The sequence below is a fragment of the Salmo trutta genome, chromosome 24 (assembly GCF_901001165.1).
Source record: "Salmo trutta chromosome 24, fSalTru1.1, whole genome shotgun sequence".
Taxonomy (NCBI): Eukaryota; Metazoa; Chordata; class Actinopteri; order Salmoniformes; family Salmonidae; genus Salmo; species Salmo trutta.
The window spans coordinates 11,821,252-11,874,898 of NC_042980.1; the positions used below are offsets into that span (position 1 = coordinate 11,821,252).

Genomic DNA, 53,647 nt, shown 5'->3' on the forward strand with positions numbered 1-53,647 from the left:
ATCATGATTTAGTTTAGTTTATTAGGATCCCCATTAGCAATTGCAGATGCAGCAGCAACGCTTCCAGGGGTACCACATGATTATACTGTGTGTGTGTTTGTGTGTGTGTGTGTGTGGGGGGGGGTCCCCACAAGGATAGTAAAACAAGGGAAATTCTCCCTCGTGGGGACATTTCCCACGTCCCCATGAGGACAAAGGCTATTTTAAGATTAGGGGTTAGGTTTAGGGTTAGGGTTACAATTAGGGTTAGAATTACGGTTAGGGTAAGGGGTTAGTGGTTAGGTTTAGCGTTAGTGTTAGGAGTTGGTTTAGGGTTTGGGTTACGGTTAAGGTTAGGGTTATGGTAAGGGTTAGGGTTAGGGAAAATACGATTTTGAATGGAAATACATTTTAGGTCCCCACAAGGATAGAAGAACATAACGTGTGTGTGTGTGTGTGCGTGCGTGTGCGTGTGTGCGCGTGTGTGCGTGCGTGTGCGTGTGCAATGGGAGGCGTGTTGTAACTGTAATACACATTTTATTATGGAAACCCCTAAGAGACGATTATTAGAGAGTATCTGTATGGCTGAGGAAAAGAGAGGAAGGGAGAGAGTGTGTGCATGTGTCTGAAAGAGAGAGAGCAAGAGATTATGATCCTGACCACAATTGTATCCTATTTGTTCCTCTGTTCCCCTCTCTCTTTCTCGGTCAGTGAGCGAGGGAAGCGATGTGGAGAGTCAGGGCTCAGCAGCAGAAGGCAGGGGGAAAGAGGAGTTAGAGATGACTGGAGGCATAGAGCTGTGGAGCGAAGAGGAAGAGAACGGAGGCGTGGGGCGAGAGGAGAGTGGAGGGTGAGAGGAAGAGGAGAAGGAAGAGGAGGGAGAGGAATATGGAGAGGGAGAGGAACATGGAGAGGGAGAGGAGGAGGAAGAGGGAAAGGAAGAGGAAGAGGGAGAGCACACTAGAGAGGGGAGCCTACGTTTCCATGGAGTGCATCTACCCTAAGTCTCATCATTCACCCATGTACCACACAGTTTACTTTGTGAAATTTGTAGGTCTCATTTGTTGAATTTGGATCCAAAAAGTGCATGTACCTTCATATCTGCTCAAAGCTATTGCGTGGCATATTTCTTCCTATGTGTGGTACACAGAGGACGGCGACAGTAGACCAGTGTGGGGGACCCTGCAAAGGCCTCTTCCCAGAAACCGCAGGTGCTGGTCCCTGAAGGCATTCAAAATGCAGCTTGTGCATTCACTTTGTGATGGCTACTGTGGACGAAAGCGGGGAGACAAGAGTGTGGCACCAAGAGTTGTTACTCATAATTTGAAAACAGGCCACTCCCTGGTGAAGTTTGAAGGGCGCAAGAGACGGTGGGTGGTGTGCATCTGGAGTGGACACAGGGCAAATAGTGGGAGATGTGTAGGAACCCCCTTTGAGTGCTCTACATGTTCTGTGCCACTTTGCAGGATGGGGCCGTGCTTCCAGAAGTTGTATGACATCTTATAGGCTAAATGTAAACACTAAAGTGACAGTGTGAAATATGCATTTGTCCTACATGTCTTCTAAGGAAAATGGATACTTTTTTAAAATCGTGTTTTGTATCTTCTCTCAGTATCTGTCTGCAGTCACTGAATTCAAAGTAGGCTACTGTCATTTTGTGTCAGGCCTAAATCTTATTTACAGAGGTTATCTACATTTGTAAACAGTCTCTGAATAGTTGTTTTGCATTTTTACATTGCTACAGAAGTAAGACTCTTTGTCAGTCCATTAGCTTACTTTGTGTGGGTGCATTTGGATTTTTGCTCTAAATCTTTCTCTACAGTTGAAGTCAGAAGTTTACATACACCTTAGCCAAATACATTTTTAACTAAATTTCACAATTCCTGACATTTAATCCGAGTAAAATGTCTTAGGTCAGTTAGGATCACCACTTTATTTTAAGAATGTGAAATGTCAGAATAATAGTAGAGAGAATGATTTATTTCAGCTTTTATTTCTTTCATCACATTCCCAGTGGGTCAGAAGTTTACATACACTCAATTAGTATTTGGTAGCATTGCCTTTAAATTGTTTAATTTGGGTCAAATGTTTCGGGTAGCCTTCCACAATCTTCCCACAATAAGTTGGGTGAATTTTGGCCCATTCCTTCTGACAGAGCTGGTGTAACTGAGTCAGGTTTGTAGGCCTCCTTGCACACACACGCTTTTTCAGTTCTGCCCACAAGTTTTCTATAGGATTGAGGTCAGGGCTTTGTGATGGCCACTCCAATACCTTGACTTTGTTGTCCTTAAGCCATTTTGCCAGAACTTTGGAAGTATGCTTGGGGTCATTGTCTATTTGGAAGACCCATTTGCGACCAAGCTTTAACTTCCTGACTGATGTCTTGAGATGTTGCTTCAATATATCCACATCATTTTCCTGCCTCATGATGCCATCTATTTTGTGAAGTGCACCAGTCCCTCCTGCAGCAAAGCACCCCCACAACATGATGCTGCCACCCCCGTGCTTCACGGTTGGCATGGTGTTCTTCGGCTTGCAAGCGTCCCCCTTTTTCCTCCAAACATAACGATGGTCATTATGGCCAAACAGTTCTATTTTTGTTTCATCAGACCAGAGGACATTTCTCCAAAAAGTACGTTCTTTGTCCCCATGTGCAGTTGCAAACCGTAGTCTGGCTTTTTTATGGCTTTTTTGGAGCAGTGGCTTCTTCCTTGCTGAGGGGCCTTTCAGGTTTTGTCAATATAGGACTCGTTTTACTGTGGATATAGATACTTTTGTACCGGTTTCCTCCAGCATCTTCACAAGGTCCTTTGCTGTTGTTTTGGGATTGATTTGCACTTTTCGCACCAAAGTGCGTTCCTCCCTAGGAGACAACGCTTCTCCTTCCTGAGCGGTATGACGGCAGCATGGATTTTCTGGAATTTTCCAAGCTGTTTAAAGGCACAGTCAGCTTAGTGTATGTAAACTTCTGACCCGCTGGAATTGTGATACAGTGAATTATAAGTGAAATAATCTGTCTGTAAACAATTGTTGGAAAACTGACTTATGTCATGCACAAAGAAGATGTCCTAACCGACTTGCCAAAACTATAGTTTGTTAACAAGAAACTTGTGGAGCGGTTGAAAAACGAGTTTTAATGACTCCAACCTAAGTGTATTTAAACTTCCGACTTCAACTGTATCTACTACTTATTGCATTTACTGATTTGTTGTCAATTTTTACATGTTCCACTTTATAGGATGGGGCCCTGCTTCAAGAAGTGTTGTAGGATAAATGCAAACACTCTAGTGACAGTGTGACGTGAATTTGTCCTACAAATCTTTTAAGGAAATTGTCTCTGAACAATAGTTGTGTTTTTTATCTTCTCCCTTTATCTGTCTATATAATACTTGTTGCATTCACTGAATTGTTGTCAAAGTAGGCTACTGTATCTACATTTTGTTTCAGGCCAGGTCTGTACTAAATCTTATTGAGGTTATGTACATTTTTAAAGTCTCTGAATAGTTGTTTGCATTTGTACATGGTTACATACATAAGAATCGTTGTTAATGAAACTTTGTGTGGAAATACTTTCTGAATATTGTTCTCCGGTCACATTTTTTATTATTTTTAAAATCTTTATAAGTACAGTCATGGCCAAAAGTTTTGAGAATGACACAAATATTCATTTACACAAAGTTAGCTGCTTCAGTGTCTTTAGATATTTTTGTCAGATGTTACTATGGAATACTAAAGTATAATTACAAGCATTTCATAAGTGTCAAAGGCTTTTATTGACAATTACATGAAGTTGATGCAAAGAGTCAATATTTGCAGTGTTGACCCTTCTTTTTCAAGACCTCTGCAATCCACCCTGGCATGTTGTCAATTAACTTCTGGGCCACATCCTGACTGATGGCAGCCCATTCTTGCATAATCAATGCTTGGAGTTTGTCAGAATTTGTGGGTTTTTGTTTCTCCACCCGCCTCTTGAGGATTGACCACAAGTTCTCAATGGGATTAAGGTCTGGGGAGTTTCCTGGCCATGGACCCAAAATATCGATGTTTTGTTCCCCGAACCACTTAGTTATCACTTTTGCCTTATGGCAAGGTGCTCCATCATGCTGGAAAAGGCATTGTTCATCACCAAACTGTTCCTGGATGGTTGAGAGAAATTGCTCTCGGAGGATGTGTTGGTACCATTCTTTATTCATGGCTGTGTTCTTAGGCAAAATTGTGAGTGAGCCCACTCCCTTGGCTGAGAAGCAACTCCACACATGAATGGTCTCAGGATGCTTTATTGTTGGCATGACACAGGACTGATGGTAGCGCTCACCTTGTATTCTCCGCTTTTTTCCAGACGCCCCAAACAATCGGAAAGTGGATTCATCAGAGAAAATGACTTTACCCCTGTCCTCAGCAGTCCAATCCCTGTACCTTTTGCAGAATATCAGTCTGTCCCTGAAGTTTTTCCTGGAGAGAAGTGGCTTCTTTGCTGCCCTTCTTGACACCAGGCCATCCTCCAAAAGTCTTCACCTAACTGTGCATGCAGATGCACACACCTGTCTGCTGCCATTCCTGAGCAAGCTCTGTACTGGTGGTGCCCCGATCCCGCAGCTGAATCAACTTTAGGAGACGGTCCTGGCACTTGCTGGACTTTCTTGGGCGCCCTGAAGCCTTCTTCACAACAATTAAACCGCTCTCCTTGAAGTTCTTGATGATCCGATAAGTGGTTGATTTAGGTGCAATCTTACTGGTAGCAATATTCTTGCCTGCAAAGCCCTTTTTGTGCAAAGCAATGATGATGGCACGAGTTTCCTTGCAGGTAACCATGTTTCAATAAGCATTTCTCAACGGCTGGCCATTCCTTCCTCCTGGCTACTCCAATCCCGGCCAACAGCTCCATCTATAAGTCTATGCTAGGTAAAGCTCCGCCTTATCTCAGTTCACTGGTCACGATAACAACACCCACCCGTAGCACACGTTCCAGCAGGTATATCTCACTGATCATCCCCAAAGCCAACACCTCATTTGGCCGCCTTTCCTTCCAGTTTTCTGCTGCCAGTGACTGGAACGAATTGCAAAAAAATCGCTGAAGTTGAAGACTTTTATTTCCCTCACCAACTTTAAACATCAGCTATCTGAGCAGCTAACCGATCGCTGCAGCTGTACATAGTCCATCTGTAAATAGCCCACCCAATCTACCTACCTCATCCCCATACTGTTTTTATTTACTTTTCTGCTCTTTTGCACACCAGTATCTCTACTTGCACATCATCATCTGCTCATTTATCACTCCAGTGTTAATCTGCTAAATTGTAATTATTCGCTCCTATGGCCTATTTATTGCCTACCTCCTCATGCCTATTGCACACACTGTATATAGACTTTCTTTTTTTTCCTACTGTGTCATTGACTTGTTTATTGTGTTATTGGCTTGTTTATTGTTTATTCCATGTGTAACTCTGTGTTGTTGTCTGTGTCACACTGCTTTGCTTTATCTTGGCCAGGTCGCAGTTGTAAATGAGAACTTGTTCTCAACTAGCCTACCTGGTTAAATAAAGGTGAAATAAAAAAATATTAAAAAAGAGGAAGAACAATGATTCCAAGCACCACCCTCCTTTTGAAGCTTCCAGTCTGTTATTCAAACTCAAATCACCATGACAGAGTGATCACCAGCCTTGTCCTCATCAACAGTCACACCTGTGTTAACAAGAGAATCACTGACATGATGTCAGCTGGTCCTTTTGTGGTAGGGCTGAAATGCAGTGGGCATTTTTTGGGCGATTCAGTTCATTTGCATGGCAAAGAGGGACTTTGCAATTAATTGCAATTCATCTGATCACTCTTCATAACATTCTGGAGTATATCCAAATTGCCACCATACAAACTGAGGCAGCAGACATTGTGAAAATTAATATTTGTGTCATTCTCAAAACTTTTGGCCACAACTGTATAATATATTATAGTTTGTACATTTTTAGTGAGTAATTTAGTCAAATCTACTACAATTGAAATACTCTAATTCTGTGTTGTTGTGTTGAGTGTTAATAGTTTTTCGATAGTGAGTGTCTTTACACAATGGTAGCCAAAATTAGTGTTATTCCTATTGACATGAATGTGGTGTCATACCTGGGGCCTCTGCCTGGGGCCTGCAAATCACTAAGGCCGCCCCTGTTTGTAGTACCAGTAGGAAATAGTGAGTGCATCGTTGTATAAGGAACGTGCAGTGCGCAGGAGCCGTGAAGGGGAAAATCGAGAGAAAGAACGAAACAGCTACTGTTGGATTCTTAATACCTGCGTCCATAAGAACATCACAAGACAAATTCCACCAGAAGAGGAAAAGGGGACGCAGGAAATACAGCTTGCTGGCATCATCGGTAAGGGGAACCACATAAGTATGAGCGGACAGTAAATTGTTCCCCGAATCCTTAATTTTCCATCATATTCCTGTCATTGAACTGAATGCAGATCCTATGTGCGCCCGCAGTAGCACAAAGCGGAGGTTTGGGAACCAAATTGTGTCCAACACCAACGCTGAAATCGGATGTACAGTACGTATTGTGCCGTTTCATATTGACCACGGTTTCTAATCACATTTACCAACGATTAATTCATTACTTACCGAATCCTGATTGCTTGATGGGGCGTCGAAACATTTTCAACTTTTAACCCAAGGTGTGGACTTCACTGAGGAGGAAAGTGTTGAGCCAACCTGCATTGGTCTAACCTGGGAGGGCGATAGGTAATCAGCAGCGACTCACCAAAGAATAATCTGTTCAAAACCTGAAATGCAACGGACGCGTTTGGATAGTAGATGATCCTGTGCGTAATTGTTTTATAGCGGACTCCTTTTCGGATGAAGAGCTCTTTTTTGGGATTGAAGTGACATTAGCCCTCTCTTATTTTCATGGCTTTGGAGTGCAGTAGTAGGAACAGTATGTGGAGCGAGGGGACAGTGCATGATTAGTTCGTTACAGAACGCACTTTCCTCGCCTTATTTCCAATTCCAAGATATTGGACACAACATAAGGACAATTGCTGCAACTACAACGAAGTCCTGTACAGAAATAGACTTTACATTAAACCCTTCAGATTATTTCTCTCGCTGCTGTCATCGTAGTATGTCTGCACTCCGAAAGAAATTTGGGGACGATTATCAGGTAGTGACCACCTCATCCAGCGGGTCTGGATTCAACCAGCCAGCACCAGAGAAGAAGAAGAAGAGGCAACGCTTCGTGGACAAGAACGGGCGATGTAACGTTCAGCATGGAAACCTGGGTGGTGAAACCAGTAGATATCTTTCCGATTTATTCACAACACTGGTCGATTTGAAATGGCGCTGGAATTTATTCATCTTCATCCTTACATACACGGTGGCATGGCTCTTCATGGCCTTCATGTGGTGGATCATAGCCTACATAAGAGGAGACCTCCATCGAGCCCACGATGACAAGTATACGCCATGCGTTGCCAATGTCTACAACTTTCCCTCCGCGTTTTTATTCTTCATAGAAACGGAAGCCACAATAGGATATGGCTATAGGTATATCACGGACAAATGTCCCGAGGGGATCATTCTCTTTCTTTTCCAGTCAATCCTGGGATCAATCGTTGATGCTTTTTTGATTGGCTGCATGTTCATTAAGATGTCCCAGCCCAAAAAAAGGGCAGAGACTTTGATGTTCAGTGAACATGCAGCTATTTCGATGCGAGATGGAAAGCTAACTCTCATGTTCAGAGTGGGCAACCTGCGTAATAGCCATATGGTCTCCGCACAGATCCGCTGCAAATTGCTGAAAGTAAGTGGCACTTCTATGCCTCCATGTAGCTCAACAATATTTGGGTATTAAAACGTTACTAAATACTTATTTCAGACGGTGTAATGTATTTGTTTTCTTATTGTTTAATTACGCACAATTAAATATTAAACACGGTTGGAAAAGATCATGAAATACATCGTTATTGGAATTAAGGTATTATTATAAAGTTTATTATTTTTACTTTCTTTGCAAATGGGCTCACCAATGTGAATTAAAAGCACAAAGCTATTAATTCCAGACACATTTAGTGGCAATGCTATGTTTACATTTTTATGAATCTAAACAATTTGATTAATAAACCCATAGACCCCCTTGAAGTTGGAGCGGTGTAGTGGTGGTGGTCACTGGGCTAACAACCTTTGATGTGGCTTGATGTGCCTGATTAGCTATAGCCCTCCTCATTCAATTTACTAACTCTGTCTATTTACTGATGATTGATCGCTTTGATTGCTCACAAATTGTGGATGGCTGTCAGTATGGCTCACTGTGTCTCTCTTTCAAACTCCATCTATGTACGCTTCCATAGTCTCGTCAGACGCCCGAAGGCGAGTTTCTTCCGCTGGATCAGTTGGAATTGGATGTGGGTTTTAGTACCGGAGCGGACCAGCTCTTCCTCGTCTCACCACTCACAATCTGCCATGTGATTGACACCAAAAGCCCATTCTACGAACTCTCCCAGAGATCCATGCAAACAGAACAGTTTGAAATTGTGGTCATATTGGAAGGAATAGTGGAAACCACTGGTAAGTTATCACAAATACATCATTTTTCTTTCTTGCAGTATTAGTAAAGACCATAGGCCTAGGCCTATTTCATGTCTATGCCCTGAGATAAAGTGGTGGGCTATGTTTGGCTCAGGCTAGAGTATACGATAGCAAAAATAAATGTGTGTTAGTATGAGTGTAATAATATGAGGACGAGTATAAAGGGAACCAGTACAATGTGAAGTTGAAGGGTTTTACTCTAAGTGGCCAATGTTGACCCAGATGGGCTTCTCCAATGACCCCTGGGATGTTAGTGAATGTCACTGATTGCATGTTATTGGTTTTATGGTGACACAACTGGATAGGTTTTAAATCATATCTTCTGATTTGATTTTATGTATGCAGTGGAAATGGCAAAAAACAAATAGTAATTTGATATACAGTAAGTCAACATTGACAGTGGTCCTTGGTAAGAAATACAACTAAACAAGAATGCTGGTAAATTGAATTATTTTAGAAGTAATTTACTCTGTTTTTATGAGATCTCCTAAAACATATTCCAAAGCGTTGATGTCTAGGGAACATTATTGCTGTTTTACAATACAAACCTCACACTCTTCTGGGGGGTACACTGTAAAGAAAAAATATGGTGATTACAATTGTAAGGCAACCAGCTGCAATAGGATTGTGAGTTTGCTCAACATTTGGGCATATAGCTGAACCAACATGCATTCAATTTGAGAATTTCTTGGACCTCGTTTGCTTACTTACCAGACTGCCTTGAGTTCCGAGTGAATGGTAGTTACCACCCATTACTGTATTTGTTAGCGACAGAGACATGGTTGTTGTATTCAATGGTTTTCAGTTCTGCAGCCTTCACCAAGTGAGTGTCTAAGTGAATATGTTATCTTTAATATTCAACTCTTTATGACAATACTTTAGATTTATCATAAGGCCTTTTTTTGAGGGCCTATTTACACCCTAACACAATGGTCTCAAACTCCTGGTTTACAGGCCACAGCAAGTCTGCAAATCAGATTATGCTGGCTTGCAAAGTGCTGTGTAATTCCTATTGGAATCCAGCCAGAGTGAAGATATCCAACAACTGGAACTTTTAATATCCCGAAACCTGCATTCAGAATGACTGAAGATTGATTATTAAGACTACCTAAATCATATAAACTGGAAGACATCTCAGTAATGGGTGCATTAAATCCAACTACTAGATTGGATTAGTTTAGAAAAAATGGATGCTATCTATGTTTGTGTAGGATAATATTAATCAACCGGTCAAAGTACATGCAAAAACACAGGTATTGAAACAAACAATTCAGAAAATCTACCTGCAAAAGAGCATGCTGAGCATGATGGGGAAGGTTTTGAGTTCTTTTGAGAAAACATGAATTTGTAATTTTACTCAACAACCATTTTCAAATTCAGCTGACTTCGAGCAGAGTTTGTTGAGTAAACAGAATTCAGCACATTCACTCAAATTCTTGTCCTTTTGAAGCCCACTCAACTCGCATAATAACGCTGAATAAGCAATTGGTTGAATTTACTTTTAATTTTTTTTTTACAGTGTTGCCTTCCAAAGGCAAACATGAACATGACCATGCTGAGCATGATGGGGAAGGTTTTGAGAAAACATGAATTTGGAATTTTACTCAACAACTGTTTTCAAATGTAGCTCACTTTGAGAAGAGTTTGTTGAGTAAACAAACTTTTAACACATGAGCTCTAATTTGTGTCCTTTTGAACTCCACTCAACTCACAGATTAACTCTGATTAAGCAATTGGTTAAATTGGCTTTTTTTTTTTACAGTGTATACTTCGCATTCCCCTGTGCTTTTTGAAATTGGAAGCATAAATTCAGCAAGAACAGTATTGCCACATTTGATCATGGTGTGTAGTCATTTTCAAACTGTTCCCTTTGAGACAGTTAATAAAAGGTTTTCAGGGAGGGCCTTTAAGATTGTTGAGTGACATAACTTTGTAGCAATCCAGTCTGACGCAGAACTGACCACTGCAGATTTACTTTGATCATGAAAAAGTTGGTCCTGTACTGTACGTATGTGGCAGTAGCATACTTTACAAGTCATGCCATTAGATATCCACAAAAAAAGTCAAATTGTATATCAAATATGAAATATTTTCAGTCCTCAGATTTGATTCAGAATCCAAGTTGTTTTCAATATAGTTTTTATGTGTTGATGAAAAATCTGTAGCAAGTGACACAGAACTCGTATAGTATATGAACATTTCATGGGGCTATTTTATTTGAGGGCTTACATAGGGATGTTATATATATAAAAAAAGGTGCAGAGAAATGACTGTATGATAAGTCTAACCTACGGGAGCTGCCTTTTAAGATTCATCCTAAGAATTAGACATGTCTACATCTTCTCCCAATGTTTGGATTCATCGGTCAGTCATTGTTACAGAAGATTCTAGAATGCAGATAAGATTTCTAAAACTTTCACTTCGGAGGTAAAGGTTCACATGCATCATATGCACTGGGTACAACAGCAAAATTCGACAGCACGTTTTACTATAATTGGATTTTAACATATTTGTTATATTTTCTCAATGTCAATGTTAAATCTAGATAGCACTGTAATCTTGACTGGGTCAATACGAACGTACCGTATGTGTGGTATAAGGTTAAAGAACAAGAAAGAGATGACGATGTGAAAATAATATGTGGTTAAAAATGTATGTACAGTGAAAGTCTAAGCCTCAGACGCTTTCATTTTGGTCCAATGTAACTCTGTTTCCATGGCAACCGCTCCTTGAGCATTCCGGATTGCAGCACTGCACCTAAACTTAGATTTTATTCCTATGGTATGGGGGAAACGGTTTTCTATCGCGTTCATAGACAAATCAGCTCTCTCACCCCGGAGTATTTCTTCATTATTAAGCTCATATTCACACAATGAGCTTCTCAAATCGTCGTCCCACCCGTTCATGATATCATCAACTCAAAGTCAGCAGCACGACTTCCCATCTGTTAGATTATCAGAGTTTTGAACATAATCACTGCGCGCATGACTAATATACAGTGCATTCGGAAAGTATTCAGACCCCTTCACTTTTTCCACATTTTGTTACGTTACAGCCTTATAATAAAATTGATTAAATCGTATTTTTCCCCTTAATAATTCACACAATACACCATAATGACAAAGCAAAAACAGGTTTTTAGAAATGTTAGCAATTTTTTTACAAATAAAAAACTGAAATTACATTTACATACAGTACCAGTCAAAAGTTTGGACACACCTACTCATTCAAGGGTTTTTATTTATTTGTACTATTTTCTACATTGTAGAATATTAGTAAAGTCATCAACATTATGAAATAACACATATGGAATCATGTAGTAACCATAAAAGTATTAAACAAATCAAAATATATTTTAGATTCTTCAAAGTAGCCACCCTTTGCCTTGATGACAGCTTTGCGCACTCTTGGCATTCTTTCAACCAGCTTCACGAGGTAATCACCTGGAATGCATTTCCAACAGTCTTGAAGGAGTTCCCACATATGCTGAGCACTTGTTGGCTGCTTTTTCTTCACTCTGCGGTCCAACTCATCCCAAACCATCTCAATTGGGTTGAAGTCGGGTGATTGTGGAGGCCAGGTCATCTGATGCAGCACTCCATCACTCTCCTTCTTGGTCAAATAGCCCTTACACAGACTGGAGGTGTGTTTTGGGTCATTGTCTTGTTGAAAAACAAATGATAGTCCCACTAAGCGCAAACCAGATGGGATGGCGTATCGCTGGAGAATGCTGTGGTAGCCATGCTGGTTAAGTGTGCCTTCAATTCAAAATAAATCACTGACAGTGTCACCAGCAAAGCACCCCCACACCATCACACCTCCTCCTCCATGCTTCACGGTGGTAACCACACATGCAGAGATCATCCATTCACCTACTCTGCGTTTCACAAAGACACCGAGGTTGGAACCAAAAATCACAAATTGGGACATCAGATGAAAGGACAGATTTCCACCAGTCTAATGTCCATTGCTTGTGTTTCTTGGCCCAAGAAAATATATTTTTCTTATTGGTGTCCTTTAGTAGTGGTTTCTTTGCAGCAATTCGAGCATGAAGGCCTGATTAACGCAGACACATCTGAACAGTTGATGTTGAGATGTGTCTGTTATTGGAACTCTGTGAATTATTTATTTGGGCTGCAATTTCTGAGGCTGGTAACTCAAATGAACCTATCCTCTGCAGCAGAGGTTACTCTGGGTCCTTTCGTGTGGTGGTCCTCATGAGAGCCCGTTTCATAACAGCGCTTGATGGTTTTTGCGACTGCGCTTGAAGAAATGTGGTCGAAGTTCATGAAATTCATCATCAAAGTTCTTGAAATATTCCACATTGACTGACCTTCATGTCTTAAAGTAATGATGGACTGTCATTTCTCTTTGCTTATTTGAGCTGTTCTTGCCATAATATGGACTTGATCTTTTACCAAATAGGGCTATCTTCTGTATCCCACTCCTACGTTGTCACAGCACAGATCTAGGAAGAGTCTTGTTGGTTCCAAACTTCTTCCATTTAAGAATGATGGAGGCCCCTGTGTTCTTGGGGACCTTCAATGCTGCAGACATTTTTTGGTACTCTTCATCAGATCTGTGCCTCCACACAATCCTATCTCTGCGCTCGATGGACAATTCCTTCGACCTCATGGCTTGGTTTTTGCTCTGACATGCACTGTGAACTGTGGGACCTTATATAGCCAGGTCTGTGGCTTTCCAAATCATGTCTAATCAATTGAATTTACCACAGGTGGACTCCAATCAAGTTGTTGAAACGTGTCAAGAATGATGAATAGAAACAGGATGCTGCTGAGCTAAATTTCGAGTCTCATTAGCAAAGGCTCTGAATACTTACATTTTTAGAAATTTGAAAAAAAAAACCCACCGTTTTCACTTTTCCATTATGTGATACTGTGTGTAGATTGATGAGGGAAAAAATACTTTAAATAATTTTAGAATAAGGCTGTAACTTAACAAAATGTGGAAAAAGTAAAGGGGTCTGAATACTTCCCAAATCCAGTGTAAGAGATTATTATGACAACAACAACAACAACAACGAGCAAGGCACTTTTAATTGAATTAAAATACGTTTATTAGAATGGCCTGTTCAATAGAACAAAAAATCAAACTCAGACACTTTTCGGCATATCCTCCGTGACGATGAGTAGAATGATACAAGAATTGTAAAATTTTTGTGTAAATATTTGAAATTAATATAACAGATATAATTGTTGACTCCAAATGGTTTAGGTTTAGTTAACTGTTCGTTCTATGAATGTCAAGAAAAGTAGACTTGAAAGGATTGAGAAACATTCTGTACTTGGGTTGCAAAATTCCTGTTACTTTCCCACAATTCCCTGGTTTTCCAGAAATCCTGGTTGCAGGGTTCCCGGATTTCCTGCTTATTCCATCATAATACCAGAAATCTTCCAAACAGGATTTCTGGAGAATCAGGGAATTTTAGGAAAGTTACCAGAATTTTGCAACTCTAGTCTATACACAGCTATTGAGTCATCATTATCATCATCAACGTCATGCCAGGGAACACTACTGAATCACTGAGGTGTAATCAAATTCACTTCACTGTATGTGCAGAAGTGAAATTGCTCAGACTGCAATTGCTTCACCACTCTTCTGTTCGAAATGGTACATGAATTATACATTGTAAATCTAACATGCAATTTTGTACTTTAGGCCAATTCTCTGTCTTAATTTGAGATCAGAAACAATGCCATACTTCTTTGATCAGCTCAGTTAAATGATAAAACAGGCTGTGATGTTAATTTCATGGCAAGCTGGCTTTGAATGTGCGATAGACTAGAGGAAGAATTCTGTCAGCATCAGAATTTCTCCCTGTGAAGTTGTATGGCACTTGATTACCACAACACTTTGCAGTTCTGCATTTAAAAAAATATGTGAAGCACTTCATTTGAGGTTTGTGTTCACTCATCAATTATGTTTAGAAAAACATTGGCACATCAGCAGGACATGAGCTTTATGAGAGGACTGCTATGTGACTATCATGTACAGTTGAAGTGGGAAGTTTACATACACTTAGGTTGGAGTCATTAAAACTCGTTTTTCAACCACTCCACAAATTTCTTGTTAACAAACTATAGTTTTGGCAAGTCGGTTAGGACTTCTGATAGGCTAATTGACATAATTTGAGTCAATGGAGGTGTACCTGTGGATGTATTTCAAGGCCTACCTTCAAACTCACTGCCTCCTTGCTTGACATCATTGGAAAATCAAAAGAAATCAGCCAAGACCTCAGAAAAAAAATGGTAGACTTCCAAAAGTCTGGGCTTCCAAACGCCTGAAGGTACCATGTTCATCTATACAAACAATAGTACGCAAGTATAAACACCATGGGACCAAGCAGCCGTCATACCGCTCAGGAAGGAGACGCGTTCTGTCTCCTAGAGATGAACATACTTTGGTGCGAAAAGTGCAAATCAATCTCAGAACAACAGAAAAGGACCTTGTGAAGATGCTGGAGGAAACAGGTACACAAGTATCTATATCCACAGTAAAACAAGTCATATATCGACATAACCTGAAAGGCTGCTCAGCAAGAAAGAAGCCACTGCTCCAAAACTGCCATAAAAAAGCCAGACTACGGTTTGCAACTCCACATGGGGACAAAGATCGTACTTTTTGGAGAAATGTCCTCTGGTCTGATGAAACAAAAATAGAACTGTTTGGCCATAATGACCATCGTTATGTTTGGAGGAAAAAAGGGGAGGCTTGCAACCCAAAGAACACCATCCCAACTGTGAAGCACGGGGGTGGCATCATCATGTTGTGGGGGTTGCTTTGCTGTAAGAGGGACTAGTGCACTTCACAAAATAGGTGGCATCATGAGGCAGGAAAATGATGTGGATATATTGAAGCAACATCTCAAGACATCAGTCAGGAAGTTAAAACTTGGTCGTAAATGGGTCTTCCAAATGGACAATGACCCCAAGCATACTTCCAAAGTTGTGGCAAAATGGCTTAAGAACAACAAAGTCAAGGTATTGAAGTGGCCATCACAAAGCCCTGACCTCAATCCCATAGAAAATGTGTGGGTAGAACTGAAAAAGCATGTGTGAGCAAGGGGCCTACAAACCTGACTCAGTTACACCAGCTCTGTCAGTAGGAATGGGCCAAAATTCACCCAACTTATTGTGGGAAGCTTTTGGAAGGCTACCCGAAACATTTGACTCAAATTAAACAATTTAAAGGCAATGCTACCAAATACTAATTGAGTGTATGTAAACTTCTGACCCACTGGGAATGTGATGAAAGAAATAATTCTCTCTACTATTATTCTGACATTTCACATTCTTAAAATAAAGTGGTGATTCTAACTGACCTAAAACAGGGCATTTTTACTACGATTAAATGTCAGGAATTGTGAAAAACTGAGTTTAAATGTATTTGGCTAAGGTGTATGTAAACTTCCGACTTCAACTGTACATGCTAATGATTGATGGGCTATTGGGAACATGCTGTAGCATTTACATGATGCTAAAGAGGCATTTACTAATATTTTCTGAACAAGTCCAGCAGAAAGCTGCAGTGGAACATTTTGTTAGACTCTTTTAAATGAGAAATTCCACGGGTTGTTGCATGGCAAGCTGACTTTGCACTATCCCCATCTAGGCCGCTTTGGAAAAGGTTATTCCGGTTTTGAATATTTTAATACACATTTTGTGATGTCTTGGCCTGCCCAGCATTTACCAACAAAAACCATTACTCTTGATTTTGTTATAAAAATAGAGTCATTTCTGTTACAGCTGATTGTAGGGTACTCCACAATGATGGAAAATCACTGAAAAAGAGAAAGTTTTGCTGTGGCAAGTGAAGCTCTTGAGCTGTACAGCAGTAGTGCCTCTGGAGGTGAGCTGGAGGAAGTCTTCTGGTCTTTCATTAATGCCTCCAAAATGGCACCCTATTCCCTATGCAGGGCCCATATGGCCCTGGTCAAATGTCATGCACTACATAGGGAATAGGGTGCCATTTGGGACAGACACAGGCCATAAATAGTTAGTTGTGCATTGACGTGGCTAGTTGTCTTGGCTTCCTCTCTGCCCCCTCCATGGCAACCCCAAGCCTTTTTTACGATTCACTGGTATTGGAGAACAAATTTCATCTTCCTTGTTATTGTGTTTCTGCTATGTGTTCATGCTAAGACGTGTGTGGGTGGCATGAGACTGTTATGAATTGATTTCAAGTGCACTTGATGTTTATTCATATGTATCTGTGAGCATATAAATACAGTTTGTCTGTCTTGTGGACATTCTAGCATTGGATAAAGAAAGTGTTTGAGTTATACGTAGTATCACAGTTTGGCTTATCCTTTCCCAAATAATTTGCCCATTGATTCACTCCTCTTATATATTATAATGCATTTGATATGGAAACCTTAGGAACTGTGTTTACCATGTTTCAATGTAAATCATTATTTATGAGCTTCTTGAATTCTATTGCTGTACTTTCAATGGATTCTCCCATCGTTGGCTTAGTGTTGAATATTGAACAAAAATGCTACATATTGGACAAGAAGTACAAAAAATGTAAACTTGTAATGCATAACCAAGACCTAGCGTGTATAAATATAGCTTTCTCATCTGAGATTTGGGGTTAGAGGAAGGGATTTGAGGTAGGTGCAGCAGCTTACAGATGAGCTTCAGGGGAGAATAATTAACATTTTATTAACAAGAGGAGAAATTACTTTTTTGGCCTAAAAGCAAACAATTGAGTCATTGTGTGTCTCTTTTCAATTCTATTTTAATTGTTGTAATTAGTTATACATTTTATACACAACCTTCACATACTGTATTATGAATACTATGCCCTTTTGAATATTGAAACTAAAATAAGCAGAGGAGTTTATCTTACACAAAGAATAGCAGCAGCATAATAAATTCAGAGGAATTGATATATATCATGTAGCAGATCAGCCAAGTAGTTGGGAGTGTGCATTGGTCTGTTTTTTATCATTCACTACAGAAATAGAAAAACGCACAACTCTCTGCTTAAACAGGTATAACAGCATAAGATAAATTAGTCACTCCAGCCTAGGGACTACAGCTTGTGTGCGGTGCCAGGGGTGGCGTAGCATAGGTAAACAGTGGCAGAATGGAGCTTGCGATAAGGCACACAGCTGTGAAAGGATAGACAGGCCCCTGGAGAAAGTGACCATAATTCATTGTGAATAATTACACTCAGAGCGTGTCCCGTGCTGTTCCCCCGCTCTCCATTCAGCCCGCACTCCAGCACTCTGCAGTTTCAAAGGGTTAATGTGGGTTCAGCCGAGGAAAGTCAGCCTTCTGAGCAAGTGAGAGCAGGAGTCTCCAATTAAATCTAATGTGCCCAGGATCAGAGCACGGAAGAGTCACGGCCCTCCCCACGGAGAGGAACATGTGTCGCCAGGGCGCTCTGATAAGACACATCTTTAATAGCTTCCTGTTCTCCGGTGAGTTAGTGTTTTTCATTCATTTGTTTCATTTAACTTCATTAACGGTGGCTCTTTCACTACATGCCTCACGCATCTCATTGCATTTAGAAACTGCTTTGCATCTTTGTGTTTTTAATTACATGTTAATTGTGATTTAGTCACCAAATGCAGTGCTAGAATACATTTTCTCAGTTTATACACACCACAAACAAATGCTATAGTGTCAAATAAGGGTTCTTTGGCTTGTAACGATAGTGGAACCTTTTTTGGTGCTATATGGGACCTTTTTTGAAGGTTCTATAAAATAACTATGCTCATAAGGTTATTAATGGAACCTGTATTGTGCTATAAAGAATCCTTTCCTAAGATTCCATGAAGAACCATTAAAAGGTTCTACTGTATATAGTCCCAGTCGGTATTCACTAAATACAATTTCTTTTTAAATTCACATAATAATAATAATAATAATGAATTCCCCTCGACCACGCCCACAAATTGGGGAAAAACCAACATTTTTTCCTATTGAGCCCCATTGTAAAAGAGACAAGTTCATTGTAGATTTTTTGTTATACAGAAATAACAAAACATGCCGAAAAGCTGCTGTTTTTAAATGTATTATGTAGCCAGATCAAAAATACCAACCTACGGTTCGCAATGCTTCCATGTAGGGAAATAGAGCCTGCGAGAAGAGCCATGTGGCATCAGGCTATTCCCTGTGGGAGAGTGGGAAATGTGGGGATGCATTGTCCAAGTAGACTGCACGTAGCTATGTGTGTGGAAACCATTTCATCACAGGTAATACACTTCACTTGTTTAGTACAGGCCGTTTGTAACTTCACTCACTACTTGTAGCTGTATAGTCCATTTGCATGTGTTGTTGGTCTTGGCTAGCTTAGTGTTCTGTCGTTAGCTAGCACTCATTCATGTGGCTGCTAGCATCCTCATGAAAAGGGGCATGAGGGAAGCCCTACAATATTACATTTATCTAAATAGTGAGAATGCTAGGGAGCAGGGCAATGTTGAAAAGTAATCTTTAGACATGTTTTACTTTTCTTAAATGTAGTTTTGTAATTGACTAAAACAAGCAGACAAGAAAATTGTGTTCGAAAAAGGTTACATTTTTCTGTGAGCCAATGAGGTAATCTAGGTAACCACAGGTTTTTTTCCCCAGGGTCGTGACGTTTTATCTAATACTGGGTCTATAGCACCAAAAAAAACGATTCCACTCTGGTCCAACCCGTTTGGGGACTATATGGAACCCTGTTTTAGGGTTCTTTACAGAACCTTAATCAATCTCAAAAGGTTATTTGTATAACCACACAGTTGTTTTAATATATATATATATATATATATATATTCTCGTTTAATAGCCATACTATATTGTTAAAATTCCATCTTTTTATTTTGTTTATTAATTATTAACAAGTTGAATCAGGTGTGCTAGCTCTGGAACAGCTGGGGGTCCCTGATGAGAGAATTGAGAAGTACTGAATTAGTCAAGCATTCTCAACTGACACAAACCATGTATGAGTCTTTCACAAGACACGGTCACTGGCCATAATATATACACAATGTAATAGCCTGACATAACAGATTAGATAAACTGGAATGAAACTCTCACTCAGGGTTGCACAAAAGAGTTGTGAGCAAACCACACCCCAAAATATTATAATGGCCCACCACCCCTAGATTTTAACCTCTCTTGGGTATGTGTTTTGTGACCGTCCCACCTGCGGGACACATTATTCAACAGCCAGTGAAATAGCAGGGCGCCAAATTCAAAACGACAAATCTCATAATTCAAATTTCTCACACATACAAGTATTATACACCATTTTATAGATAAGACTCTCGTTAATCCAACCACGTTGTCCAATTTCAAAAAGGCTTTACAGCGAAAGCAAAACATTAGATTATGTTAGGACAGCGCCTAAAAAAATAAGCCACACTAAAATGAAGCACTAACCTTTGATGATCTTCATCAGATGGCACTCATAGGACTTCATGTTACACAATACATGTACATTTTGCTTGATAAAGTTCATATTTATATCCAAAAACCCAATTTTACATTGGCCCGTAATGTTCAGAAATGTTTTTCCTTCAAAACCTTCCGGTGAATGAACACATCAATTTATAGAAATATTCTTCATAAACATTGATAAAATATTAAACTGTTATTCAAAGAATTATAGATAAACATCTCCTTAATGCAACCGCTGTGACAGATTTCAAAAAAGCTTCACGGGGAAAGCACACTTTGCAATAATCTGAGTACGGCGCTCAGAAAACAACAGCAGGCAATACAGTTACCCGCCATTTTGGAGTCATCTAAAATCATAAATAGCATTATAAATATTCACTTACCTTTGATCTTCATCAGAATGCACTCCCAGGAATCCCAGGTCCACAATAAAAGTTGTTTTGTTCGATAAAGTCCATAATTTATGTCCAAATACCTCCTTGTTGTTCGCTCATTCCGTAAGCTACTCCAAATGTAGGAAGCACGACGAAAAGTCAAAACAGTTATATTTACGTTCGTAGAAACATGTCAAACGATGTATAGCATCAATCTTTAGGGCCTTTTTAACATAAAACTTAATATTCCAACCGGACGATTCCAATGTCTTGAAAAATGTAATGGAACACAGCTACCTCTCACGTGAACACCTGCCCAAACTCATGTTCTTTCCTGAGTCAACAACTTCCAACTTCCTTTGTTCACTCTCTGTTCAGCATAGAAGCCTCAAACAACTTTCTAAGACTGTTGACATCTAGTGGAAGCCTTAGGAAGTGCAAAATGAACCCCAAGTCACTGTGTGTTAGATAGGCAATCACTTGAAAACTACAAGCCTCAGATTTCCCACTTCCTGGTTGGATTTTTCTCAGGTTTTTGCCTGCCATATGAGTTGTTATACTCACAGACATCATTCAAACAGTTTTAGAAACTTGAGTGTTTTCTATCCAAATCTACTAATAATATGCATATCCTACATTCTGGGTCTGGGTAGCAGGCAGTTTACTACGGGCACACTTTTCATCCGGACGTCAAAATTCTGCCCCCTACCCTAGAGAAGTTAATTATCACTTAAGAGTTTTTGGAACGGCAAAGAACCATTGAAGGGCTCAAAGGGTTCTTTGGGTCAGTATGGTTTCACATAGAACCAAACCATCACCCTTCCCAAACAACCATTGAGGAACCCTTTTTTGTTAGTGTGTAGTGTAGCACATGCACTCTGTAGTGTACATGTCTCATGTTGGATTTTTTTGTTCAGCTCAGTTCAGATACTTACTGTAATAGACTAAATCTAGATCTTGTTGAATTCCTCATGCACATGACCAGTTTGCATTAAGAGACTCCCACTGGGTGACAGCTTGCTTTGTCTAAAGTCCCACTGTGACAGAAAGTGTTGATTCAGACAATCAATCAAGTTTATTTATAAAGCTCTTTTTACATCAGCCAATGTCACAAAGTGTTATACAGAAACCCAGCCTAAAATCCCAAATTGCAAGCAATGCAGATGTAGAAGCACAGTGACTAGGAAAAACTCCCTAGAAAGACAGGAACCTAGGAAGAAACCTAGTGAGGAAACAGGCTCTGAGGAGTGGCCAGTCCTCTTCTTCTTGAGATAACAGTACATGGCCAAGATGTTCAAACGTTCATAGATGACCAGCAGGGTCAAATAATAATAATAATCACAGTGGTTGTAGAAGGTGCAACAGGTCAGCACCTCAGGAGTAAATGTCAGTTGACTTCATAGCCGAGCATTCAGAATTAGAGACAGCAGGTGCGGTAGAGAGAGAGAGAGAGCGAGAGAGTCTAAAACAGCAGGTCCGGACCAAGGTAGCACGTCCGGTGAACAGGTCAGGGTTCCATAGCCGCAGGCAGAACAGTTGAAACTGGAGCAGCTGCACGACCAGCTGGACTGGGACAGCAAGGAGTCATCAGGCCAGGTAGTCCTGAGGCATGGTCCCAGGGCTCAGGTCCTCCGGGAGGGGAGGGAGAGAGAGAGAATTAGAGGGAGCATACTTAATTCACACAGGACACCGGATAAGACAGGAGAAATACTACAGACATAAGACTGACAATAGCCCCCCCAACACAAACTATTGCAGCATAAATACTGGAGGCTGAGACAGGAGGGGTCGGGAGACACTGTGGCCCCCGAACAGAGCCATCCAGATAGGATATAACCCCACCCACTTTGCCAAAGCACAGCCCCCTCACCACTAGAGGGATATCGTCAAACCGCAAACTTACTACCCTGAGACAAGGCTGAGTATAGCCCACAAAGATCTCCCCCACGGCACGAACCCGAGAGTGGCGCCAAACCCAGACAGGAAGATCACGTCAGTGACTCAACCCACTCAAATGATGCACCCCTCCTAGGGATGGGATGGAAGAGCACCAGTAAGCCAGTGACTCAGCCCCCGTAATAGGGTTAGAGGCAGAGAATCCCAGTGGCGAGAGGGGACCTGCCAGTCAGAGACAGCAAGAGCGGTTCGTTGCTCCAGTGCATTTCCGTTCACCTTCACACCCCTGGGCCATACTACACTCAATCATAGGACCTACTGAAGAGATGAGTCTTCATTAAAAACTTAAAGGTTGAGACCGAGTCTGCGTCTCTCACATGGATAGGCAGACCATTGCAAAAAAAATTGCTCTATAGGATAAAACCCTGCCTCTAGCTGTTTGCTTAGTAATTCTAGGGACAGTAAGGAGGCCTGCGTCTTGTGATCATAGCGTACGTGTAGGTATGTACGGCAGGACCAAATCGGAGGGATTGGTAGGAGCAAGCCCATGTAATGCGTTGTAGGTTAGCAGTAAAACCTTCAAATCAGCCCTAGCCTTTACAGGAAACCAGTGTAGAGAGGCTAGCACTGAAACACTGGAAACACCACACTAGAGAGCTTTACATTTCCTGACTATATAGTAATTTCACCAGGGATGAACTCCACATAATGGACATTTTGTTGAACAAGCTATGACATGGAGTATTCATTATCCCCTTCAGATGAACTGTGTTTGCTTCCCAAGGGAAAACAAGGTAATTGTGTCTTTGGGGATTTGTCAGGTCTCAGTTGAACTGTAATAAATCATGGGATGGAGGAAGGGGTGTGGCGGTGGCAGACCTGAGCTGAACTCATTTGGTGATTCCGCTACATCCAAAGTAACGTGTAATGGTCAGGCCATGATGTGTAGAACAGAGTCGTCATCCCGCTACTTAGAGTTGGAAATAATTGTATCTTGCATGTGTTTTGGACTTAATATGCAAGTCTAAAACAAATGTATTGTGTATAGTAGTATTGCAAATGTTACTGGATATAGTGCCTATATAAAACGTGTCACTTAGATTGTTGATAGAGGTATCATGTTGCCACTTTCACCATCCAGAACTAAATGGAACCAGACAAGGATCTTGGTTATATTAAATAATCACTAAGGAAGGATGGGTAGCCTAGAGCTTGGTCAAAACTGACTGAAGATTGTGGCTCCTCATTAACTGTCTGTTATCGCAAAGTAATAAAGGTTGTGCTCTGCTTTTATTTTTGTTGGTCACTGTGCAGTATTGATCGCTAGCGTCTGAGTGTCCCTGAAGTCCACGTTAAATCGATCTCGGTCTAAACACACACAGCCACATTTACATTTTGTTCTTTGGAGTTTGGAGGCGCTTCTAGCGAGAATCTTTGGGGGATGTCTGCTTTCTATTTCTGTCTTATTGACATGCTGTGGGGTACTGGATCTCACTCAACCCATAGAAAGTAAACACAAGCATAACTGAATATGCAATATCCCGTTTTGAACGGCTCCCGGCTAGGGTTAAATAGAGGGAAGTGGGTTACTGAGATTTACTTCCCAAACCCACTCCCTTGTCCATTGTGTTATCCTGCTTCTCTTTATAGCAGCTTTTTGCCCATCCTCCCCATCTCCTATTCCTCACCCACCACCAACACACGTTTTTCCTTGATAATGTCAGTTTTTTCCCCCTGCTTGTTAGTGGTCTTGCTGTTGTGTACAGCCTTATGTTCCTGCGCCTGGTCTGTCACCTCACCCTGTGTAGAGGCTTGGCAGGCAATGGCAATCTCCTCTCTCTCACACACAGCCCCTGCTCTGCTCTGCTCTGCTGTTTACCTCCACACTGATGTTATTGCCTGAGCATTTTGGCTCCCTCAACACCCATCCCCCATAGCAGTACATTTCAACACCATTTTATTCTCAGCCAGTGAATTTCCTTCTCTGTGTTTTTCTTGCACACATTTTGCCTGGCGCATGTTGTACAGCACATGTGGAATAAACATCTGAGCTGAAAGCTCGAGACGCAACCTTAATAGATGAAATACTAAAACAGTTTTACAACAGATTTAGATTAATCTACGAAGAATGAAAGGAAAAAGCACGTCCCTAAAAGCTACAGCTTTTTTTTTCTCCTCAGCATACAGTATATTTTGATGGTGGTCACCATAGAAACAGATTTGTCTAACAGATCGGAATTGTTCCCATAATAGATGTATCTGTTTCATAATTTGATTTATTTTTCATCCTCAAATAGTCAATGTGTTGTGTCCTTTCAGGCGTTTTGTTGAAAAAAGGTGACCATTCAGTTGTTACGAACCCAAAGTACTGTACTCTGAGTATTGTTACTATATGTCCTGTGAATTCAACTGTTCCTTCTCCATTAAAAGCCAGGTAGCAGATAATGGACCCTATCAGATATGTATGTAGTTGGTGCTGTATATTATTGAAAATACATAGATTCTAATTATTTGTTAGTATACAATTTATGCTCCCCGCAAATAAAAACCACAAAGACTGATGGAAAGGCCCGAGCACAAGATCGGAATTTCTGTAGCCTACTGTACATGGTAAGCTGGTGCCTAACGAAAATGACCGACACTGACAATATTGATTCTAAATGTTATTTGTGTAACGACAATGAATTGTGAAATAGAAAATAAACTGCAATTTGCTAAAACTATCGATTTTGCATTAAATATAGCTAACCTTCAATGGTACAGCTAACATAAGCTGGCTTTTATCTATCGTGATTGCTGGCAAACGAAATAGAAACAGACAATTATAGCTAAAGTACACTGAACAAAAATATAAATGCACCATGTAAAGTGTTTGTTTCATGAGCTGAAATAAAAAAATCCCTGAAATTTTCCATACGCACAAAAAGCTTGTTTCTCTCAAATTTTGGCCACAAATTTGTTTACATCCCTGTTAATGAGCATTTATCCTTTGCCAAGATAATTCCTCCACCTGACAGATGTGGTATATCAAGAAGCTGATTAAACAGCATGATCATTACACAGGTGCATCTTGTTCTGGGGACAATAAAAAGGCCACTTTAAAATGGGCAGTTTTGTCACACAACACAATGCCACAGATGTCTCAAGTTTTTAGGGAGTGTTCAATAGGCATGCTGACTGCAGGAATGTCCTCAGCTGTTGTCAGAGGGGTGCTGAGGAGTATTTCTGTCTGTAATAAAGCCGTTTATGGGGAAAAACTCATTCTGATTGGCTAGGCCTGGCTCCCAAGTGGGTGGGACTATGCCCTCCAAGGCCCACCCATGGCTGCACCCCTGCCCAGTCATGTGAAATCTATAGATTGGGGCCTAATTCATTAATTTCAATTGACTGATGTCCTTATATGAACTAACTCAGTAAAACCTTTGAAATTGTTGTGTATATATTTTTGTTTAGTATAATAAGTCGAAAATAGCAGTGATTCATCGAAAAAAACCAGGTAGATATTTTGTAATGATCAGCTTTATATAGCTTGCTAACAAAGCCAGTAAACTGTACAGGTTCAAGGCTTTATATAGTTGGTCGTGCTATCAGACAGTCCTGTGTTATCCTGTTTGGGGCGTTAGTACTTAACCCATTCATCTACGCTAACCATCTTTAGCGTCTATTGACTATAGTGTCTTCTGGCCGGGGGAGTTTTGTTAAGAGGCCCGACGCTCATTCTGAACATTAAAACGCGTCGCTTGCGGCACGGTTTTGGAAACATAAAAGGAACGTATCTTTCATATCTGAGATAAATAAATATATATTTTAAATAGCTACAATTACTACACACCTTTATAGTGTTAGGGTTCCCACAAGGCCATATTTCCATGTTACAGTGCTTGTTTACGAAAAAAACAAACGGCAGATAGCTAAATAGCACAGGTACACCTAGGAGTAACGTTAGGTTCCTTTAGTCCATTATTGGGCTCGTTAAGACGGTACTCATAGGCTTGTATATTACTATCAGCAGAGGCTATATGACCCACATTGTGGACACCAAGCTATAATATGACCAGCATTTAGCTACCAACAACTGGCAGACATGTTTTGCATTTCTTTAGTTTCATCAGTGTTATTTAGACGTTAACTTAATGCGCCAGTTATAACGTTAGCATAGAGGTAGCAAGCTAGCTCTTTCGCTTACCCGGTTCACTTCCATGCTCACATAAGCCCATGATAATGCTCAGTGCTGCTTGATTGAGATGCTTTAGACGTCACGTTGGTGGTAGGGACAGCATCCACCGAAGCAACTTCTTGCTGAAGCCCTCCTTCGATTGTTGACAGCAGTTGAAATTCTCAGGGATGAAATGTCCGCCTCATTCTCACAAATGTATCGCACTCCATAAAAAGTTTTAAATTGCATGGTCTAAAACTTTGACAAAAAAAAAAAGATGATGGATAAAAATGCAATTGCTAGCTCGATACTGTTACTGTCTTTTACGCTTATGGAGAAACCCACACGTATTCAAACTAATTATGCGTTCGGAACCAAGTGGGAGCTGGGAATTTAGCAGTTGTGATGTCGTAAATACCAGTTGTGATGTCGTAAATACCAGTTGGATGTCGTAAATACCAGTTGGATGCGTTTGCGCTTTGAACTAGTTGAGAAACGCTGATAGGCTAATGGCAGACAAGCTGCTTAAATCATAAACTAAAAATACAGCTATCATGCTTGTAAACAAATCATAGTGTTCAGAAACCATCGGAAATTGATACTTTCTCAATTCCTGACTTGCAAGACAATTTATAAATTCAAACGAAATGCCTGTAACTAGACATGGAAGTTTAGAAGACGTGTTGTGTTGTCTTCCAAGTGGGGGAATTGAATAGGTATCGCCAAGTAAAGTTTGGTCTAAAATTCTCTGTGCTATGCTTTAAACTACTTACTGTGTAATGGCTGTATGGAAGCGTTCACATATCACCACCATTTCTAAGTGTAGTTTAGGGTGAGCATGGATTTGTATTTCCCGAATGTGTGACACAGACCATAGGGCGTTATGGGGTTGTTTCCAAAGTTGAGAGCTGATTTGGAGAAAACCTCAAACCCAACTTTAAGAACCACATTACAATATTATAAACGTTGATTTAAGAGTTTGTTAACATTTGGGAATGTTTTCTTGGGGTGATCTAAGTTAATATTATATGTGTTTTTGGCATTGAGAAATAGGTGCTACACTCTTTAAAGAGGGCATCTATTGGATGCCGATTCCCTCTGTCAGTTTGCTTCTCCATACTGCTCTAGCTTAGTGCATCTCTTTAATAAAAAAAGTAGTCAAGCAGGGATGTATTCTTCTGCTTTCCAGCAACAACCTTCAACATGATGAATTGGTATTTAATTGTTGCTGCTCACTGTTTTGTAAATATTAAAGCATTCGTATGTTAATGTCATTTATTCCCAAAATTATCTGAACAGTGCTCCGATACAAGGACAAGAGGGTTGAGTCGTGATTCTCTATTCACGGTCCAGATTCCCATTCTTGCTTCTGCTAGCGTTTTTTCTCATACATAACACTTCAGTTGCCTCTAAAGCCGTGCTACTATGTCAGGGGACTGTGCTGACAGCCATATACTGGTGAGTGAGGGTGGGTGGATGAGTGTGTGTGGCTGTGTGCTTGCGTGCAAGCGCATGTTTGTGTTTGTGAGAGGTTGTCTTACATCTGCAGATCTTTGTCTGTGATATAATTTAGAGGTCGGGGAGGACTCCTTACGCCCACCTTTCTCTCACTGACTTGGGCTGTGGGTGTCGAAGTGCAGAAACATGCTAATCTGAATAACAAACAATCCTCTATTTGCATAAATATGACAATTCGTAGCACCATTTGCATTTCATCGTTTTCCCCAAAAATGCAGGTTGTTGTGGGTGTTTTGTAAAACAAGCTCAGAAAAGCACTTTTTGTCTTTCTGAAGTCAAATTATGTGTATGGATTTTTTGATATGTAAGAACTGGGAAGAATGAAACAGGTATCTATCTACAGCCAGGATGCAGGACTCTGGTCCCTGAGGTCTGGGGACAATGGAGTTGTGCACCCCTGATATCCAGCATATGACTGAGCCATGCAGCAAACAGAAAACAGCTCCTGTGGCTTCTATATTCTGGATAAGCTTATGTTAGAGACTCTGCTCCATGAATGCCAGTAAGCTTAGTGAGCCACCATCAAGCAGAAACTACTGGCAAGCTTTCTGCTATTCCACTTTCCATTCTCGGCACCCAAAGAATTTGTTTTATCTCCCTGTCACTTTAGTGACTTGGCTGCTGTTCAACTTTGTTATATGACAAAAGCTAACTCAGTATTATCCAGCAGGACTGCATCTATTCCTCTGACACTTTGATAGACTCCCAAACACACAACCTCAGAGAGATCAACGTCCTCTGCCCTTCATACTCTCTCAATAGCAACACATTATTGCATCAGAAAGATACCGTATATTCAATTTGAAGAGCAACATTCCCCTGGCTTCTTGTAGATTCACCAATTGGAAAAAGAAGGGAGTTTTAGTGTTTTTTTCACAGCTCAGTTTTCTTGCCTAATAATCTTAGATATGAAAACAGTACTGTTTTGCAGGACTTTTCACGTTTCAAATCCAGTCTGGAATTAAAACAGTCCCTGGAATTATCGCCCTCTAATTTCACCATCTAATTAAAGGTAAATATTCTTTACAATTAATAATCTTGCAGTAACATTGATGGGGCCATATCCAATTTATACAGAGAAGGCATTACTGGGATAGGTGTAGCTGGGTTTCTCAACTCCACAATATGTACAGTACATCTTGGTGGAGTTGGGTTGAGACGACTGGGGGCGGAGTGTACCTCGGAGGTACACGGCACGGGTTTAAGAAATTACTTCTTTACAAGTATTGACTGACAGCGACTCGATGTAGTAGGAGGTTCAGTCCGCCCAAAGTTGTCCGCTCTCAACTCCATTGATGTGATGTACATTGTGGAGTTGAGAAAAACTTGGCTAGGGTAGGTGTAAAGTGATATTACCCAATATGCTGAGATGGCTCTAAAACAAGCTGACCCTACCATTGGTATATTTCTTTGGGACTTTGAAGAAGTGTTTGGACTTGGGACAGACGGTCTATCCAGCAGTGCACATTACAGGGTATAAATTGGAAAATCAAAGAGGGGTCTGTACACAGAGCACAGTCGGTGTCCGTGAGGATGAAAGAGCAAGACAGATGGTAATAGAGATGTATGAGAATAAAGGAACCTTTCAATGTGCTTATTAAAGATGCTATTTGTAATATGAGATCACATCACTGATAAGTCAATATAAGGTTTGACCAAAACAAACACACTTTGAGGAGAAGTGATGTGCTGGAACAGATCAGGGGCATACAGGCAATCAAACCAGGTCAGAGTGGTCAGGAACTAGGGACATGATGCATCATCCAGTATTGAGTGATATAACCAGTGGTTTTAAGGATGTTTGTTTCGCTTGGGATGGTCAAAGACAATAAATATACTTTTGTGTTGGATATTGTATGTACGCCACATTTGCCTCGAGTTGGACTCAAAGGTGACGATCCAAATAGCCTTTATATGGTGTGTTTATGCTCACGTATTGTTGGTAGATTTGGTTTCCATAGAAACACGCAGTTCCAGGTAGGTATGACGATTACGTAAGGTTTTATTAAAACAAAAACAACCACACTTGTTTCCTATACAGATGTAGCACAATTTCTGATGTTTTTCTTGTCATTGTTACAATTGCTTTCTCTACTCTTCTAAAGCTCACAATATTTTTTTTTTGCAGTGTTTAATTGTACTCATATCACCTCCATGTTTCCAAACGGTTATGATAGCAATTTGTCTGTAATTGTTTCTTTTTCCCAACGGAAGGGAAATCACAGAGCAGCCTCTTCACTGAGATTGTTGATGACTTTTACTATATGGATGCAGGAAGGTACCTACTTACACAACACCAAATTACCTTCTTGTAATACTGTCGATGGTGCTTTTACAAAATAGCTAGGCTCTCCTCCAATATGAAGCCACTCAATAGGATGCAGGTTAGAAAACAGAGAGTTACCCAACAGTGAATCATCACAAGTTTGATTATCTGATCTCAGATAAGCAGTGTGATTATCCTTATTGTGTACCAATCACTATAGATTACTGAGTATTATTATGTTACAGAATAAATGGAGGAAACATAATTATTTATTTGTGGCTTCAATAACTCCTGTCACACCCTCCGGGCCAGTTCCGTTAAACTTTATCACAATATTTTAATATCCTCTACTGATTATGTTCCATTAAGTGGTGTGTTATATTGATTTTTAATATGTTCTGTGTCTCTGGCAGTCTTTGGGATGTGACTTTTAGCTTACAGTGTTGTTGACAAATATTGCAGAGAGGCTCAGTTGGTAGAGCATGGTGCTTCCTATGCCAGGGTTGTGGGTTCAATTCCCGCTGGGACCACACATATGTAAATGTATGCACTCATTGATGTAAGTCGCCTTGACAAAAAATGTCTGCTAAATAGCATATGTTATTATATTAGAAGAAAAGTGTCATATCTGGATAATGTAGGCAAGCTGTTATTGGTGGTAAAATTATGCAGGAATAACTGAGGGTTCAAGCAAAATACCAGTGTTGAAGAAGAATGTTTTGGCATGTCTACACAAATGCTAGAGGGTTGAGCTTATATGTGACTGACTGGCTCGATTCGGTCTTGTGTAGCAAAATTTGAAATTGTGTTTTTTACGTTGGATAAAAGTAGAGACTCGGAGCTAGAAAATCATAAATTTAATCTAGTGTGCCAGAGTGTGCTCTGGGTGTTGGTAAATTCAGAGCGTTGTCAGATTGGCCGTTCGTAAATTCAGAAAAGTAGGGTTGATTCAAGCGTTCTGACCTAACAACAGCAGTCAAGCACCCAAACTAACTGGCTAACGTTGGCTAGCTTGCTAGCTACTTCCAGACACAAATGAGAGAACAGCTCACTGACCATTTTACTCGCCCTAGCAGAGCTGGTTAGGCTGTTTTTATGTTATCTTGAGCTTTGGTGACTGCAACTGTGCTGCTTGCAACAATTTAATGTTTTTTTTTTGCCAACGTTTACTGACGCCGGCCCTATTCAACTTCAGTTATTCTGTGCTCTGGCACACTCAGACGAGAGTGCTCTGAAATCGGAGTAGATAGCCAGAGCGAATTTACCAGCTACGTCTATCGACAGTTGTCGCAGTGACATCATAAACATTCTATTGAAATAGTTACTTGCATAGCGGAGTCTTTTTTTTAGACATATAACTAGCTAGCTAAACAATTAATTATAATCCCAACTCATAATGTTACTACCCTGCATGAATCTGCAGGTAACTAACCAACCAGGTTCAATGTTAGCTAGCTAAGATTAGGCTATAACTAGCAATGCAAATGGCTGAGATACGAATAATATTATTACACATATCATACACGTAACCTTAGCTAGCTAGCCAGCCAGCTAACATTAGCTAGCTAGCTAACAGTACACTTTAACTTGAAATGAAAATGACTTTCTGACAAAATTAGAAACGTGTAATATCTGAAAATGTAGCAAGCTAGACTCTCTTACTTGTATACATGGATGTATGCTTCTCTCTCTCTGTCACGGATGCCATGGTTGCCATTAATTTGAAGATGTAATCCGGAGACAGGTGTTTTCCAACAGCCTTCTGTGTGTTCTCTTTTCTACTCCATATGCATATTTGTAATCAAACGCCAGAATTTTCTCCATCTACCTAAGCTATCATAATGTAATTCCACTGATTTCAAAACTCAGTCCTCCAGAAAGTGGAGCGCAACTCTTATGCAGTTCTACTACGTGATATCTTTAAAAAAAAACGTGTTCGAAAGGATTACCTACACATACTGACCAGCTCATATTATAGACAGAAGCGTGCTACATTATCTCAGCCAATCATGGCTAACGGGAAGGTTGCTGACTTTTTCTGTGGCTAAACCAACTAGGCTCGTAATTTAACAATTTTAGTCATATTTACAAATGGCATGCAAGTTTGTTATTAAGGCGCATGAAAGTTCACATGTTCCAGAAGGCATTTCTGCCAAAAAAACACATTTTGATTAAAAAAAATAAAGTTTACGTTCAAATGGCTCTCCTGTGAAGTGGTTTCCTGAAATGAGTCACATATGCCTGTTGATAAACATGTGTTATGACTAGGGCTGTGGCAGTCATGAAATTTTGTCAGACTATTATTGTCATGCAAAAGGCTGCCGGTCTCACAGTAATTGACCGTTAATTAACATTAACACGTTTAGCATCTCCAGGCCTCCACACATACAAGCCGCTTATGCACGCCTTTGGATTATCTACATTTTTAAAAGTCTAATAAATCTATGTAATATACACCATCACAATAAATAAATTATTTAAACATTATGATATGAAGAAAATGTATTTAAAAAAAACAGAATATGAGTTGGCCTACTGTATGGTATCTGGCATTGTATCATGCCATAGTCTGTAGGCTTGTTCAATTAGCTGACGAGATATGTTTATAAATCCTGGGCCATAATTTTATATTATATGATTTCATAGTAAGAAGAATATAGTTGAACTTAGCTGAATGAAATAGAAAGGATATTTTTCCCATTACGGAGCAAGTGCGCATGTGAAGTGGCTATGTTGAGCGTAAAAGTGATCATTTGAAGCAGGTCCTATATGCTACATTTAGAGTTATTTGGCAACTTTAGTTACTGATACAAAACCTTAGAATGTCTTAGAAATCAAAACATATATGGGCTGCGTGATGCAACCATAGGCTATTGATGATTTGAGAAAGTAAAAAAAAAAAAAGCTTGCGCTCTCTTCCTTGCCTCAGGCTGCACACACTGTTCTGATCATCTTATAATCTTTACAAATATGTAAAATTAGTTTAGATTTAGAATGGCCCATTATCAAATGGGCAAGAACAAGGGCAGGGGAAAAAAGACATCGGTATAACTCAAAAAGCGAATGGAGGCCTCTTCCCCGCCCGTAGGCTACTCTGGTTATTTCACTCCATGCATCAACCATTGTTTGAGGAACATGCAGCCTCTCGCTGTGCGGAAAGTGATATTCCTCCCAAACTCTGTACACCATGGGCTCTCCAACCAGCTGCCCAGTGCTTAACTTGGGAAACCAAGTGAAATCTATTCAGATATATATCTATAGGAACATGTTTTCACAACGAAACATATTTAATTCAACTGTTGACAGCCCCTATCCTGTGCGCTCGAGAAGGAATGAAGGAGAGAGAGGAGGAGATGGAAACGCATGGTGGTGAGATATTCTGTAGCTAAAAAGGTCAAGTGTCAGCCTATTAATTATGAAAATATAAAAAAAATGCCCTACTTTTCAAAATCAAATACAAATTCACTAATATTGTAGGCTAAACTCTGTAAGCTGCCCTGCACAATCAATGAAAAAGCATTGCCTAGGCCTATATGTTCTCTCCCAGACGAATGGATAGAAAGTTTAGAGCGCAGCATAAGGTAACCAGTCCATCCAGTATGCATAAAAATACAGTCCACACTCAAAGGCGGTTCATTTTGGAGTATAGGCTAGACCAATTATGTAGTACCAAAGACAGTTTAATTCAGATTTTGGGGGGCTTGTGCTCATACAGTTCAAGTCGGAAGTTTACATACACTTTAGCCAAATACATTTAAACAAAATTCCTGACATTTAATCATAGTAAAAATTCCCTGTCTTAGGTGAGTTAGGATCACCACTTCATTTTAAGAATGTGAAATGTCAGAATAATAGTAGAGAGAATGATTTATTTCAGCTTTTATTTCTATCATCACATTCCCAGTGGGTCAGAAGTTCACATACACTCAATTAGTATTTGGTAGCATTGCTTAAATTGTTTACCTTGGGTCAAACGTTTCGGGTAGCCTTCCACAAGCTTCCACAATAAGTTGGGTGAATTTTGGCCCATTCCTCGTGACAGAGCTGGTGTAACAGAGTCACGTTTGTAGGCCTCCTTGCTCGCACACGCTTTTTCAGTTCTGCCCACACATTTTCTATGGGATTGAGGTCAGGGCTTTGTGATGGCCACTCCAATACCTTGACTTCGTTGTCCTTAAGCCATTTTGCCACAACTTTGGAAGTATGCTTGGGGTCACTGTCCATTTGGAAGATCCATTTGCGACCAAGCTTTAACTTCCTGACTGATGTCTTGAGATGTTGCTTCAATATATCCACATCATTTTCCTGCCTCATGATGCAATCTATTTTGTGAAGTGCACCAGTCCCTCCTGCAGCAAAGCACCCCACAACATGATTCTGCCACCCCTGTGCTTCACGGTTAGGATGGGGTTCTTCGGCTTGCAAGCCCCCCCCCCCTTTTTCATCCAAACATAATGATGGTCATTATGGCCAAATAGTTATATTTTTGTTTCATCAGACCAGAGGACATTTCTCCAAAAAGTATGATCTTTGTCCCCATGTGCAGTTGCAAACCGTAGTCTGGCTTTTATATGGCGGTTTTGAAGCAGTGGCTTCTTTCTTGCTGAGCGGCCTTTCAGGTTATGTCGATATAGGACTTGTTTTACTGTGGATATAAATACTTTTGTTCCTGTTTACTCCAGCATCTTCACAAGGTCCTTTGATGTTGTTCTGGGATTGATTTGCACTTTTCGCACCAAAGTACGTTCATCTCTAGGAGACAGAACGCGTCTCCTTCCTGTGCGGTATGACGGCTGCGTGGTCCCATGGTGTTTATACTTGCGTACTATTGTTTGTACAGATGAACGTGGTAACTTCAGGCATTTGTAAATTGCTCCCAAGGATGAACCAGACTTGTGGAGGTCTACAATTTTTTTGTTGTTGAGGTCTTGGCTGATTTCTTTTGATTTTCCCATGATGTCAAGCAAAGAGGCACTGAGTTTGAAGGTAGGCCTTGAAATACATCCACAGGCACCATTCCAATTGACTCAAATTATGTCAATTAGCCTATCAGAAGCTTCTAAAGCCATGACATCATTTTCTGGAATTTTCCAAGCTGTTTAAAGGCACAGTCAACTTAATGTATGTAAACTTCTGACCCACTGGAATTGTGATCCAGTGAATTATAAGTGAAATAATCTATCTGTAAACAATTGTTGGAAAAAACATTTGTGTCATGCACAAAGTAGATGTCCTCACCGACTTGCCAAAACTATAGTTTGTTATCAAGAAATTTGTGGAGTGGTTGAAAACGAGTTTTAATGACTCCAACCTAAGTTTATGTAAACTTCCAACTTCAACTGTAGGCCTATGTAAATACATAAGCTCTAACATGCATATGGGTGTTTTGAATTAATCATCAACTTGGAAAGCACTGTCCATTTCGTTGTTTTAGGTTTTGAAACAACATCCACTAGGATCATGTATTCCACTCAGTTTCAACCTGTTGTTGAACTTCTTACTTCAAATTGATCAATCACAGTCCGGTGAGTTTTAAAAGGAAGATACTGTTTAAATGATAAGTGTTTGATTTGATTTTCGAATCCATTTGCATCGATGGCAGAGTGGTTAGAGGGACAATAGAGCACTCGACACGAAAGCACTCAGAACTGCAGAGCGATGGGGCAGAAATAATACTCAGAATACCCTGACCGTACTCAATGTACCCTTGGGCACATCTGTGACTTGACTGTGACTGTTAAAAGCTGTTATCAGCGGTTATTGCATGGACCGTGGACACAGTGGCAGAAACACAGATGATCATAGCTTCAATTAAAGATAAACAATACCTACTGTAACATGATCTTTCATTTCTTTGAACGCTTATTAATTAATTCCTTAAGAGTTCTGATTCATTTATTGTGGCATGAACATTTTTAAACTATTAGGCTAGTAGTTAATATACAATGTGGGATATTTATATCAGGGCAACCACTCAGCTTCTAATGGACTTGAACAAGGCTCCTAGAACACAAGTGGTTCCAGTATTTTTATAGCTTGCGTACTTAGTTAAAAGGAAATGTAAGAAGTGGCTCAGTTCAATGTTCTGGACTGAAAAATGTTAAGATGTTGATCTCATCTCTGTTATAATTCGTTTTTGTTAATTAATTCATGAAATTAATTATGGGGCGGCTGTGTAAAATACTGCCTTCCGTAGCCATGTTTTCCTAGACATCCAAATGTAGAAAAGGTTGTTGCATGGAGCTCTGCTCAGGGTGAATTGATACAATGCAAAGTAATCAGATCATGTAACAGTAATTACGATAGCATCTGCCGAATAACAGGGACGAGAGGGTTATCCTGAAGATGAACCCGTAGCTTTATGTAAAACAAATTCATGTTGCGGCTCATTAATTCAAATCTCATCATTCAACCCTCATTATATTAATTTGTTTACAGGGATATGAGTGGATTGTTTATTAAGCATTCATGATGCCTGGTGCTCATGATCGAGTATATCTTAAATCTATGGAACTGAACCTTGTAAACTTTAAACTTTCCTTCACTGAGCCTTGATGGCAGCATGGCTGACCACACTGAGCTTGCTAAAAGATTATAGCAGAAACCTGTCTCATATGACCTATCTTATCTACACCACATGGCCAAAAGTATCTAATTCCAAAATCATGGGCATTAATATGGAGTTGGTCCTCCCTTTGCTGCAAAAACAGCCTCCACTCTTCTGGGAAGGCTTTCCACTAGATGTTGGAACATTGCTGCGGAGACTTGCTTCCATTCAGCCACGAGCATTAGTGAGGTCGGCCACTGATGTAGGGCGATTAGGCCTGGCTCGTAGTCGGCTTTCCAATTCATCCCAAGGGTGTTCGGTGGGGTTGAGGTCAGACCTCTGTGCAGGCCAGTCAAGTTCTTCCACACCAATCTCGGCAAACCATTTCTATATGGACCTCACTTTGTGCACGAGGGCATTGTCATGCTGAAGCAAGAAAGGGCCTTCCCCAAAGTGTTGCCACAAAGTTGGAAGTACAGAACTGTCTAGAATGTCATTGTATGCAGTAGCATTAAGATTTCTCTTCACTGTAACTAAGGGGCCTAGCCCGAACCATGAAAAACAGCCCCAAACCATTATACCTCCTCCACCAAACTTTACAGTTGGCACCATGCATTCGGGCAGGTAGCATTCTCCTGGCATCTGCCAAACCCAGATTCGTCTGTCAGACTGCCAGATGGTGAAGCGTGATTCAACACTCAAATCAAATCAAAACACATTTATTTATATAGCCCTTCTTACATCAGCTGATATCTCAAAGTGCTGTACAGAAACCCAGTCTAAAACCCCAAACAGCAAGCAATGCAGGTGTAGAAGCACGGTGGCTAGGAAAAACTCCCTAGAAAGGCCAAAACCTAGGAAGAAACCTAGAGAGGAACCAGGCTATGAGGGGTGGCCAGTTCAAATGTTCATAAATGACCAGTATGGTCAAATAATAATAATCACAGTAGTTGTCGAGGGTGCAACAAGTCAGCACCTCAAGAGTAAATGTTAGTTGGCTTTTCATAGCCGATCATTGAGAATATCTCTACCGATCCTGCTGTCTCTAGAAAGTTAAAAACAGCAGGTCTGGGACAGGTAGCACGTCCAGTGAACAGGTCAGGGTTCCAAAGCCGCAGGCAGAACAGTTGAAACTGGAGCAGCAGACCGGCCAGGTGGACTGGGGACAGCAAGGAGTCATCATGCCAGGTAGTCCTGAGGAATGGTCCTAGGGCTCAGGTCCTCCGAGAGAGAGAAAGAAAGAGAGAGAGAGAATTAGAAAGAGCATACTTAAATTCACACAGGACACCGGATAAGACAGGAGAAATACTCCAGATATAACAGACTGACCCTAGCCCCGCGACACAAACTACTGCAGCATAAATACTGGAGGCTGAGACAGGAGGGGTCAGGAGACACTGTGGCCCAATCCGATGATACCCCCAGACAGGGCCAAACAGGCAGGATATAACCCCATCCACTCTGCCAATGCACAGCCCCCACACCACTAGAGGGATATCTTCAACCACCAACTTACCATCCTGAGACAAGGCCGAGTATAGCCCACAAAGATCTCCGCCACCGCACAACCCAAGGAGGGGCGCCAACCCAGACAGGAAGACCACGTCAGTGACTCAACCCACTCAAGTGACGCACCCATCCTAGGGACGGCATGGAAGAGCACCAGTAAGCCAGTGACTCAGCCCCTGTAATAGGGTTAGAGGCAGAGAATCCCAGTGGAGAGAGGGGAACCAGCCAGGCAGAGACAGCAAGAGCGGCTCACTCCACTGTTCCAGAGTCCAATGGAGGCGAGCTTTACACCACGCGAGCTTTACACCACAATGGCGGCTGTGTGCGGCTGCTCAGCCATGGAAACCCATTTCATGAAGCTCCCGATGAACAGTTATTGTGCTACGTTGCTAACAGAGGCAGATTGGAACTCGGTACTGAGTGTTGCAACCGAGGACTGACGATTTTTACACGCTACGTGCTTTAGCACTCGCGGTCCAGTTCTATGAGCTTGTGTGGCCTACCACTTCGCGGGTGAGCCGTTTTTGCTCCTAGATGTTTCCACTTCACAATAACAGCACTTACAGTTGACCTGGGCAGCTCTAGCAGGGCAGAAATTGGCTGAAATAGCCGAATCCACACATTTGAAGGGGTGTCCACATAGTTGAATTTTGGAATTTGAAGTCCCATGAATGGTAATACATCTTTTAACTTCCCAAAGAGATATGAGTTGTCAGGAAAGTCCATTGGACCTATTGGACCCATTGCACCCTTGTCTTTGCTAAGCTTCCTGTGGTCCAGCACTTAGATAGAAGACATCTACTCATTTCGGGAAACTGTTTTAAAGTGTCAACACGATTCACTGTCTCTGAAATAGCAATTGTTTCCCTGTCAATGAAAGGCAAAATGAAAACAGTCTTTTAGGAATAAAGATGTAGAGTCATTTTAATGTTGTACTCCGCCAAAGACAATGAATCCCGCTCGGGTGCACTGTACTGTATGCATTATGTATTAGATGAATGCTTGTAGTTGCTTATTTTCAGGCTCCCGGTATTGCTGCTCAAACATGAATGAGAGCATGAAGATACGCGTTACAAATGTGCATAAAAGTGACACCTTTAGTAGTGCATCATTTTAGCACTAATATAGCGAATGACCAATAACAGATGATGACCAATTAAGAAATTGGGTTGTGTGTTTTTTTAATTACGTTATTGGGGAGAAAGAATGGTTTAGTTATTTCCTTGTCAGACAGGAGAAAATCTCTGAAAGCAAACATTGTTTATATGGTAGTGCTTTTCATCTAGTAAGTCATTACTGTATGGCCTCTAGGCCAATACTGAGTCAGCTATTCTCTGCTTCTTTCTCAAATTACTGAAGAATTAGTGTTGTATGGATCCTGAGCATCAAATAAGTGTTATTTTGTAGGAAAAGTCCTCTGTTATATGTACTAATTAATCAAGTTCATTTTGTGAGTGATATTGTTTGTTGAATGAAAACAATCTTTTATGAACACTTAATTGGCACTGCGCCAGGCATGTAATTGAGTAAGGGTTGCTCTTTGATTCTGAAGTGTTTGTTTAATGCTGTGCTAGTCAGATATTTCATCTCCACAGCGTTAGCCTTGTGTGCCTTGTGCACAGACAATCTGACATAATTATCTGCATAGAGTCGAAGTCATCAAGTTCATTTCCTGCAATAATGATAATCAGTCCAATTAACCATGATCTTTTTGTTTCCCTGTTTTGTCTGTGTTTGACAGGGATGACTTGCCAAGCGAGGACTTCTTACACTGAGGACGAGGTTCTATGGGGACATCGTTTCTTCCCAGTCATCTCCCTGGAGGAGGGGTTCTTCAAGGTGGACTACTCCCAGTTCCATGCCACGTTTGAGGTCAACACTCCCCCGTACAGCGTGAAGGAGCAGGAGGAAAACCTGCTCATGTCCTCTCCACTCATGGCCCCGTCCCTGTGCAACAGCGGCGAGGGAGGGAAGAACAGCTCCATGGACTGCCTGGAGAACCTGGAGGACAAGGAGAGCACCACCACCAAGCTGCCGTCCAAGCTGCAGAAGATGCAAGGGGGCGGCTGCGGACGGGACGGGCTGCCCATGCCTAGGAAGCTGCTGAGGATGAGCTCCACCACTTCGGAGATGATCTACCCCGGGAGCATGGGGGAGCTGCCCATGAAGCTGCAGCGCATCAGCTCCGTCCCCGGCGTCTCCGATGAGAAACAGATGAACAAGATGGTCTCCAAGATCAGCTCCGATCCCATCAGCCAATCCGTGGCAGACTTGCCCCCCAAGCTGCTAAGGATGCAGGGGGGAGGGGGGGTAGGGGGCCGAATGGACGGACACCTGCCCCCGAAACTCAGAAAGATGAATTCCGACCGCTTCACGTAGAATGGGCAACCCGTTTTAACTTATTACACCCCTACCCTTATTCCAACCCTTGTATTATTTCAGATTTATTAAAAGACATGATTCTTATACTCAAGAAAATGTAGTGTATAAATTCGTACAGATATACCTTATATAAAGGGGGGTGATGGAATACAGAACATTTGTTCCTGGATGGAAGCATACGTGCTATGATGAAAGACCTCTGATTTTTTCAGGACAATGTATGATTAGCACAATCTGGCATGTACAATACACTAACCGCATGCAAAACAGATTCGCTCTAATTTCTGGCATGACATTTACTGCTGTGTTATTTTACAGAGATGATTTGAACAGTGACATTACTTACAATGGGTCCGAACATTTGCACAAAGCCATATGGTTTACAAAATGGAAAACCTATATTACATGGGTCTAATTTACGGCAGAGAAGGCTACATACATTTGATTTGAGTTGGCTGCTTTTGTTGTTTAATGTAAAATTGTGTGGCAACATTCTGTTAAATGCATGCTACTATTATTGTCTTAGCTAGACAAAGGTAATAGACACAGATGTTTAGCCTTTACTATATTACCTTGTTTCCATTTCCACGTTTGTTCACGGCGGTATTTTTGGTATTTCATGTATAGGAGGATATCTTACCATGTGAGATTTTACAAATTTCTTAGTTCAGCAAGCGTACTGTATGTTGCTGGACGATGCAATCTATATTTGCAAATGCATGGTCCACATCATATGACAGATTGGAACTGGGCACAATCTTATTAAGCAACGTGAACTTACTTTTCAAGGTAACGCTTATGTTGAAAGGGCCAATACTACCGCCTTATAAGCACAACATAACCATTACACAACACACAGTACACTATTAAAGGCACTATTCATGGCAGTAAGCATTTATGGCATTTCAGGCAAATGTCCTGAGCAGTACTGTCCAATGCCTCTTTTACATGGAAGTAAAACAACTGAACACATGGTCATGTATGCCTTCTCAAACAGTCGTTTTGAAGTTCAAATGATTGTTTATTCGACATTTCATTTCAAACATGTGCACCAAAATTTCAAGTTAACTGTCACCGCATAGATATAGATTTAGAGGTGGACCTATATTTAGGAAAAAGTAACCACCTTTGTCTTAAGAGTCTATTATGCTCCCTCTTTAAAGCAATAATGTTATTATTAATGACTATAATCTTTATATACCCACAGGGTCTGCAGCAGCCCCATTACCAGTATATTTACTGAATCAATGCCATGGAACCTGGTCCTACTAAAACCATCAATGACATTGTATGATACTCAAACTCTTCAGGAATAAAGATCTAAGAGCAATTCTTGACACGTTGATTTAATGGGACACGGGTAGCTTGCTTTTTGCAGACACTGTCAAACAAATTAAAAAAAGGCTTGCGTAGAAGACCAAAATGTATTAAAAAGGCCCAGTTGTTATGGGATATTACATAATATGTTACAATATGTATTGAATGTACTATATGAATAAGTTTGATTGGGCTTTATAGAGTTACCTAAAGTAGTTTATTATATAATTCAATGCAGTATCATATCAAGCTTGCTGTTAGTTAAGTCTATTCTCTATCCAGAGATAAGCCTTTGTTCAGAATCTTAATAAGCTATTTATAATATATGAGATAGATATGAATATGAGAGCTCCTGATGCCATTATCCTCAGTGGATCTGGAGTAGAGTCTAAATCCTCATTATGCACCTTAAATCAGCACTTACCGCTACTGAGCCAATTTCACTTTATCACCAAGGAGATCTTTGCAGCCGGTGCCATTTGCCTTTATCATCTGCCCTGAGAACGGCGGTGTCGCTGAGATCTCTATCCATTAAAGGTTTCATAACCGCACCCCCACAGAAAAACTGCACCCACACTGCATTCATTGACCTATGTGAACTTTGAAGACGTCGAATATTTGTCATATGTTCTATATCCCCCATAATTCCTGGAACAAGACAGGGAATAACAGAAACTCTGACTTGCGATGCTCCTCAGACGTGTTGGTTGAATTAGAATTAGCAGAGCAGTGTCATTGAATTCAATTCCAGGGCTCTGCTGATGTGGCTCTCTTTGTTTCATTGGCTGTCGAGGGTTTTATAAAGTGTAAGGGAGCTTCACCACAATAAAAGGCAAAAATGCATGTTGATATCTGAAGAGTTAAACATGTGAAGGAGTTATGAAAATGTTCATGCTTTTTCATACTAATATCCAGGAAAGTGAGGCTGCCTATTGCAAGGTAACTGCAGTCATTGGCAGCTGATTAGGCAAATAAATTCAATTTAGAGCTGGCTAGTAATGCACTTAAAATGACTCAATTCTCCGTTTGCGTCCATCAGCGGTTCCATAGAATCCAAACGGTTCTAAAATAAAGACCCTCTCTCCATCGATTTGTTTTCTAAATAACAGAAATGTTCTTCTATTCAGCAATTTGCAATTATAATGCCACTTTGTTTTCATATCACGACAACAGTGGCACTGAGTTAAATATTAAATGCTAAATATAGCCTGTTGACTTACGACACTGACTGTTTGCGCCTCTCTCTCTTTCTCTCTCTCTCTGACTCTCACTCTCTCTCGGTGAGTGACAGCCGAGAAGACACTTTAGGAATTCTACATTTAAATCATCTGCACCAGAGTTATGTTGTCCCTAAATAGCTTTATGGAGTAGTTGCTTTATGTCTGACACATCTTAGATTCAATTATAGGAAAGTGATTCCATCATCATCAAATTCAATTAGTGACGTACCGTACAGAGAAAATTAAGTGCCAGTTGTTGCATGCAAGGGGATTGTTTGAGATCAGAGTGGATATGTCCTTCATGTTATTGGAACGATACTCTCAGATTCACTCATCAAAAATGTAATGGGGTTCCACTATAATAAGGAAACATAGTATTGCAGTGCTGTAGTTGCATTGATGCCCCATCTGTAATATTGCATGTGTCAGTGGTTTCATAGAACTTAAAACCAACCTTTACCAACATGGTACGGCTACTAGAGTGAAGTTGGAACTTAGGTCCCGGACACACAATACTGGAGGATAATCTCACATGGTGTAAAGTGATGACCTGCTTCTATCCAGGGACACTGAAAGCCATTTGCCTTGAGGATGAGTTTACAGAACTGTATGGGGATTTCCCATTTATTTAGACGTTTATGTGGTACCTCTGCATTTGGACTCATGACTCATGTGAGCACAAAGGTGCTAGTTGGGTCAACAAAACTAGCGTTTGGGTGTTCGTCGATGCTCAAGGCATCATTGAATAGCATACAGGTTCATGGTACCCCGACACACTGACGAAAGCAGGAGGAGTTGCCTTTGTTTGTCATTTTATACTGTAGCTATTGCTATTATACGTCTAGACATTAACAAATGTTGAGCTCATTGTTAGTATGTGATGGGAGAAAGATGTTGCTATTCAAATTTCACCCCATTTCTCCTGCTGGAACATGACAGTCATAACAATTGAGTCTTACGTCATTGAAACCGACGTTGCCTTGGGATTCATCCAATGTTTTGTTGACAATGCCTCTGATGCTGTAACTCAGATTTACCCTTTCAAATCCATATGTTACATGTGCCATAATGACTTCATTCAACAAAGGCCAAGACTGACAGGAGAGATGAGAGAAGTGCATTGCCGACTGAAGCTGAGGGGGCATAAATGGTTTGTGTAGGATGAACAATGTTTTTGTCACAATCCCTACAATCCAGTAAATTTGCAGAATTTCAGTGCTCAAAGTTGAGTCAGAAAGGCAGGATATTACTGTGAGGGTAAGATTAAGATGGTAGGAGAGAGTGAGAAGAGAGACAGAGGGACAAGGAGAGAGTGAAAGAGAGAGAGAGGGACAGGGAGAGAGTGAAAGAGAGGAAGAGGGAGAGAGTGAGAAGAGAGAGAGAGAGAGGGACAGGGAGAGAGTGAAAGAGAGAGAGAGGGGGGACAGGGAGAGAGTGAAAGAGAGAGAGAGGGACAGGGAGAGAGTGAAAGAGAGGAAGAGGGAGAGAGTGAGAAGAGAGAGAGAGGGACAGGGAGAGAGTGAAAGAGAAAGAGAGGGACAGGGAGAGAGTGAAAGAGAGGAAGAGGGACAGGGAGAGAGTGAAAGAGAGAGAGAGGGACAGGGAGAGAGTGAAAGAGAGAGAGAGGGACAGGGAGAGAGTGAAAGAGAGGAAGAGGGAGAGAGTGAGAAGAGAGAGAGGGGGGACAGGGAGAGAGTGAAAGAGAGAGAGAGGGACAGGGAGAGAGTGAAAGAGAGGAAGAGGGAGAGAGTGAGAAGAGAGAGAGGGACAGGGAGAGAGTGAAAGAGAGAGAGAGGGACAGGGAGAGAGTGAAAGAGAGGAAGAGGGAGAGAGTGAGAAGAGAGAGAGAGAGGGACAGGGAGAGAGTGAAAGAGAGAGAGAGGGGGGACAGGGAGAGAGTGAAAGAGAGAGAGGGGGACAGGGAGAGAGTGAGAAGAGGGAGAGAGAGACAAGGAGAGAGTGAGAAGAGGGAGAGAGAGACAAGGAGAGAGTGAGAAGAGGGAGTGAGAGGGACAGGGAGAGAGTGAGAACAGGGAGAGAAGGAGAACAGGAGGAGAGTGAGAACAGGGAGAGAGAGAGACAGGGAGAGAGAGATACTTTCCTGTATTCTTGTCTGATTCTGTCAAGGCTTGTTTCACGGATTCACACTTCTCTGATTTCCTGTAACACAAACAAAGCCAGCGAGGCTGAATTGCTATTTTTAGTTTATTGACGAACAAAACCTTAAGAACGATGATACATTTGGTGTGGTGCCAGAGACTGTTCTACAGTCTGTATAAAAAAAGATCAAATCAAGTCAAAACAGTCCATATCCAAACCTTTACTATTCAACCAGTTTGGGAAGTATGGTAAATTGTAAGAAAAATCTCATGAACCCACGTGAAAGATGCAGACAATTAGACACACAGTTCACAAGATCAATGGGAGAGAGAGAACCCCCCCGCACACACACACACACACACACACACACACACACACACACACACACACACACACACACACACACACACACACACACTCTTTTTATTCTCTCTCTATTTTTTATCTTTCTATCTTTTCGCTCGCTCTCCAACATGTGCCCCCCCCCCAACTCCCTCCACACATACACACAGGCACGCATACGCACAAACATATGCAGCCTAACAGATGCCTCGTCTCTGGTGTATTGTATTTGTAAGAGAACTCTGGTGTAGGCGTCGGCAAAACAGCTCTGCACCTGAGTCAGAATCCATCTCGGCTCGAGTCGCCAGCAGCGAACGCACTGGAAAAGAGCTGAGGGGGAATCGCACCAGGCCCACTCTCTCTGGAATACTGTGTCTCTGTCCCAAATGGTACCCTCCTTTTGACCAGGGCCCATATGACTCTGATCAAAATAGTGCACTATATGGAATAGGGTGCCATTTCAGACACAGCCTGTTGACACTCTCCTTATTTACTTTCCCCATCTCATGTTTGATGTAAGATCCCCGTACAACTGTTGCCCTTCTTCTCTGCCAATATGATTTTGTTTACAGTGTGAGCACAGCCAGCAATAAACAAAATTGGTTCTGTGAAAGTTCCCAGAACATTAGTTGCTGCAAATGTTCTCATAACACAGAAACTGTCCAGTCGTGCTGATGATTATATAATGTTTGTATAAAACATTCACCAGATGTTGCATGAACGTTCTCAGAACACAAGTTGTCCGTTGTTTAAAGGTTCCCAGAATGTTTCATTACATCATGGGAACAGTCTAGTGAGAACATTGTGGGGACTTCACAGAAGATATGTTCCCAAAACACAAACTGTCCAGTTGTGTGGATGAATCTACAATGTTTATTTTAAGGCGCAACAAACATTCACCTGATGTTACAAGAAAGTTCCCAGAACACATTTGGTCTGTTCTTTAATACCAGCATATTTCTTTAGGTTGTTGGATCATTGTGGGGATATGATAAGAGCTAGGTTCCCAAAACACAAAATATGACATTCATACAATGTTTAAGTTAGGTTGCACAGGACATTCCTATAATGTTGTAAGAATGTTGACAGAACACCTGGTCTAAGTTGTTTAAAGGTTCCCAGAACATTTTATTAAGTTATGGGAGTTTTCTGGGATGTCGCAAGAATATTCTTGTCATGTTCACATAGGTTCCACAGAACATTCCCAGAATGTTGCACAATGTTCCACAATTTCCAAATAAGTGACTTTTTATGACATTCATAGCATATTCGTTTTAGTTTAACACAATATTCCATTGATGTTCACGCAATATGCATTTTACCTTGTCTTGGAGGTTGTCAGAACATTTCAAGAACATTTAGAAAATGTTATATTTACGTTTTACCTAATACTACCACAACATTCACAGCATGCAAATGTGAAGCTTCTTAAAGCATACGAATCAGGTTGGAATACAATTATGTTTCTATCCAGAGTTAATTCATCAATTCACATTTGAAGGTGGTACAGAGACACATGGAATTTTCATTTCATCGGACATTTGAAAAGCATTTAATTATACAAACACAACCATATTTTTTTTACACTTCATACGTTGACAAGCCTGCAATGTTTGCTTCCCAAGACAGGTATTTTATCCTCTAGACCACAAGGGAAGCTCTGTTACACTTCATTTTTGTCAGTATATAGCCATGGCAGTATGGCCAATCAGGAATTATATGCTTCCTTTTTAGCCTTCTTGGACATATCTAACCCAGGGAAATACTGCTAACTGGGTTATCCACCATCACTTCAACCATCGTATTTACATGCTGCGTACTTCTGGGCCCATATTTACAAGGTAACCAAGACTATGAGTGCTGATCTAGGATCACTTTTGTTTTTTCAGATCATGAAAAATAAGATGGGGGGATCATATCAAGCATCTCAAAGTAGGAATGATATCAGATTTGTTTTTTAAACAGTAAAACGGTTGATTTATTCACAATGTTTTATTTCTTACAGTCTAAATTCTGCATTTCTGACTGGATTTGTTCATCTGGATGAAATATAGATAAATGCTGTTTAAATGTCCTATGAATGGGGGGGGGGGGGGGGGGGGGGTGAAATGTGAAATGCCTACGAGATAATAAAAAAAGTAAAGGGAAGCACTGAAAACAGATCAAGAAACGATGGAGAAGAACCTTTGACCATGGCCTCCTCGGAAACCAAAAAATTTCCCCATGACACCCCGGGAAGCAGCTAGGCTAGCTCACATCCTCAAAGTGATCAAAGAAGGCAATGACTCCCTCACAACACAATTTAACTTTAAAACGGCTGAGATCAGCTTCTCCATCTCATCACAGATGGCTGAAATCAAAAACTCTGTCTCAGTCTCCGCGGACTGCAGGCGACCGGCTCAGGCCATGGTTGATTGGCTAGCGGACCGGGTTAATGTCACTGCTAGCTGTGCTATGTCCCACTAGCCTGGCTTATTACTTGCATAACCAGCAGGACTGCTTTGCTGGATTATACTATAGCTTACTGACAGATCGATGAGGTAAGATCCCAATATCCATGTAAACAAACGTTGTTTTTACCAGACTGACATGGTTTTTACGTTGTTATTTGGGACAGGCATGGTCCTCAGAGACGTCAATATGATTTGTCAGACCTTTTTATACGGCTAAGCCATGAAGTTTTATATTTGTATTTTGCTTCCTGTCATGGTAGGTGTGTTGGGATCAGGACACCCGTTATTGGTTTTGTTTTTAACTTGCATCATATGAGGATGGGTGAAGAATTCTCTATTTTGGTTCATTTACTGGGCTCGAGGTCCAGGTTCACATTGGCCTTCATCTCAGAAATTGAATTTAGGAATACCGACGCTGGGAGCGTAGCTCCACTACAGGTTGGATTTGTGCTGGGCGCGTTCAAGAACAGCACAGAGGGGAATTGTTTGTTTTGTTTACTTTATATTACAGTACAGTTTTGTGAGAGACCTTTGATTTATAATATGTGTTTGACTACAGGATCACCGAAAATGGACAATAGAATATCCGACACCCTTATTGGACATGCTTCTGACATTTTCATTTATGTATTGAGTGAACAATTTGGCTAAGATAGTAAAGCATACATCATTGAACGTTAATGGACTGAATGGACCTGTTAAATGAAAACGAGTGCTTATATATTTGAAAAAGCTAAAGACTGATGTTGCATTTATACAAGAAACACATCTAACAGGGGCAGAACATAAAAAGTTAAAGAGGGAACGGGTAGGATAGGTCTTTGCCTCTTCATATAACACAAAGACACAGGGAGTAGCTGTGTTGATAAATAATAATCTGTGTATCAAAAACAATTATTGATCCACTGGGATGTTATGTAGTGGTCCATGGCAGAATGTATTCTGAATCTTGGACCTTGGTAAATGTATATGCACCTAATTATGTTTATCATATTTTTATTCAAGATATATACCCTCAAGGTAGCGGAATTTCAGGGAACACTCTTAGATGGGGTTGGCTTTCATTTTTGAATAATTCCGATTCTCAGTGTGAGGAAAGCAACCTCAATTGACTAAGTCAGCCAAATGCGCCCGATCGTTTATGAAAGACTTACATTTGAAAGACACATGGAGACAGCTCCTTCTAATACCCGGATTGATTATTTTGTCCTATCAGCACAGTTAACTCCTTGAGTTGTGGAAACTGAGTGTTTATCCAGAACTATCTCAGGTCATTCTTCCCTCACACTTCCTGGATGGAGATCAAGGAACTATAGATGGCGCCTAAATCCAACTCTTTTGAAATAGGCATAATTTTGTCAATTTTTCAGAGACCAAATTATTTTTTTCTGTCAAAGAAACTGTCTGTCCTCTCCCAATAGTTTTGTACTCCGGGATACATTAAAGGCCTTTCTAAGGGGTCAAATAATTTTCTATACCAAAGGTCTCAAAAAGAAATGTACTGCTGAATTTAATAAATGAGAGAATTAAATCCTATTGCTACAAAAAGAACAACAAAAATCTGTCTCTGAAGAAACATACCGCTCATTGGTGAGTAAAAAACTAAAATATAATACCCTAAGTACTTACAAAACTGAAAAGATTATTCTTAAAACTAGGCAAAGATATTATGAATTGGGGGAGAAAACACACAAAGTCTTGGCCTGGCAGATAAAAGCTGAGGAGAATTCGAGAACCGTTGAAACACAGAACAGTCAAGTGTTTCACAACCGGAAGAGATTAATTATTTATTTAAACAATACTATTCTAAGTTATACACTTCTGATGGAACGGAACCAGCAATGATAGACCCATTTTTGTCTACTATTGAACTACAGCACCTCACACAGGAAGACCAAAACGAACTAGAACGCGATTTCCTCTCTACAATCCGGCAAATCACCAGGAGACGATGGCTTTACCCCAGAGTTTTATAAGGAGTTTAAGGATTTGCTTATTCCTCTCTTGATGGATGTTCTAAATTTAGCTGCTGAGATGCAGAGTCTACCGGATTCCTTTTCCACGGCTATTATAGCAGTTATGCATAAAAAAATAAAGATCCTCTACAATGCTCTACCTATAGGCTGATCTCGCTCCTCAATGCTGACAATAAATCAATTTCTAAGGTGATGGCTAATAGATTAGGACAATATTTGCCAAACCTGATTAACACCTATCAAACAGGCTTTATACGGAAAAGATCCTCCACCAATAAGTGGTACAGGTTATTCAACGTAATTCACATGGCCAGTGTGTGGAGTGATCCTAGTATAGCAGTATCTCTAGACGCTGAAAAGGCCTTTGAAAGGCTGGAGTGGCCATACCTATTCAAGATCCTTGCTAAATTTAACTTTGGTCCTTGGTTTGTCGAATGGGTTAAGACTTTATACCATGAAGCACAAGCCAAGATCACCACTAATGGCATGATGTCAGACACATTCCCACTCTTTAGAGCTAGTAGACAGGGCTGTTCACTTTCTCCACTCCTTTTTGTGCTAGCCATAGAACCCCTGGTGGAGGCCAGAAAACGCACAAGATCTAATTGTTCACAGACAACATTATTTTGTTCCTCTCTGACCTGACCCGATCCCTCTCAAAACTACAGACGCTTTTGGGTACATACAGCTCTGTATCAGGTTACAAAGTCAACATGGACAAAAGTTAAATACTTCCACTGACTCGCTTTGACTATAGCATCTGTGAACGAACAGGTCCCTTCAGATGGCCTCCACAGGCGTTCAAATATCTAGGACTCACAGTTGATAATGACTTAAGAAATGTGTACAAGCTTAACTACTCTTTTGGTTCAGAAGGTAGTGAATGGATTTGAATACATGGATAGATCTGCCTCTTACATTATTTGGGAGAATTAGCTGTATTAAGGTACATGTTCTGTCTAAGATGATGCACATATTTCAATCTTTACCCATAATCCTTACCCAAGTTTCTTTTAAGGCCCCTTAACAAGATCATAAGATCATTTGTATGGAACCGTAAAACTCCAAGGGTGAGTTCGAACAAATTAACGTGGGATTATAGTCTAGGAGGTCTCCGCCTACCAAATTTCAAGATGGATTACTGGACAGCGCAAATGAGATTCATTTCATTTTAATTTTAAACTGAACCGGCCCCTTCTTGGACCCAGATGGAAATGCTTGCTCTTAATGAAGAGATTGGGAGTAATATTATCTATATGTGGAACCACAAGGCTATATAAACAAAAAAACGAGCAATCCCTGTACCATCAATTTAGTAAAATCTTGGCATGAAATGTGTAAGTTATTTGGTCTGAAACAACACTTGTCACCCAAAACACCCCTGTGGCATAACAGCAACATGATTCAACATTGGCATGAGAAGGGAAAAAGCATTGAGAACATTGTTATATAGATGGGGTACTTATGTCATTTGAGCACCTAAAAGAGAAATAATCATTTATTTTGTTATTTACAGTTAAGAAACTTGCTCAGAAGCGCTCTTGGAGAAATTACTTTACCAAATCTATGAAGTATTGAACAACTACTCCATGATAACCATGACTCGTTTACATTTATATCCGGAGTTGCATATTACAATTGATAGTCGGGCTATGGTCGGACATATGCCAAGATACAAGATGGCTCTCTGAAATGAATAAGTGTATTCCCATGGAGAAGATGACCTATACTTTAAGAAATAAATTCAACTACTTTGTGAAAACATGGCAGCCATTCCTGGACTATATGGAAAAACTTCCATTGGGGTTGGTGGGTGTGGGCTTGTAGATAGATGTAGCTATTGTCTTTCTGTAATGTACTGTTTGTATTGCTTTGAGTATGTGTTGGTCTCTCTTGTCTTTTGTCTTATTTAGTCATTATTAGAATTATTACTATTCTAATTTAATCAATTCATTATTTTCATTTTGTCATTTGTAATTGTTTTTGTGTTTTTTATTTTGGGGGGGTTGGGAAGGTTTATGTACCTTTTGTTGTAGTACTTACTCTTGCTGTATTGTATTGTTCTGTTGAAAAATAAAATATATATTTTTTAAATCCAACGAATGAAATGAAAAATACTGTCTGTACATATCACCTTGTAGTGGACCTCAAATGCAAATTGCGGTTACATCTGGAGAGAAACATAATAGGATGTATTCCAACCTGCTTTAAGGAGCTACACATGTGCATGCTGAGAATGTTGTGGTAACATTTGGTCAAATGTAACATTACATTTTCTAATTGACCTCCAAGACAAGATACAATGTATATTGCGTGAACATCAACGGAACATTGTTAAACCTAAAACAAGTAGGCTATGAATGTCATAAAAACTACATTATTTGGAAATGGTGGAACATTGTGGGAATGTTCTGTGCAACCTAACTTAAAGAAAATTGTATGAATGTCAACACAACTGAGGATATTTTGTTTGTTGGGAACTTATCTCTTGAAATGTATCCACACTGTTCCCACAACCGAATTAAATGTTCTGGGAACCTTTAAATAACTAAAAAAAATGCTGTTCTCTCAACAGGATACAAAAATGATCCGTATGTCAGCACATCTGGACAGTTTTAGTGTTTTGGGAACCTATCTCTTGTCATATCCTCACAATGTTCCCACAACCTAAAGAAATATTCTGGGACACTGTTCTGTAAAGTAGCACATCACAATATAGAACATGAACAAAAAAGGGAAGATGATGATGTAAACAGTTGTTTATTATCATTGTTCCATTCAGGCATTTTTCCACACAGCAGACAGGATGATGATGACTGCTGATGATGGGAAATAAAGACATTAAGTGATATCGGAAATGCATGCCATATTTACCAATAAAGTATGTGCTGCAGCCATGTACAAATGATTGTTTTGCTGTTTAATTGGGATGATACACTATTACATCATGCTCCTGCACCTTCATACCGGCACAAAGTAGCATACAAGGACGAGTAGATTGAGTGAATTGATTTCAATTGAATTAAATATAATAATTCTAAGGATGGGGGCTGCGTTTCCAGGAATCTCATATTACCTTCCATTACGGAAGCCACTCAAGTGATTTGTCAGAATAAGCAAAACCAGGACATGCTTATCAAATACATCGTCATGAGGAATCCTCTTCTGCAGGCTGCTTGAACACCAATAAATCAGTGTTTTTCACCCATCTGTTGGATAGATACCAAATGGAGGGAAATGGACTTGTGCAGAGGGGTGGACTGGGACAAGAATTCGGCCTTGGCATTTTATCCACACCAGTCCACATCACAGCGCGCGCCGCCAACTTGCCAACCCACTCACCCAGTATGTCTGTGTTAAGCCTTATATGTTATAAAAGCCAAGCTAACGACTTCTTAGGCTGTATTGTAAATCAGTGCCCGTCATGTCTTCCCCTGAATCAACACCTATCCTAGGTATTCATTACGGTTACAGGGCTCCAGACTAACATGTCCCCTTGGTGTCACTTGTGCCACTAACATCTACAATTGGTGGCACCTGCCCTTGATTTAGACAGCGAGTAGTCATCTTAAAGTCACTCATAGTGCTTTATTAAGAAGTATAATAAATAGACTACTGAGCTTTTTAAGAAA

General features: G+C 40.6%; 1 protein-coding gene across 1 annotated transcript; it reads left to right on the forward strand.

Annotated features, from left to right (window-relative positions):
* Nucleotides 1-6,251: 6,251 nt before the first annotated feature.
* LOC115160694 (G protein-activated inward rectifier potassium channel 1) lies at nucleotides 6,252-41,937 on the forward strand. The gene is made up of 3 exons (XM_029710960.1): nucleotides 6,252-7,760; nucleotides 8,308-8,524; nucleotides 39,967-41,937. Exons 1-3 carry the CDS (start codon nucleotides 6,921-6,923, stop codon nucleotides 40,602-40,604), a joined length of 1,695 nt encoding a protein of 564 aa, XP_029566820.1. The 5' UTR covers nucleotides 6,252-6,920; the 3' UTR covers nucleotides 40,605-41,937.
* The last annotated feature ends 11,710 nt before the right edge of the window (nucleotides 41,938-53,647 follow it).

Bases quoted from the DNA above. Each gene is read 5' to 3' on its own strand.
- LOC115160694 (XM_029710960.1), top strand. From the start codon at position 6,921: ATGATTAGTTCGTTACAGAACGCACTTTCCTCGCCTTATTTCCAATTC. The intron at 7,761-8,307 runs GTAAGTGGCACT...ACGCTTCCATAG, and splicing joins TCCGCTGCAAATTGCTGAAA to TCTCGTCAGACGCCCGAAGG. The intron at 8,525-39,966 runs GTAAGTTATCAC...TGTGTTTGACAG, and splicing joins AGGAATAGTGGAAACCACTG to GGATGACTTGCCAAGCGAGG.